We start from the raw sequence: 51,155 nt of genomic DNA, 5'->3' as shown, positions 1-51,155 counted from the left end.
CGATGGCTGGGTGGATTGTGAGGGCCCAAGGTAGACACCCAGCACCAATGCAGGACCGGGGTAAAGTCTAGGCATAAGCCAGATCCCAGAGTTTCACATTAGGATTGGTGTCTTCAAGAACCCATGGTAGAAAACATGATGCAAAGGCCCTTTATTTCTTGAGGAAGGCGAGCTGCTGCAGCCTGCAAACACCTCTGAGCACTGTGTGACCCCTGAGGGAAGCATTGCCTGTGGCATTCCGCAGGCAGCGACATCTGCTCCTGGGGCAGTGCTGGCAGCCGAGCCATTTCCTACTTGTTTCATGGCATTCCTCACACGGCCGACAGCTGAACGTGAACAGTGACAGCAGAGGAGATCCATTGGAGCCCGTGCCGTGCTTTGCATAGGGACAGGCGCTTGGCACACCACAGACCAAAATGGCCGGACCTGCCACTCGTTCCATTTGATGTGACCACCTGCCATTTAATGTGACCAATCTGGGCAGAGGGAACACAGCGTTCAACATGCCGGGCTGCTGAGCCCTCTGCCCCGGTGGGAGGCACAGAACCACAGAACCGATTAGGTTGGAAAAGACCTCTGAGATCATCTAATCCAACCTATGACCCACCACCTCGTCAACCAGAACCCGGCCCTCAGTGCCACATCCAGTCTTTTTTCAAATACTTCCAGGGATGGTGACTCTACCACCTCCCTTGGCAGCCTATTCCACTGTCTAATCACCCTTTCTGTGAAGAATTTCATCCTAATGTCTAACATAAACCTCCCCTGGTGCAGCTTAAGGCTATGCCCTGTCTTCCTGACTATAGAGCAGGGGAAGGCGCGGTCAGGGCCAGTCCCGGACCCGGCCGAGCCCCCCAGCGCCCAGCGCAGCCCCAGCCCGGCAGGAGCGCGGGGTGGCGAACCCCGGGCGGAGCCCCCTCACAGCGCAGCGGGAAAAGCCGCCCTGGCGCAGGAGCCGCGCCCCCCGCCCGCCCGGGCTGGTGGTGCCCGCGGGCGGCGGGGGCGGGGCGGGCGGCGGGGCCGGGCCGGGCCGCTCCTCTCCTTCCCTCCCTCCCTCCCTCCCTCGCTTCCCCCGCGGCGCTGCACTGCGCAGGCGGCGGCGGCGCTGGCGCGATGGCGGCGGGAGACGGCAGCGACGAGGTGCGGGTGCTGCAGAACCTGCGGGGGAAGATCTGTAAGTGCGGCGCTGCGGTGGGGCCGAGCGCCCGGGGCCGCTGCGCTCAGGTGTCGCTCCCGACCCGGCCCCGCTGCTGCCGCTCCCTCCCCGCGGCCAGACGGGCGGGCACTGGCGCGGCGGCCCTGGAGGCGGCGGGGCGGGGGCGGGAGCGGGAGCGGGAGGGCGCGGAGGGGCCGCGGCCGCCGCGGGCCGGGTGCGGGTCGGGCCCCGCGGAGGGGCTTTGTGGCGGCAGCGGCGACACGTGCGGGCCGGGCCGGGGTCTGCGCGCCCCGGGGCGGGATCGGGGGTGAGCGGATGGGTGGACGGATGGATTCACAGACGCGGCGGGGCCGGGGGAGGCCCGAGTGCCAGGGAAGCATCGGTGGCTCTGAGAGATCCCTGGAGTCAGCGGACGACCAGAAATGCCCCCTCCCGCCCGGACCTCGGGCATCAGAGTCTGTTTGTCAGGCTGAAATTGCGAAATTAGCGATGTGCAGGAAGTTGGTGGTGAAGGGCTGTTCTGGAAGCGGTCACCAGCCCTCCCGTGCCTCTGTGCAGCGTGTGTGCGAGCGGGAGGAGGCGGAGAGAGAGGCCGGTGGCCTTATTTTGGTGCCTGGGAAGTGCTGACTGCCGATACCGATAGCCTCGGTAACGTGGGAAGCCGTCGGCCGGGCCGGGAGGAGGGCTCGGTGAGGCGCGCAGATAGTGCGGTGCGGCTGGGGAGCACTTCAAAGCGAGCGGGAGAAACAGGATGTGCGGCGGCTTTCTGAGGGTACCGAGTACGTTCATTGCGCTCGGACGCGGCCCGCTTGTTTCCTTTCTCACGCAGCCCATCGACTTTTTGAGAATGAAGCGAAACAAGTTGACTCGGGCCCGGCGCTGGGGCTGAGAACCGGTTGTGAAAACATGTTGAAGGATTAGGTTTGGTGGAGGAGTGGAGTCGTGTTTACTTAAATATCGTCATGCAGCCTAGATGTATTTGCTGTGTCTTCAGTAAATAGAAGACTGGGTCATGAAAACAGGAGATGGCCGGGAGTGGAGCTGGAGGTGCTCTCAGTCCGAGGTGTGAGAAATAGGACGTGGTTAGGGAGGCAAGGCTGAACACACACTGGGATCTGCTGCTGTTAGCAATTAGCACAGAAATAATACAGGGCAGCTAGCCTTTAAAAAAGCATACTGTTAGTTTTGGGGTTAATGCATGAGTTCATAGAGTCATAGGGTTATTAAATGGTTTTCTTTGGAAAGGACCTTAAATATGGTCTCATTGCAATGCTGCTGCCATGGGCAGGAGCACCTTCTGCTACTCCATCTCAGAGCTCCATCCAGCCTGGCCTTGAACACTTCCAGGGATGTGGCATCCACAGCTTGTCTGAGCAACCTATGCTACTGCCTCACCACCCTCAGAGTAAAGAATTTCTTCCATATATTTAGCCTAAGTTTCCTTTTTTTCAGTTTGTTCCAATGGGAACAATGGGAACTACTCATTCTGTCACTGCAGTTCCTGATGAAGAGTCCCTCTCTGGCTTCCTCCTGAGATATTGGAAGGTTGCTGTGAGGTCTTCACACAACCTTCTCCAGGCTGAGCAGCCCCACCTTCCTTAATCTGTCTTCAGTAATCTCTAGCAACCAAAGTTTTATGTATTCCCTAGGAAGCAGGTCATAGTACTCCCTGGGAAGAAGGACTCTGACCTGCTTCCTAGGAGTACATAAGAAGTTGGTTGCTAAAGATTATTGAAGCTGGCTTATTTTTTGATACTTTTCTGCTTCCTATCTTTTATTGTTAACATTTTGTGAACGCTGGACTACACAACATTCAGTGAGTTTTGCATTTTGGGATATTGATCAAAGTTTTCCACTAGACATTAATAAACAAGGCAAAATGTCTTAGCACTTATGTTGAAACCAGTTTTATTGTCCCATCTGTGTGTTATGGATTAAGCCTGTGGTTGTATCATAATTTTGGATGTTTGGTTAACTGACAAAAGTGTCAGTAAACAGAGGAATGTGACCTTCTTCCTGGGAAATATATGAAAAGTTCATTGCTAAAGATGGACCTGTAAGAACCCCTTTGAAAAATGAGTGGAAGTAACAGCTGCAATAAAAGACATGTCTTGAAACAGTGTGAAAATCACTTTGTAAACCTACCCACTTCTTCTAAGTTTAAAAACTCAATGAGTTAAATATGCTGTGGAAGCTTGGGAACCCTCTGATGCCTGGATGCTCTTTTGGCTTTTTCACATCACAAATACTGAGTTATTTTCACTTCTTACTAGTATTTTAATACTGTTTTGTAGGGGAAAACCCTCCGAATGAAGAATAATAAACAAATGTAATAATGTAATCCTCCTTGATCTGGAGGGATTTACAATAGCAGACCTCACTTTGGAAAGCTGATGTTCATAGTCTGAAGGAATTCCTTATAGTATGTTTCTTACAGGGAGAAACATTTTTGGTGCCCAAGCATTGCTGGCAATTAAAATTTGACACTGGCTAATTTTATGTGTGTTGCATGAGAGAGCATGTTAGTTTTAATGAGGTAATGTCAGTTCTGTGTAATTCTACATGTATAGAAAACACCATCTGCAGAAAGTTGTTATTTATACTGTGTTTTGCAACGCATAAATTGGTGGCAAAATCTAAATTTAGCCATGTTATACAAATCATTGCACCAGATTTAGAATTGAGATATGTTCTTAAAGGTGGCTTAAGCAGCCATTGCATACCTAGCAGAAGAACCTGAGTAAGGACAAGTTTGCAGTCCCTGGTACCCTGTTTTTGTGGGCTGTCAGTGTTTGCAACCAGCCTTCTGCCTCCAGTTTTCAAGTGAGGTGAACTGGTCTTGACTGTTTAAGACCCTATAATATTTTTGGAAAGTGTAGTATTACTCTTAAGCAGGTTTTCACCAAAAATACAGTAAAGACTGTCTTTCCCTTTTGGCAATGCTTTTGTATTGATGGCTCTATTTTATGTGCCACAGTAATGACAGAAATGCTTTACAAAGGTGTGGTGTCAGGTAGCTTTAGGCATATCTTGTAGTGTAGTGTTTCAGGCTGTGCTTGTTTTCATTTGATGCCATACGGAAGTACAGTAAGTGATTGTAGTTGTCTTGATTTTTGGAGTGTTTACTGAGACCTGGATTAGTGAAGCACTTGGAAAAATGTAACTATTGTCTCCTAGAGCTCATCTGACAAAATTCAGGATGCATTCTTTTTCAAACCTGCTCCGTGTTTTTAACAGTGTGTGGTTATCTTGGATTATGCTGCATTCCTAGAGTGGAATTTATTGTTGCTATATAATGTCTTTAGTCCTGTGAAGCAAATACTTCAGAGTTTGTGTGCATAAATGTGCTCTGGCAGGGACCCAGAGCATAGAAATTTTGAAGATGGACACTAATTTCAGACTTTTACTTGACAGCAGATATTACATATATGTACAGAAAATGTAAACATTCAGGCAGATATCTGATGTTGTTAATACTTGATTTTTATGCAACCATTATAGCCTTAGGTTACTCAGAAAAAGGAAGATGTAGTGTAATTGAAGGCTTGAGCTTTTTTTTTTTTTTTTTTTAAGGAAATAATCTTGGAAGAGTTGGGTCACTGTATGGGTGAAATGTGTCCCACAGTCACAGACACCAGGAGGTGTTATAAACAATGTGAGATCTCATGCTCTGTATTTTACCTGACAAGTGCTCTGAGGTTATTTTTAACTCAGGATTGAGGATCCTCTTCCTCCCAAAAGTTTGTCTGTTCTTTAAAGCCAGACACTTGGGCTACAAAATAAAGGTTTTTAACTGGTTAGAAAATCAGATCACAGAATATTCTGAGTTGAAAGATACCCTACCTACAAATCCTCAATTTCAGCTCTTAAGTGAATGGCTCATATGGGGATGGAACCCATGGTGTTATTAGCACCATGCTCTAACCAACTGAAATCAAAACTTGTATTTTGTGTGTTCCTCTGGGTGGACAGTCTCTTAAAACTGAAAAACTGTACTATAGTATACGAAGAAATAGTGAATTATTCAGAAATATTTCATTTCTATTCCTTTTAAGAAAATATGAAACTATAATAACTGTAATTTCCTTTCAAAGTCCACTGTACTGTGCCTTTGCAGTGATGATTAATGTTGTGTTTTAACTATTTTATGGGAAAATAGGATCATGCCAAGTATTAACTAAAAAATAAAGCTGTTCTCAGGAACAGCTGACACACTCAGTTCATGTTTATTAATTACGAACTTTGGTATCAGGAGCTCTCCAGGGATTACATCCAGATTGATGAATTGATTTTTACGTGTCATATGTTTTATTAAATTACCTCATCTTTAAAAAAAGTTAAGGCAGTGATAATCTGATGCTTTCCTTGATTCTCCTGCAATATCTCACTTAAAGGTAACTTGGAGTTGAGCCCTTTTTTGGAGTCTAAAGCCATTAAAACCAGGTTTTGTTCACGTCTCTCAATCTGTCATCATGAAGTGTGGTGTTTAAAAATAATGTGTATACTTCCTCCTCTCCTGCACCCAAGCTGAGGAAAAGCTTGTTGATGCTTCTGAGAGCACAGGTTTCAACTGTGGAAGTTCCTTAAGTGTCTGTTCATGCTTTCCATCAGTGTGCATATCCCTGACCTGGAAAATGCCATGATTGAAGTTCAGTCTGTGTTCCTGTTAAATTGTCACATTCCCTACTCAGACACAGTCAGAGCAGCCCTTCCAGTGCTGGGCATTACTCAACCTCCAAGGCTGTAATAGGTTACCCTAAATTAACCATCTAACACAAAAAGAGTGTGGAGGAGAGAGAAAGCAGAACTTTGATTTCACATCTTGCCAGCATAGAGAATAAAGCTTACTCACTGTGCTTCATATCTGCGTTTTTAAAAAATAAACATGTATGACATTTCAAATCTAGTTTCATTCTGCGCTTTCTGAAAGGTCTTATGCTATTCAGACATAAAAGTAATTAAAACTTAATACTTAGATGTACTTTTCATTCTATTTTTAATATCTTATATAAATAGATAATGTTTAGATAAAGTTGATTCCACATGTCATCAGGAGAGGTATTTCCAGCAGCAGCAAGGATGAGAGGTGCTAATGCAATTCTGGTTGCCTGTGGTTTGGACAACCAAGTGGAAAAGGGGTGGATCACCTGCTTTGTTTAGGAGCCTCTCATGGGAGAGAGTGCCAGAAGAGCTTGTAATTTCTTTTAGCAAAATAAAAGGTGGAAAGGGTCTGTGTGTTGTCTTCAGACATTCAGAGAGGGAGGAGACATCTGGGCAGAAAGTCTCTGTTTAATCTAGAGAATGGTGTTGCTGTAAATTAACATAGATATCTGTAGCATTTGGATTTTGGAAGAGCAACTTCAACTGGTTTTAGCTGTGATTGTTTAGAGGAAACAATTTCCTAACAGATCTGCCTTATGTCCAGCATGTAATTGCAGTGACCTAGATTCAATACCCAGCAAATCTTTGCATTCTTGTGCTGCCAATCTTTCCTTCTTATTAGAAACTTCCTTTTATTCTTTTCCATGTTACATTGAATTAGGAGGTGATTATTTCCCCCTTCTACTAGTTAGGAAAAAGTGAACAGTACTCATGAGAGATATATTTTCAAAGGCTCAGCCAACTCACAATCTTCTATTCATCGTGGAAAATGAAATAAAGATTTGGTGGGCAAGTTCTTATTAATCAGCTTCCTTTAGCCAAAGTATTTGCAGAGAAAACACCAAGTGAGCAGTAGCTGAGGCAGATCATGCCTGCTGTGATGACCTAATGCCGGATGACCTCAGGCTGTGAGTGTCGTGGATTTAGCGAGTTGTGCAGGGTCAAGCCAGAGATGAGACCTTTCAAGGGAAAGTGCAGGTGCTGCAAGAAGAGGTGTTCATGAGTCAGAGTGTGTCTCTTCCTGTCCACTCTCATTCCATGGGAAGCTGGATGGAGCAACTTCTCTGCCCTCCTGAAGCTTATGAATTGAAAATGGATATCAAAATGCATGCTGAATGGAACAGTAATTTTTTTGAACACACTAAAGCTGTGACATTCTTGTACCTAATATTTTGTAAGTTTTTCCCCTGCAATATTTACAGTAATTTTTTTTAATTTACAGATGATGCCAAACACTTAGTACCCAACAAAATGAGAGACTTTTTCTGTACCATAAACTTGGACCAAGAAGAAGTTTTTCGTACACAGGTAGTTGAAAAATCTTTAAGGTAAGCTCAGTTTTTAAATGGATATGATAAGCAAGACTGCCCAATACCAGTGTGGATGGCTTTTGCTTGTACTACTTTAAAATGAGAACTGACTTGTGGTAGCTACTCACATGTTACAGCAATGTGTAAAATCATGAGTGTTGCAAGAAGTCAAAATTGAGTCTTGTGAGCTTTTAAATGAAATATGCAAGAATATATTTCACAATTACTCTATTCTGTTCCAGTGGGCAGCGTAACATTCTTTTTCTTGCTAGGTTGTTTTCTAGGGAAAGAAATCTACTTGATACATGCTCCCTATGTTATTTCCTTCTTCTGACAAGCAGTTGAAGTGTATTGGTGGAATTCTGCTCTAACTGTGTATCTGGTAAAACCAGTTTCTGGAAGGAAGGAACCGGAACTTTGCCATGTATGAGAGTTTTCTGTGCTGTGGGGTGTCCCCTGAACAGGCCTTTTTCTCTCCTGTAGTTCTTGTTCTGGGAACTGTAACAGGATCCACACAGAATTCCTTGCTTTGCTTCCCTGGGCTGTAGATTCTGCTGCTGATTTAGAGCCTTGAAAAGACTCAAACAAAAAGTCAGGATGGCACAGCTGCAGCAGTGTAAGGCTTTCATGTCTGACAACTCTGAAGTTCACAGAGGACCCAAAAAAGCATCACTGCAGCTTCATTGTTCAGAATATCTGAGCGACAGTTTCAGTTATGTGGAGGTGACATTAAGCCTTCCTTTTGAAACCCAGACAGTCTGTTCAAACTCCTGGAAGTTTTCTTAATTCCTTTCTCCAGTGGTTTTGTTGTTAGTGTTCATTCTTTGAGCTCTCTCTCTCCAGGTGTTTGCAGGTGAGGAATAACTCAGATGACAAACTTAAATAGGGAATTTATTTTTTCAGGACATCGTTTCAGAGCCTCCTTATGCTTCTGCATGAAAAGCAAATGTCACATATGTAGAGTCAGGAACAAATATTTTGCTTATTTTTGTAATCTGTAGCTGCTGTAGTTAGATCCATAAAATTTTCAGAATCTAACAGGCTGCAGATTAATAGAACAAAATCAATTGAGTAATCCTTCAGAGAAAAATGTTGAAGAGACTATATTGAAAAAGCAGAAACTTAGCATTTTCCCTTCAAATAGACAGCAGTTTCATGAGCAAAAGACCCCAACCCATCTCTGAAAGACTTTGCTCTCTGATTTTGATGTTAATAATGGAAATCCTAGAAGTTACTACTATGCTTAGAAACAAGATCTGTTACAGTTGATGTATATGCAGACATTTTTATTATGTTCTATTTAAAAATTATTAGATTTATGTACTTTCATCACCTAATGAAAGAAGTATTAGTTGCATAATAAAATATTTGATAAAGTAAAACACCTTATATCCATCAAAAATATTTTAATAGTATTTAAGTTTTAGCTGAAATTTAATTTCAGTGTCAATAATACTTCAGAGAGGAAATGAAGTAAAAAATCTCACTCTAACAAAACAGCTGGGGGGAGAGGAGTTTCAAATAACCTGCCTCAAATACAGAATTCTCAGATGATGATAGCATTGTATTAGAAGTTAGAATCGGGTGTTTGGAATTGCTCTTTTCCTTTCTGTCTCAATTGACTTCTTAGGTGACTCCTTCATTCTCTGAATTAAGAGAGGGTTCCATACAAACCAGTGAAATGTAATAAAATAACTCATCCTCTATTACCAGCAACCAGATGGGTGCTTATACTTGATTGCTTCAGTGTGTGCAGTTAGGAAGGTTGACTCTCATTCCAGAAACTTAATGACAACATCTTGTTTCTTATTGCTGTGTTAAACTAGAAACCCTACTAACCTAGAGGTACTGGGACAGGAGAGGAAAGCTCCAATCTCTTATTAACCTGAAAACTTTATAAATTGCTTTTCAGTGAGGTGTAGTATAGAATCATTTTAGTCATAGATGCAACTTTGAATTTCATATTGTTTGCTTGCTTTTTCTTACACACATAATTCACAGTCTCTTTTTGTCACTGTATTATGGATTGCAAATTTACACAATTTTTAATCCAAATTTTAGTCCTGTGAATATCAACTAATTAAATGTCTGTGGAAGTAATTATCACTAGAATTAAAATTAGTTTTGACTACCGTGATTGAAAATTATTAAGAAGTGTATTCTTTAAATGTACAAATAGGTTTGGCCTTTCACCAGCACTGGGAGAGTTGTTGGAGTGCAGATGTAAAACAAACTTTCCAAAGTTAAAAAAGCATGAAATAATACTGAAGTGAAAGAGGGGTATTTTGGCTAATGACTTAAGAAATATTTCCTGACATGGTGTGGTATTTCTGTGGGTTCTGAAGAAAGATACTTTTTCCCTTGGAAAGTTGAAAGAATATCTGTGAGCCTCCTCAGATGTCTGTGGTCAAATATGAGGAAGGGGTATTGTGGTATGTGTGTGTCTTTTTTTTATTTTTAATTTAAACTAAGTTCAGTTTCTTTTTTTCCCAACTGAACTTTGTGGTAGTGCAAGGTTATGGCAGAAATTAATTTCCTAGTTGATGTAGCCATTGCTTTTATTAACTGACAGGCTGGGGCATTGATCAGTGTCCTCACAGAACTGCCAGGTTACTGCAGCAAGGAAGGGAAGAGCAGAGGAGTGTGTTACCCAGTGAAATTTAATCTTCTGTACTGCTGTAATCCAGTTCTTCCTGTCTTCAGTCTGGTTGTCCTTTGAATTAGTGCTATCTTCTAATTTTGTATCCATCACAGTCTTTAAAGTTCTTGCATCAAAGTCACAAATGAAAGTACTAAACTGACTGAATCCCTGAGGAACAGGATGAGTGAGTTCTCCATTTTAATTATTCCTCATTGGTGTAAACTGTTGTACCCTGCTAACCTATTCTGTACCTACCTAAGAATTTTTTTACTTTAAATTTTCTCTCTCTGCCTCCTACTTTGCTTATGAATCAACGACTAATAACCTCTGTTAATTTAGATAATGAAAAATGTATCAACATGAGTAAAAGAATGTATTACCTTCTATTTGTGCTCCTATTATTGGCGTGTTCTTTCTTGCTAAATCTGAGACTTAATGTAGTGTTGAAGTCAAAATAATAATAATAGAGTTAATGGCTGTTCATCCTTTGTGGACTGGGCAGCTGCAAAGTTTGCTCTCTTAGGTGCAAGGTAAAGGTGCTAAATAGATTTTTGGAGGTCTCTGCTTGTAGTCTCCATCCCAGCCTAATTATAATTGGATGCATAGAGTACCATACGTCCTTCCAGAGTAGATATTAAACCCCTGGCACTTGTTGGTGTGCACTGGAGCCTGCTGTTCCCTCAGTCTAAAGCTGAGCTGGAGCAGAGTTTCCCCTGACACCCACCAGTGCCAGCTCATTCCCCCACTGTTCACTCTTTCTGCTGGAGTGTCTCTTTCTTTGTACTGCTGCAACTTTTATTTGTATAGCTGCGAGGGGAAGCAGACCATGGACTTGACCTAAGTTTAAAATAAGCCTTTGTTTCATCCTTGGTTTTGGTCCGACTTACTGTGTCAATACAATTAAAATGAGCAGTGATGGTAATAACGAAGTTGAGGCTCTTCAGGGCTGCACTGCTGCTGAAGGTAATGCTCGTGAGTTTAAACCTTCAGTCATGGTGCTGACAAGAAGAACCCAGCCCTTGTAATCAAAGCAGAGTTTGTTGGCTTTGAAATTATAAAAAAAAAAAAAAAAAAAGAGGGGAGCTGAAAAACCACAGCTGAATTTTTCAACTGAGAATTCTTAAATTATTTCTCAGTGTAGTGCAAAGGCTAATACTGATTTGTCTGCTTTGAAGCCTGTGGTAAAAGGTCTGTGTTTTAACAAAAAGAACATTTTTACTTGTGGAATTCCTTATAATGAATTCCTGCCCTTAAAGTTCTTGTTTCTAAAAATCTATTCTAGACATTAGAAATACTAGATTCTTTCATCTGTGTTCTTTCCCACTTTTCAAGTTAGTTATCAGCTCTTTTTAATTTATTTAATAAGCCATTGTCCTTAAGCATGGGGTGGTCTTAAAATGGTGATTATTTTGGAAGGAAGAAAGTAGGGATGGTGGCCTGTTCTTCCTGGTATCCTTTGGGTAGGTAATAACATGAACTGCTTGTTCCAAACTTAAGCATATTTGTCATATTTTTATTAGTTTAAGAAAGTACTGTAGTAGTAGGCTCAGAATGATACTTTGCTGGGAAACAAAAAAACCCCAACATTTGGTGTAACTCATATCACAGTACTTTTCTGCATAAAAGTAGTTTCATGAACATCTTTCCCTGGTGATATTAATACATTGTAAATGAAACTATTTTAAGAGCCCATTTCTAGAATAGCAGGGTTTTTCTGTGGATCTGCTTGACTTTTGGAATTCATCACTTGCAGTAGCACAAACAACATTGTGGTTTTGTTCAGTCTTGAAATACAATTTTCTGGCTGCTGGCTCTGATTACGTCAATAAGCACTCCTTAACTTTAATGAGGGTACCAGTTCGGGGAGGGAAGTTACCAACACATTGTATGAAATAGGTGTAGCATAGAGAAACCTCTCAGAGTCTTTTTCTGTAGAGGGCTGTGCACGTGGCAGTTAAATAGGGTGAGCTGCAGACATGATATTGGACTGCTTTAGATGGAGAAATGTGGGGATCGTTTTGGCGTGAGGGAGATTGTGCGTACTTGAGATTAATGTTTCTCTGTTTCACTGTTCTGTCTTACAATTTCTAGTGATAACTTCTTACAGATCTGAATCTTAGAGCAGCAGTTTTGACATGGAAGTTAGAGCTAAACAAGTGCCAGTTGGTTAAGTAATCAATAAGTTTAAAATAAATTAAGATTAAATGTAGTTTAATCATGTACTGAATATCAAAATGGAGCAATACTTGTGCATGTCTTAGGAAGTCTAGAGAACCAGCTAGAATAATTTCAAGACAGAAAAATAGAATTGAAATTGCAGAGGAGACACCACTCTCTGTGTGGTCTGATTCTTACCTTTGATTAAACAAACAAAAGACATTGCCATGTTATTGTGTGTTCTTGTACTGAAATGGTTTTGGGCACCTTTGATGACAACTCAGTCTAGTGCTGAGGGCCACGGGCTGGGACAGCTGTAAAATGCAGTTTTTTGATGTTCATGTTCTATATAAATTGCATAAAGTGTTTCTCTATTTTAACTTCAAATCTTTCTTTTCAGTCCTTATTTTGGAGAGGAGTTTTACTTTGAGATTCCAAGAACATTCCAGTGGTTGTCCTTCTACATTTATGATAAAAGTGTTTTACAAAAGGACCTGCGTATAGGTAAGTGTCTGTGAGGTGCTGTCTGCATCTTGCAGAGCACTTGGTTATTTTCAGTAGTGTTATCTGTAGGATTAAGGATACAATTCTTGGCGAAGCATCTTTCAAAACTCTGTATAGTGCATTTAAGTACTCCTTTAAAGTTTGAAAATAAGGATTTTGGTTACTTGCTTCATTCTTTTATACTAAAATATGTTTTGTTTTTCAGGCTAGTAGGACATTTTATAGTCTTATTGTGGTCTGAATGCATTTTGATAAATTCTTTGTTCTCCACTTTTGCTTCATTGGAATATTTGAATAATTGTCACTACTTATAGATCTTTAAAGAATAAATTGTGAAATCATTCTGCAAATAATTACAATTGTGGAATAATTCTTAAAATCATTTATAGATAATTTTTTTCCTTGTCAGTGCAACCTTAACTTAGTCACTTACAAAGCATTTGGCAGGAACTTGTGTAGCTTAAGTGAAAAATCACAGGAGGTAGATTTCTGTTTCTTTCACCACTGCATAATGACTTTATTGCAGCTGCTTTTTGGATACAGTTGCTACAAAACTCTAATAGTCTGCTGTGGAACAAGCCTTTGCTTTACTTGAATTGAGGAAGGAAATAATTTGCACCAGGATGTCAGATAATTTGATATAATAACAGCTTTCCAAATAGCAATCAGAAGAATAAAAGGCATCTACTTCAGTTTCCTGTTTAAGCATTCTTGAACACCGTTTTTCTTCTCCCAAATCTATTATGTTATTTCCAGCCTCAAGCGTGTTCTTTATTTTACCTTCCTATTGGTAATATCCAGGATAACAAATAATAATTAATGCCATCAGGCTTTATGCAAACTATTTTCTGCTTTACTTACCCATAACATTCCTTGTTTTATGTTCTTCATATAGCATCATCAATTTAAAGAGAAAGTTAAAAGAGTTTAGAAAAAAAAATCAAATTTCAAACATAATTAAATAGTTGTTCTATTCAGATGAAGGTAATCTTTATGCTTCTCTCCCCCCTGCCACCCTCCCTCAGGAAAGGTGTCAATCAAAAAAGAAGATTTATGCAACTACACAGGAAAAGAGAACTGGTTTATGCTTCAACCTGTTGATTCTAATTCAGAGGTTCAGGTAACTATTAAATTGCACATTTACATTTTGAAAGTGAAGTACAGATAAGGACATGATGGTAGAAGGTTCCATTGAGCTGTAGGAGATAAGATTTAGCATCTGTATTTCTTGTGTTTTCACTTTGGTTAGGGAACAATGCACTCTACACCTAAGCTGGTATTGTGCCTCATGGTGCTTAAAACTGGCAGAAGACATGAAGCAACTGCTTGGAAATGTCTTAACAGCATTTTCATGTCTGGAATGCTTGGGAGAGGGGTCATGTACTTGAGGCACATGAATGGATCCTAAAACTCTTGAATACCTTTTTTTTAGTAATTTTTGGTGTTAACTAAAATAATGACTAATTCTATGACAGTAAAATCATTAGTCTTCAAAACTTGGATGTACTTATGCTGTGTTCATATGTCTTATCCTGAAACACTTTCTTCATTGAGTGTCAAACAACTTGCACTTCACAGTTCTATTTCAACCTGTGGTTCCAGTTCTTCAAACAGGATTGTTCTAGGAATAGGTAAAAGTGAGATGGCTCTGGAAGTTGTAGCAATTTTCTTTTTGGTTTCAAGAACAAAAAAGAATTCTTGAGAATCTCTTAGCCTTCTTGATGTGACATACTAGTAGATTTTAATAGGGGTTTTTTCCAGATTTGCCTGAGGGCAAAAGTCTTAGACTTGACAGTGTTTATATTTTTTTAGTAACCTGAAAGTCCCTTTGGGTAGGGAGAATCCTGGCTGCTTTTACAAGATCTGAATGTGCACAGAATTCTCCTATTATTTCCACTGATGATTCATTTATGTGTCATAAGTTTAGCCTGCAGCTCTTGGGTATAGGAGGGCATGTGGTTGCTTTACATGAAGAGGGATTTTCAAAACATCTGAATACCACTTCCTCTTCTCTGTTGAAAATCAGTCCTCTTTCAGTTGTGATCAAATGGAATAGAATGGTTCATTGGGAAGGGACCTAGAGATCATCTAGTCCCTACTACACATTGTCTTCTTTGAATTCTTTGATGTAATCACTCTGAAAATTCTAGAAAGCACTTTCCAGATGCAAACTGGAAGGTAGTTTCCACTTTGACTTAAACATTGTCATGCTTGCTATGTTTTTTCTGTCATAAAAATGTTTTGAGAAAGGTATTAATTTTTGTCATAACACTACATGAGTATGTGAAAATTCAATTAGAATATTCCATTAATAGAATTTAGTGATTTTTTTACATATTAGAAATAAAAAAGTTTATTGTTTTCTTTGGCTTTGTGACTCACAGCAGTATGTAAACTCTTACTTTTTTATGACTCTGCCATACAAAGCACTGTCCTGCATGACACTTCCACTAAGAAATGACCTTTTCTGCTTAGGTGTATGCTCCTCATATTTATCTTTTCTTGAGTCAAGGCATTTGGGTAGGTTTCTCCTGTCCTGGTTTATTTTTCCATAAAAGTCTTTAGATCATAGCTGAGACCAGCTCCCATCTGCCACGTTTGGCTGAAATCTTGTTGGTTTGGTTGTGCTATACAGTACTGAAATATATTCTGAGATGTCCAAGATGGTTGGCTGGACATGGCTTAAAGTTAGCAGACTTTTGTATTGTACATGTGCAGAAAAAGTGCATGAAATATTTATAAAGGTAAATCAGTTTGGAGGGAAAAAAAAGTTGTTTTCTTTTCCTCATGGCACCATACATGTAGTTGATTTTTTGTTCCTTTTGTTTCCTCCATGTGAGTATTTTCCAAAATTTATGATGTGTGCAAGGCAATAGGATAGCAGACAGGTATTTTTTGTTCCATAATTATGCACAGGACACTTTGCAGTTGCTTGGTTGGATTATTTTTGGGGTTTTCATACATCTGCATTTTTTTCAAGAAAAGTGTACTTTTTATATACATCTATTCTTCACAGGTTAACTTTGGTATAATTAGCAGCCTGTACATCAGGAACCTTGGTGGTGGAGACTTTTAGAAAGCAGCTGCTCTGCTCTGTGTTTTGATATTACCTGGTTTTTGTTTTGCTGCTGTGCACAGTATTATGAGTTCATATTAATCTTGTTTTCTTGAAACTTTTTCCTTTCTCCACTAGTTCCTGAAAAATAAATACAGATGTGAGGATACTAAGTAAATAAACCAGCCTTCTGTACAGCCACATTTAAAGCCCAGTTGCATATTATGTCAGAAGTTCTGATATAGATCTGCAGATCAGCAACTTTAGGAAACCATCACACTGCTCTCAACAAACAAAATGACAAAATGTTCTAAAACTCTCCATGCATATTGGGGAAATATTTTCTTAGAGCCATGTTGCTGTAGTCATCATGGCACTAAGCTGGGAGCAAACTGCATCCCCAGGTAGTTCTCAGGAGCAGCAATGTGCTGTTTTACTCCTACTGTTAAAACACAATTTGTGGCTTTTGGCTTTAAAAGCAAAAGGAAGATGTTTAGGCCATTCACAGCATCTGTTTTCTAAAACAAGTGAAGTCAGTTATTTAAATAAATGTTAATAATGGTTGTCTTTTCATTTGTCATTCAAAAACTTTGCCTTGTAAGGCTGTTGGCATGCTTCATGGTATCCTGTAAATCTGTTTCTGTAATAGAGTTTCTCTGCTTGACAAATACTTTCTTAATGTACCTGTGTTTCTGTCCCTGTAGTAACAGTTTGCAAAACACCTGGCAGGCATCCCAAAGCAGTTAGGTTGGGAACTGCCTTGTAAAAGAAGCTTCATTTCTCCTCCCCTGTGACGAACAGAGGGAAACGCAGCCTTTGCCCCAGGGGATTTACAATAACAACATTGCAGTTCTGTGTCAAAACATAACTGCTATAGAAATGTGTGCAAGGTCAGGTAAGGGTTTTACTTCCATTTTAGCAGAAAGGCAAAGCTGTAGTTCAGATTATGGCTTGCTTCCTGTGGCACTCTTGCAAATCACCTTCCAGAACCCTTCCCTGAGAATTTTCATTGTGAGCATACCAGTATCATCTGATGTTCCATTTAGCAAATAGACAAAGTCTGAGAATAGCAAGGAGAGCATTGTTAGAGGGAAGACTCTGGCAGTGTGTGCCTGTCTTAGATGTAAAAGCCAGCATGATCAGCCAGGCACCCAAAGGAGTAGCAGGTGTTGTTCAGGCAGCAGCTCTTTGGAGCAAGATTTAAGTAATAAATTCTGATCATCCCAAAACATTTGCATATCATGGTTTAAAGTTATGGAGCCTTTTATTGAGAGGGTACAGTAGGTTGGCCCTTTATGGTTTCTGACATTAATCCATGCTGTTCTATAATTTATGGATTCTTTTACTTGAATACATCCTGCCATATCAGGAAAAGAAAAAGAGGAAGCTGGGTTTAGCAATTATTGCCACCTTTTCCTCTCTCCTGGTTTTGTTTATTGTTCCTTCAGTACATCAGCAGTCTTCATGAGGTAGTTGAAAACTGCCCTGGGATGTGCAGTACATTTCTAAGTTATCTTCAGTCTGGTGGGATGGGCAGGATTTCACTGTGGATGTTAAATCCTGCTGGTTACGGCTATTGCATGCTATTCTAATTCTCTAGGCATACCTACCTGCCTTCAGAATCCAAGGTCATTTTAGAACTTTCTCCTGAAATGTCAGAAATTCTTATCTCTGCAAGGGTTCATCCCATGCTTGGGACAAAATAGCTGAGACTCTTGCACTTGATAATTGCTCATGGTGGAAGAAATCCTTGTGTGTGTTAAATCTGTAGAGGCTTGGCTGATTCTTGTGCTGTCTGCAGATGAGGTAGTGCTTCTCTATAGCATTGGCTCAAAGTTCAAGTGCATCCAGCATGCTCTACTTGCAGGATATGTGCTTTAGAGGAGATATTTTCTTCAAGTAGTAATATTGGAATTACCTTAAATAACTTGTAACTGTAAACTATATTATTGTTCTAATTCCTACTTTTAAAAGAAATGCTTTAAAAATTACTTGTGTTTCTCTCCTGTTCTTTTCCAGGGGAAAGTTCACCTTGAATTAAAACTGAACGAACTGATAACAGACAATGGATCTGTGTGCCAGCAACTAGTAGTACAGTAAGGAAATACATCAATCCTTTGATATTTGGTTGTTTGTTAGAATGTTATGGGATTTGTCTTTGCTGGTACTGGATGTCTGCACATCTTAGTACCAATAGCATTTTTATTTTTATGGGGCTTTCCTTGGAATCTGCCTTATGGAGAGATGAGTAAATGTCTAGGGAACTCCAGCAGAAGTTTTTCACAGCTAATCATCTCTGCTGCCAAAGCCCTCACTTTCATTGGGACTACTAGGATTAGTGTCTTGTAATTCCAGTTGAATTTGGTGTGGTGAGAAGGGTAGGAATGAGCAGTGCAGCTGACAGCCAGAACTTGCAGTATGGCTGTTACTGACTGAATTACTGCTGCTGGTGGTATTTTTGGGGGTTGGTATGGTAAAATTTATTGCTAATTTTGCTTCAGAATTATTTTCTTCCAGTTAACCATGATAAGAAATTCTTACAGAAAAACAAAGTACAGGAGTTGTGGTTCTGGAACAGCGTGTTTGCCACATTTCAGTAAAACTTCTTAGCAGCAACTTGAGGAGATTTCACTATTAAACTTAATTTTGGCTCTGAAGTGTAAAAATGCTACATCATACCAAAGAGCATCATAGAAACAACAAATTTTTGCTAATGTAATTTTCATGATGAATTTAAGATGTTCTTGTCTTAGTCAACTCTCTAGACCCAGATGGGTATTTGAGTTGGAGCAGGACCCACCAGAGTGGTCTGTGTGCTGTTCTTTAGCTTGTTATGAGGGAGAAGCTATTCTGTGGTAGAGCTAAGCTAGTGAAACTGGTGATGGTTTAATGGCTTGGGCTCATCATTCAGGTAAGATGGAACTTGCTGGACATCAAGGTATCTTTATTACTTAAAGATAATTTGGAATGTTTCTGCTTTTATAGTGGGGTAGCAGCATGGTTCATTGGGAGTCCTGCTGCTCTTATTTTTGTATCCCATTTGCAGCACAAAGCAGAATTAGAACAGCTTTTCCCCATGGACTATTCACCACCAAAAACTGGCTGGAGCTTTATGACTTTGTGTTTTATTCCCAACTTAATTAATTTTCAGAAAATTTGATATTTTTATATGCTAATGCACTTCATGTTAGTGTTGTGGGTTGTTTATTTTAAAAACTTGCCTGAATTTTTCATATGATGAAGAAAAGTTGCATTAGAAAGTTACTGTTGCGAAGTGCAGTTTTGAGTAGGAAGTGGTTTACTCTCTGTGCCCTCTCTTAGATCTCTCTGTGACGGAGATAATTGATCAAAAGGAAGCCAGGGTTCTCTTTTGGTTGCTGCACTCGCCCACTCGCTGCCATGTGGGAGAGGACTGTGCGTTAGACACTGCTGTGTTGCATCAGTGCAGTTGGCTGAGGTTAGGAAATGCACTGAGTTCCTTAAACTCAAAATGTTCAGTAGAATTGTACCACACGTGCTGCTGCCCTTTCAATAATTTACTACATTACTAATAGATGGTACATTAATGTATTTTGCATGTATGAGAGAGTTTTGCATATTTTGCACATGTGAGAGTATGCAAAATAAGAAATCTCTCGCTGAATGTGGTATTATAGAAATGGATGTGAGGGCATTTTTGAGATGCATTTGACCTTAAAGCATGAGGAACTTACAGAAAATAGATGTGGGAGTACTACAGAGAAAATTAAACTCTTTAAAACCCTGCTTGTCCTGTAAATTTCCCATGGTAATTAGTAAATGATGCACTTCCTGCTATGCTTTTTGCTAGTCACCAGGCCCTGAGAAGACATTGAATTAGTAACTCCTTTAACAAAGCTGAAAGATAGAAAGGAGCAGAACCATGATAGAGTAAAAGAGAGACAAGGAGTGGGCACAAATTTATGTGCTGTTTCTGACTCTTTTTTATCTGTTCTAAATTGGAAAATAATGGCCAAAGGAAAAAAAAATCACTGAAAAAATAATTCTTGACATGCAGGATATGATACTTGCCTTTCAGGAGTAATATTTTACTTCATGTTCAAATTAATAGTGTCTCAATGCAATGAAAATTAGATGCTTTTAAACCTTCACCAGTTAATTTTTTTCTAGGATAGGAGAATGCTAGATACTTGTGCTGACTTCTGTGCATAGTTAAATTGCTATTGGATTTCCACTGTGTGTTCCCCGAGAATCCAGAAATTCTGCAAAGATGACAAGTAGTAGCTCCAACTTTCATTACACAAGATGAAACATGGTGTTAAGTGCACACACAATAGCAAGTAATTAAAAGGCTGTGATTCTGAGCATTACCTGAAGTCCCCTGTCGTCTTGTGGCTAAACCAAAACCATCACTGGCTCAGCAATGGATTCCTGTTGATTTGGGTCTGTAACATGGCTATAGAAACTTTTTCTGCTGGTCTTCGAGACAAGTTTTGTAATTGGGATTGTTTTAAAAACTCAATTCCAGTTGCTTTTTTTGTCATAAAGCATAGTTAATCTTCCTTTGGTGAAGGGCTGTCCTAGAGCTCATGTAGAGCAGGCTAAGCCCTGATTTTACACATAATTTTTGTATTCATTGCAGACTTGCTGTTAAGTTTCATGCAGATACACTCACAGATTGTGAATTCAAGCTTTGTTTTGTCTCTGATACAAATTGCTTCCTTTTCTGATGTGTGAATGAGGAGGAGGAAAAGTGCAAGAGATTACCTGCTGACGCAGGGGTTGGTTTTTTTTGAAACCACAGTGGTGTGTATAGTAGCACATTTCACAAATACATCCTTGCAGCTCTTGCTGGGAGTCCCTCAGAAGAGGTTTGCATGGCCATTGTTTGCGTATTTGCTGCTGCTGAAATTGATGATGCTTGAACAGTTTCTTGGCAAATTAGGCAGTTGAGTGGTGGCACCTGCCTTCTCTGAGATCAACAGCCCTTCAGCTCTGAAAGAAGGTTTTGTGTATTTACAGGGTGAATACTTCAAAGCCCAGAAATTATTTGTTACAGCCAGATTTGACTTCACTGCACATACCTTTCTAAATGAATTACACACCATGCTGTCTCCAATTGACCTGTTAGTTTGTTACTGTCCTGTTTATACTTTGTCTGCTTGCATGAAGTTGTTCTAGCAAACACAGCAGTTTTTGTGAAGTGTACATACAGATATTAATGGCTGCAGTTAGGAGTGTCTGCCTGTGGAGAACTTCAGTTGATTTGCATGGTGGAGGTAGAGTCAGCCATTGAGGGGGTTTATTGTGGACTGGGTCTTTGTAAGGACTCGATTTCATCTTTTAAGCTGAATGTATGCCAGTTATATCTGAAAAGCTCTCATTTCCTGTATGTAACTCCTCTTGCATAACAGACTTCTGAGATGAGAATTAATGAAAACTGAATCATATCTTCACTGCACTGGAACAGGGCAGCAATTGGAGAAAAGAACCAAAGTTCTGTTGCTTAGGCCGCACATAAGGATATAGAAGTCGAAAATATAAATTAAAAGGCTTCTAAGTTCCTGTCTGCTTCTTCAAAATCTATGCATTTATGCCTTTTGAATGACAGCTGTCTAGTTAAGTAGATGAAATGATTTGTCAAAGCTGAAATATTTTTACTGTGTGTTAGAAATGTATGTATTATGGTTGTCGGAATACAAGTGTATTTTTAATGTTATTTTGGTTTTTACTTGATCAAAATGTCTGGCATTTTGTTGGTGGTGGTGATTTTGCTGGGATTTCTTGGTTGTTGTTTTCCTTTTAAAGGAGACTGCAGTTGCAGTACTTTGCCTGATTCTTTAAGGAAAGGCAGCATTCCTATGAAATTTGCTGACTAGCAAACTGAGTGAGGTTTTTTTCGTTTCATTCATTTTAATTCCAGCTTTTCCATTTCTGTTAAGTCTACTCCAGTTTAGCCACTTCAAACATCTTCAGGATTTTTAAACATGTTTACCGGAGGCTGTTTGTTTAGTAGCTTAGAAGTATCAGTAATGATTCAGTGCAGTGTGCTCAGTCCCTGGGGAGGAGCAATCCAGCTCAGTAGTGCTGAGTTGATTTAATGGCTTCCTATCCCTAATGGCTGCTTGCCTTTGGAGCCTGGGAGGGCTCCTGCATGAGCAGAGTGATTCAGTTTGCCAAACTGACAAGTGGCTTTTAGGTTAAAAGCTTCCTGTGAGGGTGGTAAACAGAAGCAGCAGTTCAGCTGACTTGGCTGTGCTGTCACATAGGTGTCTAAAGCAGACTCCAGGCTGTACCTGCAGACTGAAGGGATGGATCTGACTGGCTACCTTGGAGTGAGAGATGGAAGGGGAGGAGGAGGTCAGGTAAATTTGGAAGAAGAGAGAGATTTGGGGATATTGGGAGTTGATGGACAGGGGAGATGTTGGACCAGGACAGGCTGTCTGATAAACTGGGCAGACTGCACTTGCTGGCAGCAGAGCTGGGGTTTGGACAGGAGGCGAGGATGGAGCGCTAGAGCTGCCTCCACAGGGACACCAGCTGGAGCATGAAATCAACTTGAAGTGACAGATCCATATGATGAATCAGAGATTTTAGTTCTGCTGCAAGGCTGTGAAGTTGTCAGTAAAATGTTTTTCAATTTGCAGGAAATCACAAACAAGCCTTTCTTTAGTTTGTGTATGTTGTGGTCAAGAGAACAGAACAAGCTGTGTAACTGAAAGTCCCACAGACTCGTATCTGTTTGCTAGAGAAATCCAGGAGCTTGGTGATCATGTCAAAGACTGTAAGGAGAGAAATTCTTATCAAAACAGCTGAATTCTCTTCAGAAAAGCTTGGCTGATCCATCTGCTATGAATTTCTTATCAGGTTCAAGCTGCAGCTGATTTATAGGTACACTCAGCACTCACACCTGAAACTACAAAACCTGAGGAGCTGCAGAGGGTGTTTTATGCTACAGTATGCCCATCAGTCTGAAAGAATAGAGTCCTGCCTCAGATCAGATACCCCAAATGACTAAAAAGTCTAGACAGTTTAATTTTGTTGCCACTCTTCTGTGCCACTTATGTGTTGGAGGAGGAATCAATTAATGCTTATGAAACAACTGGATGTTTCAAGAACTCATTTAAATGGTGGGTTTGAAGTCACTGTAGTGTTCATTGTGATTCAAAAATTATTGAAATGCTGAAGGCCATGTGCTTGATAACTGGAAGAAAAATAACAAATTATTGTGTAGTGGTTCAGCACTAAATGTTCCCTGAACTGGCTAAGACAAAGGGACTTTTAGGAGGGGAAAATACCATCTGGTTTATAATTGTGCATACTCCAAAGAGGGTGGAGTTTTGAGGCAGCACAGGAGTGTTAGTGTCTGTTGTTTCCACTCTTGTGTTTGAATCTGCAGCTCCTGTTATTCTTTTTAACAACATTTTTCTGCAGTACATAAAGCATTTATTTTAAAGTGTGGGCAGCTACATAACTTCCACTTGATCTACACAACTTATTATTCCACATTATGATATTGGAACATTTACTTAATTGTTCATATGAATTTAAAGTTTTCTCCTTAAGTTGACTAGGTTTTGGATTTTAGTCAAACTAGCAAATTATGACAATTGAAGTTTTCTTGCTTTAATTTAGTTAAATTCCTGCAATAGAGCTAAAAAAATATATTATTTTAAAGAGAACATGAATACAACATTCGGATCTTATGACATTTTGTAATCTGCAGAATGTTTCTGGACTTAAACTACATGTTGTATGTGTTACATTAGAGCATCATTTTGCTAAAAAGTCTGGTTTCTGCTATGAATTTACAAACTCTTCTGCTTCACTTCAGTTGTTCCAGCTTTTTTCAGTTAATGCTCATATGTGGGCAGCATCTGAAGGTTAGGCAGCTTGCTGACCCAGCTCTGTGTTGCTGCTGTGGTGATTCAAAGATTGCAAGACTTTAGAAAAGGTCCAGAAAAGGTTTCTCTGTCTCCATGAGCATTAATTGACAACCATCCTGTCCCTTTTGCATCAGGGCTGATGAACAGTGTGCCTGGGTACCTGTTAAACACCAGTTTACCACTTGCTGTATGAATTACAGAAGACAACAGAATTTTTAAAAGGGTCATTTAACCTTGATGGTAATTTAACCCTAAACATGGACTATTGTGAAAAAAGATTGAAAATAAACCTTAGGCACTATTTCAAAGATAGAGCTATAACTATATATATAATAGTTTAAGGTGCTTAATTTTAAATATCGTTTCAGGATTTGACTTAGCATTTCTTAGCATAACTCAGAATGTAATTAATTCAAAATGAAATATTTCAGTCTGTTTCAATGCCTTCCAGATATAGTTGCTGCCATTGGTTGAGGCCAGATAGCTTTTCAAATTTAAGTTAATGAAATCTGCAATTTTTCCCTACATATAGCAGTTCATTTTATACTTAGGATTTTGTCATTTATGTGTGATACTGGAGTGTCTTTATCAAAGCAATTCCAAGACTTTTGTTCTCAGAGAGCCCCTCAAGTCTGACTGTATACTTGAGTATTATTTTGTGTTACCATCTAGAGATCTTCTTCAAGTATATGCAGCATGTTGGATCATTGTATAGCTATGTCTGTCTGTTATACAGCAGGACAAAAAGTTTTCAAAAAGCAAGCATTGTTTGGATTTTATTTTTTTAAGCCAAATAATTGCTTCACTGATCATTGTTTGCCTTTTCCTTGTAGCATAAAGGAGTGCCATGGGTTACCTCTTATAAACGGACAGAATTGTGATCCTTATGCAACAGTCTCTCTCGTGGGGCCTTCCAGGTAACATTTTAATATAAAATGAATAAGTCTAAAAATGCTGTGATGTTGAATTAGAAAAGAAAGTCATAGGTTTTAAGCAAAATCTTTAAATCACAAAAAAATCTTCCAGTGCTCTCATGCGTACATCACATCTCCATGGAGACTGTTCTCTCCCTTCCCTGCCATATGCTCCAGACTGGGATGGTGTTTGGTCTGTCTGAATTGTTTGCACTAGTCAAGAGCCACTTATGACTCAGTTCTTTCTTTTTTTTCTGTTTTGTATTGGATTTCTGCACTGTACTTCTGTTAATTTATGTGAAATTCCTGTATGTCCTGATGTAGCCAGTTGCTCCCTCACCTTCCTCTCTTCTCTGTTTTTCCTATGTGGGTTTCTTTGCAGCAGATGTGTAGTAACTGGGAGGAGATGAGGGAGGAGAGGTTCTGGAACACCTTCAGGATATTGCCTTCAATGTCCAGACAGTTCAAACATCTCCTTGTTTGGGACCAGTAATCCTCAATAACTGCTGGGTTTTTTCATTTAAGAAAAATCCCCCATCCCACATATTCACTATGGGCAAGTCCCTGCCCAATAAGGCAGATAAGTTTCAGTTGCTTCTTTTTTGCCACATCAGACCCTTTCCTTTCTCCTGTGCTGAGGAATTGCCCTTGTGAGCACAGTGCCAGGATGGGTTGTACCAGACTTGCTTGGCTTAAAGACTGGAAGGATTGGCCCTGAGTAAGCTCTGCATGGAGCATTTTTTTTTCTCCTTGGTAATAAAGAATCACATTTTTTAGGTTTGGCTTGGGGGGTTTTTTGTTTTGTTTGTTTGTTTGGGTTTTTCCTAAGGGGACTAGGGAGGCTCATCCAGTATACTTAGGCATCATGGGGCCAAGTGGCAAAGAAGGTAAATTGACATCCATTTTCTGTTTGAGCCCTGTGTATGGATGGAAGTGGGAGAATGTTGGTCCCACAAAAGAGTTATCCTGTTAATATGGGAATGTATGTGCAAATCTGACAGGAATTCCTGGTTGAGATTTTCCAATCTTATGCATGTGTGACTCATGTACCATGACTGGAATATTTATATGTCCAGTGCCTGAAAATAGGTAGTTTATACTTAGGGCAGTTTTTCTTCTCCCTCGTCTTTCTCACGTATTTTATATTTCTTTCTTTTGGAAAGCCATTTTATACTACCACAGCCCTTTGCTAAATAAATAAATAAACAAAACTTTATTCCTTTATAAAACTTGTGGGTTGGTTTTGGTTGTTTGTTTGTTTGTTTTTTGGGTTTTTTTTTAAATTTTACAAGGAAGTGGGGGCAGTTGTTTTGTTTGACCCTGTGCTGCTTCATGAGCAGCAGTTGTTTTTAAAGAAAACCTTCAGTGTCTTGGGTATAAGCCCCTTTCTGTAAAGGAGTAGTGGATGTTTCACCAGCAAAAGAGGGTGGGAAAAACAGAAACTGCAGCTGAACAAGACAAGGAAAAGTGTGCTCATTACCTTCAGGCAGTGGTAAAGAAATTTAAATTTTAAATACATTAGAAATTGTTCATGTATTTTAATTAATATATGTAAGTTTTGCCTGTTTGTGAAATTAAATACAACATTTGAGTTGGATAGATGCATGGCTAGATACAGCATTTAAAATTTTAGCTCTTTAATCTGTATTGTGAAGACGAACTAATTTCATTTTAAGATTTTCCTCATTGATCAGAGTGAATTGTAGAATAACAAAAAATGTTTTAACTTAAATGCATGGGTCCTTCTTGACGATAGAATGTCTTTATAATTGTGTGTTTAAGTTGTCTATGGTAAAAATTTTACCACATTGGAACAGGAATGACCAAAAGAAGACCAAAGTTAAGAAGAAAACAAGCAATCCGCAGTTTAATGAAACATTTTATTTTGAGGTAACTTTTTGTGTGCTGTTCTTCCTGTTTATTCATTTTATGCAACCCTTCAGGTAATTTTAAGCAAGCTGCATAGCAATACCTAATGCAGAAAGCTCTCTTCAGGCAAATTGAAGAGCTTTAACTGGCCTCTCAAATGTAAGTAGATGACATACTTCAATTTCTGCCAGACAATAGCATTCTCCTCCAATTGCTGTGTGAAAAATTACTTTCTCATGAGCACATATATGAAGGTAATTTTCTGTCTTGAATCACTTTATATATCATTTGTCGCCATCTGGAGTTCCGAGATAACTTAACCCATCCCGTGGACTCCTATTTAAATATTTTCAAGCTTGACCTAAAAAACCCAAACAACTTATTTATTTAATAAACTAATATTATGATTATACCCAAAAAAGTTTATTTTATTTTAGAAAGTTTACTTTGTTGTTATTTAGGAGTTGATTTCAATTCTACGTGAGCTATCTGACAAAGAAACGATGAGTTTAAATTTTCATCTGATTTGTGTCAGTAATAAAATTCAGATTTGCATTAAAAGCATGCTGTACTGAGAGTTGGAAGGAGTACAACTGTTGCATGTGCTTCAAATAAATCCTTCTGTGGGACTTGAGTGAGAAATAGTTTCATACCTATGCACAGTTTCAGTGCATGTGTGTGTGTCAGTTGACCTGCTCAAGAATACTGAGTTTGATTTCTTAAGAAGTTAGATATTAGTAAAAATGTAAATGTGATCCAAACCACTCTGGTAACTTTTTGACTGATGATTTATTGGAGTTAAATTGAGAATGCAGTCAGTCAAGAAATGAGGAAAGTGTGGATGAGAGGTTACAATTGTTGTAACTAGGGCAAGAAGAGTGGGTTTCCTATTTGTTGTTTCTTTAAATATTTCAGAACTGACTTCAGTGCTTTCATAGGGCTCATGCTAAAAGAAAAAAAAAATTGCCAGTTTCCTGTCATACTACTTGTTTTTTCTAATAGATCTATACTCCAATTGCCTCATTTATCAGCCTTCAGTAGGCTCCACCATGAACCCTTCTTGACCGATTTTTCTCCTGCTTTCTGGAAAAGGACAGTTTGTTTGGCCAACTGACCTTTTTCCTTTCTATAAGGAGCAGTAGCTATTTACCTATGCTAGAGGCAGGGAATGTTTTATTTGATTTTTGATATCCATAATACAAAAAATGTGTTAATAGCAGGAATTTACTTGCAGGTAACCAGGTCCAGCAGTTACACCAAAAAGTCCCAGTTTCAGGTGGAAGAAGAAGATATTGAGAAACTAGAAGTCAGGTAAGTTATGTGGATTAGAAAGTGATTTCACAGAATCATTAACAAATCATAATATTTTATCATCAAGACAATAAATACCTGTTTTATCTTAGTTTAGCTTCATAGAATTACTGATCAGACTTGTAGAAAAGATGACAGAAAATTTCTTTCTTTTTTACTTGTATTTCTTACTGAAGATGAGGTTTTTTATTTTGAAGTAAATAGTGGTTGAGTGTATCTAGCATTCCTGTGCCTGTGAGTAAAGAGGTATGAATACCTTATATCAAATTATATTTATTTGGGCAGAATATTGGTAATAGAACTTTTACTGAAGGATACCAGCATACCTGATCCTAGTCTATATTTTCAAATATAGTTGGTTGGTTTAATAAAAAAAGAGAAGAAAGCCTCTTTTATGAGATTCTTACAATTTCATTTTGCTTTTTAGAGGAACATTTGTCTTTCATCTTTTCCTTGCAAACGCAAATACTCAAAGTAGGTTCCCCTTTTCTGCTGCTTTCCCCTCAGAGCAGGTCTTTGTGTATTTATGCAATGTAGTTAGAACTGCAGAGAGCCCTGTACTCAGTTTCTTGTCTTTCTTGTGCTCCTGCACATACATGCACCAAATTTGCTGAATGACAGAAAGTCTTCAAGGCCAGCACATGTTTCCTAACAGGCATCAGAAGAATAATTTATCAGTTAATCCACACAGCCATTATAGAACTAACTTAGTATGTGTGTTTTTAACTATTAGCTTCATTTTAAGACTGTATATTTCATTGTAGATGCAAGTATATTTAGAAAAAGTCATGCCCCAACAAATCTAGTTGTCTTTTTTTTTTTGTTTTGTTTTTGTTTTTTTTTTTTTTGTTCTTAACAACTGCTGTCTGTCAGAAATGTCAGAGAGGTAAGAAGTACTAGAGCAAAGCAAGGGTGCATGTGTGGAGCCGGATTCCGTTGGAGGTTGTAAGCGTACGAGCTGCTGCTTGGAGAAACAAGCGCATGTCTTGGTGTGGCATTGCAGTGTCCCAGGCTCTAGCAGTTAGGTAGATATTTAAATATATTGGTTAAAAAGTTCACTGGAATTGCCCGAGAAGAAATGTGCAGAGTTTTGGGGGTGGAGACTGCGCAGAAGCCGTACATTGTGCCAGTATCACTCTTGTTTTACTGATGCAAGGTCTGCAATCTTAACTTTCACTGTTTGTTTCTTTATATGTTCTTTATGGATTAATAAGCCACTTGTTTGAGTCTTCTTGGTTTATTTAGAATGGAGTGAGATTTCTAACATTTGCTGCCTGCATGCATGTGGATTAGTGCTGTAAGGCAGTTATTGTAAACTTGTTTATTTCTCTCTGGGAGAAAAAATTAAGCAATGTTCTTGTTTTCAGGGTTGACCTATGGAATAATGGCAATCTGGTACAAGACATCTTTCTAGGAGAAATTAAGGTTCCTGTGAAGGTGTTAAGAAATGATTCCTTTCAAGCATGGTGAGAAATGGTGATTCAGAAGTGAATTTGCTCGTCTTGCACGTGTTTTCTTGCAACGTATATGTTTTATTCTACCTATTCATTAAACCATGTCTTCCTGTCCTAATCTAGGTGAAACTTGTTTCTAGAGTCTCCCTGCTCAATAAATTAGCCTTGTCAGCAGGTACATTTAGCTCTGCTCTTCCCCATGTCTGCACCTAGTCACAGCATAGTTGGTGTTTGAAGGGGATGTGTGGAGAGTGAAGGGAAGATGGACTGTAACTGTCTTTTGGTCAGGTTGCTGGATTTCAGCGATCTCTGTGTGCTCTCCAGCCTACCCAGCACTCATAACGCAATTCCTAAGTTAGACTTCCACAATGACCAATGAGGAATTGATTTGATCATTAAGTATGGCTTTTTTTTCTGCCTTGGGGAGACTCTGGAAGTATCTTCTAGAAGCAGCCCAACATCATATCAGGGGAGCAGGCACAGGAGCTGGAAGGGTGAGGTATGAAGGGAGTTCAGGAAATAAACATTTCGGTGTGGGACATCTCAGCACCCTCCTTCCTGATGGTTTTGGAAGCAGGAGCCCATCTCTAGCTCCTTTGCTGTCCCAAATGCTTAGCAGCAGGAAGCCATGAGTGCAAGGGATTTGAGTGCTTCCAAGTGTGTAAAATATTCTGCCTTTAGTGAACCTTTCAGTACAGGAAAAAGCATGGAGGAAGCGCTTTCATATCCACACAGAAAACAGATGGGAAGGACATGTGTAAATAAGAACTAAATGTAACACAGGTCTTGGCCAGGAACCATTATGGCTCTGCTCCATGTACCCACCTCAGGCTCCAAGTGTCTTCTTGGAAGTGTCTTCTTGGATGCTGAACTCAGACTCTTGGTGCTTGAATGTGATCCTGTAGGTGTTTGTGTTGGAGTTTCTGGTTTTTTGCATGGTGTATTGCAGTCACAGGCTTGTTCTGCTAGTGTCTCATCTACAGCTGTATGACTATATTAACATAAAAACAGGCCTCTGTCAACAACCTGCAGAGAGAAAGATTGTATCAGCATGGGCTCATTGCCTGTGAGCTGTGTTTGTGTGTAGCTTTTTGAACTGACCTAACTCATGTCTAGTTCTCTTGTGTCTGCTAATATGCATTGTAGGCACACACACAATCTGCTTATAAAAAACAGTTCTGTGATTAAAAATAACAAATCTTTTATACTATTGCTAATTTGTGTAATATGATTTTGAATGCAACTGAAGTACAGCAGTGAAATTATCTGTATCACTAAATATTTGGAAAATAAGCCTAGGAGTCATGTTGTTAAGGAGAGGTTCTCCTGGTAAATCAGTTTTATTTTTTGTTAGCACGCCTTCTTGGACACTGCATCTGATCATGAAAAAAAGATGTCTGATGTCCTGATTGTAGAGATCCAGACATACATGATTGTAAAAGAATATTTGGAGATGGGGTTTCAGTTTGTTGGGATGAGTGTTATAACTACTGTGACACCACTTAAGCTGTGAACGTTTTTGTAGGGCTGCACCTCCTGTTGGAATGCAGTGAAACTGCAGCCAGTGAATTGTTCAATGTATTTTGTATTAAGAGTAGAAAAAAAACCAGCCCTTTCCCCATACTTGTTTCTCAGGAGTGGAGCCTGTTAATATTATGTGTTTTTTCTGTTCTCAGACAAGACCATTTTAACTCTTCACATTACCTGTTTCACCTGCAGTGTCCAACACCCTAAATACAATCTAGATGTAAAATTAGATGGCCCAGTGTAATCTCAAACTATTCCTCCTATCCCCTGTTAACCTGCAAAAAGTATATCATATGCTACTGTTTGCAAAGATGTGAGAAAATAAATATAAGTTCCATTATGTGTTAAAGCTGAATTAAATGCTGCTCATGTTTTTACTTTTGTGTCTCAAGGGGGTTTTTTTGTGAATTTTTGCTGGTTTTCAGATACAATGCATGTATACTGAAATAGTTAAATGTGATACTTTGCTTTATTATGGAATTAGTCGAATGAAATAGGTATCTAGTATTTTGTAATTGTCCTGTTGCTTACAGGTACTTACTTCAGCCAAGAGAAAATGGAAACAAGTCTTCTAAAACTGATGATTTGGGGTCACTTAGGTTAAATATCTGTTACACTGAAGACTGTGTACTTCCATCTGAGTACTACAGTTCTCTAAGGAACTTGCTGCTAAAATCTTCAGATGTTCAGGTACTTTTGTTGAAAATTTCATTGAAGTGAAAACTAAATTGGATTATGCAGTTGTGAGACAATATGAATTACTCATATCTAGATAATTGGTTTTGTTTCTTTGTATAAATTACTTCTGTCACACCCAGATGAACAGCTTCTAGAGCTCTTACTTCTGCTCCAGGAATTTCTTCTTATTTTAGAAGAACCAGAGGAGACAGGAAAATAATCTATGCTATGTGCCTGGAGGAGATAAAATACTTTTTTCTTTTTGGTTGCTCTTTTCAACATTGTATTTTTCCATTGGCATCTATTGGCTTCTTGGATTTAGAGGTTTTCCAGGGATGCTGATTCATTATTGGCACTGAAGGGCGGATAATTAACAAAAACGATCTACTTCAGAATTTATTTCAAATTCTACTTCTGAATTGCCTTCCCCAGGATGTTAATCAGCATGACTGGATTTCTCACCAGGACATGGTGACAAAGAGGGAAGTGTGGTGGAGTATTTGCATAACACTGGGACAGGAATCAAATAGTAGTAACCAGACTTTATCTTCTTCAGTCTTTTACAGCTTTTCATCAATTCAGTGTTAGTGAAGTACTGACAGAGGAGAAGAAAGAGGAAGCAGATGTGACTCAAGTTTTTGCTGGCCAATATTCAAATACTGCTTCACTGGAATTCAGGAATAGCTGAGTATATAGGTAGCAGCAGTCAGCAGTGGTCTTTTCTACTGAAATAATACAGTTTTTGTATTGAAATTCCCAAATGTACAGTGGCAGCAAACACATTAGAAGAGTAAGAACTTTATTTTAATGTCCCCTGATTGCAGTTTTAAAAGTCTATAAAGATATATGACGTTGTAGTAAAACAACTGCTTTCTGTCTCTAGCTTGGGTTTGTGACAAAGCCATAGTGTAACCCTTTAGGGAGAATGAGTAGGATGAGTAGCTACTGAATTCCATTCTTGAATGTATTTATAGAGTGGATAATATTACTTTTCAATCAAGTATCTCTGGAATGAAAGCTTTTAATTGCCATGTTACGCAGCAGATATTCAATCTTTCTGTTAACCAACTATGTTATTAGATTTGATCTGTACTTTTTCAAATACACAAAGAACATTTAACTACTTTACTCAGATTTTGTATTCTGCTCTCTCACAGCCCATTTCTGCATCTGCTGCCTACATTCTGAGCGAGGTGTGTCGAGACAAGTGTGATGCTGTGCTGCCCCTGGTACGGCTGCTGCTGCACCACCATAAGCTGGTTCCCTTTGTTGCAGCAGTGGCAGAACTGGATCTGAGGGACACCCAGTATGTATTTGATGTTTATTGATGTCATGCTTTCTAAAATTAGAGTTTCACAGGGCTTCATGATACAACACTGATACGTAAGCCCTTTGGTTTCTTTCTCTCACGTAAAACTGACTAAATATATTCATCTTTTAATGCTCATTTTGAAAAACATTCATTAAAATAATTTTGAAGCTGGGAGTCAGAGTTAAGGGTGCTGGGCAGTTTGGTAAAACTTTGTCTTAGAGTACATAGTGTTTATTTTAAATTTCTTTATTTGGCCACTCTTCAAATTTTACTGTGCATTGTATCAAAACTTATAAACTTATATGGAACATCTTTAAGTTGCTGAAAATCCTACCCTGTTTCTTTTAACATGGGGCTTAAATGAAGGCTGCTCTCTTTCTGCAAAGATGCCATGTAATTAAGAATGTGGCCTGCATGCCTTGCAGGTAGGAAGCACTGGAGTTTTTCCAAGTAGCAGCCTGTGGTCTGTGAGTTTGCAGCTCTGTGGTTAGGAGAGAAATAAGGCAGATGTGAGTAGCAACCAGTGCACTGCCAGGTCATGTCCAGTGGAGGTGAGGCAGGCATTGTGTCACCACAGGACAGTTCATTTCAAAGCACTTAGTCTTGATTTAAATAATGCAAGACAGCTTAACTGTGTAGAAAGAGGTGACTCATAGAAAATAATTTTCTAAACTGCATTTTAGTACACACATTCCATTGTAATTGAACTGTAACAAAGGCAGCTTAAACTAAATCTCTCAGATTAGAAAGATACACTTTGCACACCTGGCTGTCAGTTTTCTTCAACAACTATAATGAATAAAAATATAACCTTGGATTAAATTATCTTTTGCTTTAAGTGTCTGGGTTTATTGATGTAGTGTAGCAGTGTGCTATAGCTCCAGAATTTTTTACCATGACTACTGCAGAAAGAATTGTATATTGCTGACGTACAATTTTCATTGTTTTGGAATTTTCTCCAGTTGTTCTTTCTCATGTTCCACACTGCACTATAACTTTAATTGCATAAAATTTCTTAGACTTTTTCTTATGGTTTTATTTATGTTCCCGGGTTTGGTAATTGCTGTAATAATGTTCTTGTTTATACTCTTTTTGTTACTGAGTGCCATTGGAAGCTTGGTGCATGTGTTCTGGGATTCCTGATTAAAATATATTACAAATACTTTTAAAATATTTAATAGCAAGATAGAGTATAAATTGAATTTTTTTACTGAACTTGTTTTTTCCCTATTCAAATAAAATAATTTCTTTTCTTGCAGAGAAGCAAACACAATCTTCAGAGGCAACTCATTAGCAACTCGGTGTGTGGATGAAATGATGAAAATAGTGGGGAAGCACTACCTAAAGGTTACTTTGAAACCTGTTATTGATGAGGTATGTTATCCTGCTGAAACTTCTTTGGGGAAGCTCAACCCCCTCTGGTATCCTTCTCTGTTGGATAGACATTCCTGTTTTAGCTCTGTGGCAGGAATAATTCGGGTAGGGGAATCCTAGAGGAAAAATTAATTGAACGATAATTGCTCAAGTTTAGTGGGAGGAGCTGTGTCTTGTTATTTATGTTCCAGATGCTTCAAAAAAAACCAGTCAATGAAAGTCATTGCAGCCTCCCAACACATTGCAGAATTTGCCCATGTGATGCTCTATGTAATCAATCCATTTGAAAAGGCACAAACAAAAGTGAGGATGGTCATTTGCATGTTGTTAGAGATGGTTAGGACCTATTTAGAATTTATTCCTAAATATAAGAATCTGTTTTTTAATGGGTGCATTTCCATACTTTGTCTGAAAAATTGAACTCCTATAGTTTTGTTTGTTTCTTTCAGATATGTGAGTCACCTAAACCCTGTGAAATAGATCCCATCAAATTAAGAGAGGGGGATAACGTGGAAATTAATATGGTGAGTTTACCAACTGGTCTTAAAATCTGAAAGAAGCATTTTTAAAAGCAGTCTTTGTAATGGAAAATGAGTAACTCACAGTAGCAATATAACTCTGCTTTCAGAGTAAACAAAGAATAAGCTGTATCTTCTTACTTGTCTTTATGAAGACAGCAATGGAAAAGTCCAGTGGAAAATGGGACAGAGAGGAGAAGCTAAAGATGACAGTCATTCTTATAAGTTTTTTGGGTGTTTGGATTCCTGATGTCCTATACTCAACATCTAGATTGGTGTGCCTAATTAGAAGTGCTCTAGCATTTTTCATTGAAGTTTTGCTGGCTGCCTCCCTCTTACCAGAGTATGCTGATGTTGAAGGCAACAGTTACTGCAATAAAATTAACGTTCACTTGATATATGTGGGAAATGTTCCTTCCTTGTTGTCAAATGACAAAACCAGGTATTGATAGGTAGTTTATATTGCTAGACACTGCTTACATACTTTTAAGTAAATATCATTAAACTACCTTTTAACAGTAGTAATGCCATATAAACTTTATGAGGCTTTTAAAATATGCTGTCAACTGTACTAGAATTCAGTATTGAATAATCAGACCAGTGTTGTGTTTGTGCCCAGGGAAAAGGAGAAATGAATGTCTTAAAGGGTCTTAAAAATACCTTTTTTCATAATTGCAGGAAAATCTCCGCTATTACGTGGACAAAGTGTTCCGTGAAATCGTGCGGTCGAGTATAAGTTGTCCTACACTAATGTGTGATGTGTTTTATTCTTTGAGGCATCTGGCTGCCAAAAGATTTCCAAGTAAGTGTTCTCTAAGAACTTCTGAAAGTGGTGTTCAGACTGAAAACTTCTGCAGTTACCTTATGGGGATTGTTAAAATTCTTATCTTGTCCAAGGCTGTGCCCTGAACTTTGACAAGCGTTTGTTTTTCTGTCAGGCTGTACGTTAGAGTGAAACTTCGTGGTCAGTCAAGAGACATTTTTTGTTTTCTGATCCAAAAGTATAGCAAGTCAGAAACTGCAAGACAGCAGCAAATGAGAAGTCATCAGAAGATTACAAGATAATAGTAGAAAAGCACAAGTAGTACAGGAAGTGATTTATTTGAAAGATACTTAAAATTTTTAAGAGCTGTTCTGTTTGTTTCTTCTAAAGAAGCAAGATGTGAACTTGAAAATCAATTTAGCATTTGCATCTTTACATGAACTGTGACTCTGTTAATGATGGCCCGCACATTCATAACTTCTGTGAAGTTAGCTTTAGTACTGCTATAGCTAGACTAGTTATGGGTAGTTTTGAGGAGGGTGGATAATAAAAATTATTTATTGAGTTTGTAAATATGACCAGTATTAGAATAGCTTTAGTCTTTCAGACTGCTTTTAATATAGGAGTAATGTTGTGGGTCTGAAGTACTCACACTTGAGCCAATTAAAATCTGAAATGTCCTGTAATAAGCTACAGGTGAAGACTGCTCCTCATAATGTAGAACATTTCACTGATTCATGTTTATCACTGAAACTGAGCCATAAATTGCTCCAGTTTAGACAGTCCTTTCAGAAAAGCTGACTTACCAGATCAGATTGAAGTGGTCATTAGAGTAAGAATGTGACCTCACTGTATTTCCCAGTATTAAAGCAGATATACCCAAGATTTAATGAGAAAATTCTCATTTACCTCCTCAAAATTATATAACAGCAGGGGTTTATGATGCAACTCAGAATTGCAATTATATTTGTTCCTCTGTGTTGACTGCATTTGATATGCAGCATTAATGTACTTGAATTATCAGTGAGTAGCTTTCCAGGTGAAAGAATCCAGTAGCCCCAGAGTTTAAAGACAGTGTCTGCAGTGTTTTGTCTCTGGGTGCAGCATCCAGCCAGACCTAATCAACTGTGTATGTAAATGCTTGCAATCATCTCACTGTTTCTCCCAGTGGAGCTGAGCCAGTTGTGTGGGAATAGAACTTCTTTTCAGATAAATTAGCAGTAAACACTCCACTATAAGGAGAACATTTCTTACCATGACCACCTTTCTCATTTCATGCGCTTCATTGATTTTTCTATTCTATTTTAAAATATGAATGTCATCTTTGATGTTATCTTCTTAAGGATTTTTATGTTAACTGTCTTCATGGTTTCCTAAGTTCAGTGCATGTTACATTTCATGGTTTTTCTCTGCAGATGACCCTCATGTACAGTATTCTGCAGTGAGCAGCTTTGTGTTTCTTCGTTTCTTTGCTGTAGCCGTAGTCTCACCTCATACTTTTCATTTACGACCTCACCATCCAGTAAGTCTTGTGAAGCTTTGTTCTGTTTTATTCATACTGTCAGAGCTGTTGGTTTGGGAAGGCATAAGTTACTTTCAGTAACTGGGAAATAAGATGACTAAATATCTCTAGATGCAGTTCATAAAGGAAGTAAGATATTTACAAATCTTTAAGCATCAGATATTTCAGGCTTTATGGGGTGTTCTCAAATGATGTGGAAGAGCTTTCAATATTAAAGATTCTGTGCTTTTTTTGGGAATGTGCTTCTGGGGTAAAATAACAACATGACTGAGGGTCCTTTAAGGTATAGGCCTAAACTGCCTTGGTTCTTTCCACCAAGGAAATTAAACATCCAGACATTTATTGCCATGTGGGTCTTAGGCAGAGGTTGCAGCATTAGCCAGTAATTGGTTGGTATATTTGTCCTGGACTCCACTAGTTGCAACGGGTTGACAAATTTTCTGTGTTTGTTTGTCAAGTAGATACACAGTATAAAACAATTTCAAAAACAGGAATATCAAGATTAAAAAACCTGTATTATTTTTCACATTAAATACAGAAAAGATTTGAAATCTGCTTCTCCAGAGGTTATCATTATTATTTTATTTACTTAGGTGTGTGTGCTTTTAAAAGAAAAAGATACACTTATTCAAATTCATTGCCTTGACATTATCCAGATTTTTGAGAAAAAAAAATTACAGGATTTTAACACTTGAGGGTTAAACATCTAAAAGGGAACAGCAAGGCCACTTTTGGAGGCTGTGTTTATAATTATGTATTAAAATGCAATCGGTGAGGTAGCAAACAAACCAAGTAAAAGCTTTAAAGATGAAGTTTTAAATTTCACTTTTTATTATGAAAACTTGGACCATTTGTCCTGCAGTAGTTCATTATGTTTATTATTCAGAAGTTTGTTAGATGTGTAGTAATGATTACAGGATTTGAGGGCTGCTAGTGTTTTACAGGTAAAAATATTTCACCAGTACTAATATTAAATTCTAGTAGTAGTGACTAAAATAATAAACACTATGCAGTAGCTAATAAACTAGATAATATTTCATACACATTTTTTTCTTTTGGGGGAAAGAAAAGGAATGCAGATGTACCATATTTACTACATTGTGTAATATACTATCTTTCTTGACATTTTAATTTTTTAATCAGTTCTACCTGGAACTGTGAAAACATATGACTTCTGAATTTTGTTTCATTGTTTTAGGATGCACAGACTTCTAGAACATTAACTCTTATATCAAAAGCCATCCAGACTTTGGGGAGCTGGGGAAGTTTGACCAAAAGCAAACTTGTAAGGCTATTAAAATTCTTTCTCATTTCAAACATTCTGTGTATTGAAAGTTCATAAAAAACTTTATTTATGTCAATATACTTTTCCTTTCAGTCAAGTTTCAAGGAGACATTCATGTGTGAATTTTTCAAAACATTTCAAGAAGAACAATTTACTGAATCTGTTAAAAAGGTAACTTTCAACTGTATTTTATTTTATTGTTGGTGTAGCTGATCAGTCTTCATTATTAAATGGTTGTGTTAATGTTCAGTTTGCTACTAGAGAGAAAAAAAAAGTTGTGGTCTGTTTCAGACATTAAAAAAACCCAAACCAAAAAATAATATAGCAAAACCATACACAAGAGTTACACATAGTGAACTAAGCTAATTTAGTTTAAAAAGTAAAGTGTTTTTGAAAGAAGTTGTTATTGGTTCTGCTGTTTAGGAACTCATTAAAGAAAGCTTGTGTGACCTCTGGGCATCCCTTGTTACATTGTTCCTAGGCCCTGCCATATATTTTCATCTATTGCTTAAAAAACCTGTTCTGTTCAAGGAGAAACTGTGCATTTACATTTTCAAAATAGCTTTTAGGGTTTTTGTGTTTCTGAATATTGTATATTTATACTTCCTGTGTTTTTTTTCCTGAAGTTCCTGGATGATGTTTCCTCTACTGAGAGTAAAGAGCCCAGTGGTGTGAGCGAGCCAGTACATCTAAAAGAAGGGTGAATACATCTTGAATTTATTTTGTCTGTAACAAAATGGACTTCAGTCTTTTTTCATTAATGCCACATTCAGATTAAAGCTTATTAAAATGTGTGATATATTGTAGAAAGTACTATATTTGTAATTTAGACAATTCTTAGTATGTAGAATTAGTTTAACAGAACAACTGCAAACTTTCATAACTCATCTTCTAAATACTTTAAAAAAATCATTAAAAGCAGCTGAAAACCTATTGAAGACTGTCTGCATTACTGTCACAGTTCAGTGTGTGCTCTGTGGTGGTTTTTGAGGGTTCTGAAAGTGTATTTTAAAACAACGTTATTAACTTAGAATTATTCTACCTCCTGTGTAAGTCTGGCCAGCTAAATGTTCTGCCTTTGAAGTTAGGTAGAAAACTACCCTGTAATTTAAATACTTAACATTTAGTGATAGAATACTGTTATCTAGATGGAGGTGAAAGTCACTCTTCCTAAAAAATAAACTCTCTTTTGTTTGATGTTTATCGAGAATAGGTGATTATTTGAACAACATCCATGAGGAAAAACTAGTTTAATTTACTTGAGAATATTTTAATTTAGGTGAGCAGCAGTTTTATAAGAAGAAAAGATCAAATGGGCATCCAAATTTCAAACAAGGAAGAAACATGTCTCTTACTAAGATACTGAATAGAAATGAAGGAGGAAATTGTAGTAGATCAACACTTGGTTATAGTAATAAATTGATGGCTGTTGTTCAAAATAAAAGAAAGAGTTAGGAGTGAGTACACCTAAAGTGTACAAAATGCAGTTTGTCTGCCCTTGCTGTTGAGCCATGTCCAGTGTCATTTCACTGATATTCAGTTTCTGATCCAGATAAGGCCAAGTACATTCTCCAATTACATGGAGAAAGTGGCAGGAAAGAGAGAATCTTGTAGTTAGATACACCTTATTCCCTTTTGTGAAAATTTGGAATTCTTCATCTGAACAAGTTATGTATCCCCTCCAAATGTACTACAAGCACTGGTCTGGACTGTGTGAGTTTCAGACTCCTTTCCTGGTTTTGGAACCCTGCACACCATCACCATAGTGGGAGCGAATCTTGAGGATCTGTTGTGAACAAGTATTAGATTTTTTTTTAATGTACAATGAATAGATTTTTACATGATGAACGATAATGTCTTATCTCAATAAATGGTTTTGAAGACTAATGGTTGCATTTAATTTGATTCTGTCTTTACAGAGAAATGTACAAAAGAGCTCAGGGAAGGACTCGGATTGGTAAAAAGAATTTCAAGAAGCGATGGTTCTGTCTAACAAGTAGAGAATTCACATACCACAAACAGCAGGGTAAATCGTGTTTATTTTACAATTATTTTTATTTTTCAATATTGTCTTAAGTGTTTGTAGCTTTTTTTGTGCTTTTAAAATGGCATCATTTTTTTCTTTTCCTAAAATATCTATGATTTATTTTAGTTACTTTTGCCTTGATTAATAGAGTCTTCTGTCTGATTCATGTCTATTTTTTCCATAATAAAAATGCATATTTTTAGAGCATGATCTTCAATATCAGTGCCCTGAGATTATAAAACAGTTCTTAAAGATTGCCTCACTCCTCTGTTTACAATTTTTTACAGATAAAGAACCAATTTTCACTATTCCAATCAAAAACATCCTTGCAGTGGAGAAACTTGATGAGAACTCCTTCAACAAGAAAAATGTGGGTCAAAAGATAGTTTATATATAATTCTTGATATGTTCTTTGAATAAAAGATTGTAATTAGCTTACAGAGTTAACGAAACCCCCTTACTAAACACTTCAGCAAAAGGTCTTTTATGGATCATGAATAACAAGCTGTATGCAGTATCTCAAGTATTCTGCACATGGAAATTAACCTGGAAATGTGGCTATCTGCACCAAGTTTTCTGACTGATTGTGACTTTGCCCCCCTTGCCTAATTTCCGGAATGAAGGTTAAAACTATGTGACTTTATTACAAAGCAGTTGAAATTATATTATGTGCTACTCAAAATGTAATGTTACCAAACTTGTATTTATTCCTTTTGGTGAGAACTTCCTGCAGTCTCTTCATCAGCTGAGGCAGTTGTCTGTGCTCACAGCCTCGTTCTAGCCCTGGAACACATCAGTTATTTCTGTTCTTACGTCAGCCCAAACATCTGAGGAAGTGATAAAAGAGCAGCTGTCACTAAGGCCAGTGATGGCTAAAGGAGAGAGAGACTTGTGGGAATCTTCTCTGCTGAAGCATGAAGGTCATGCTTCTTGAAATCTGGGGTCACACTGAAAGATATGTGGGTGAAGAAGACAGAAGATGCATCCTGTTCTAATTTATAAGGGTTCTTTCTTAGATGAGAACACAGGGAGCTGTTCTGGCAGGGCTGTTCTGCTCTGTGTAGTTAAAAAGGTGAAAAGTCTGCTGTTCTCCCTTGTCTCACTTTCTGTCTTAAAGTTTTTGGAATTGCCCAAGCACTGAAATCTATTTTTGCATATTTGAAGTTGCATGGTAACTGGATTTTTTTACTCAGCAGAATAATATGTTTCTTCTACAGATGTTTCAAGTACTCCATGGAGAAAAGCCACTCTATATCCAAGCAAATAACTGCGTAGAAGCCAGCGAGTGGATAGAGGCTCTGTGCCGGGTAACCAGGTGCAACCAGAGGAGGCTGAGCTTTTACCACCCCTCTGCTTTCCTGAACGGGAGCTGGCTGTGCTGCAAGGCCACGGCCGAGAGCACCGAGGGCTGCGCGCGCTGCACCGCGTAAGTGCTGCCTGCCCGGGGGTGGGAGCCACTGCAGCTCACACACAGGCGAGCAGGGCTTTCCCTCGCTCCTTCTGCTAAATGCCACAGAGACCTGCCACGGGGATCAGGCACAGACTACTGGATTTCTGTTACTTTGGGTGCCACCCTGTGGAGGGAACCTGCTCAGCATGAAAAGCACAAATTCTGAGATCTCTTCATGCAGAATAATGGATTTAATTCAGATGCCAGGTTGCATGAAGAAATACGACACACCAGAAAGTTCAGCCTGAAAGTCTTCTCTCCTTAATGACTTTGTCTTGTTCTTTACAACCACTTCACATACTTGAAAGGAGTGCCCTAAGAAAGTCAGCTAAATAATCGTGCATGTAGATTTGACAAATCATTTGGGTTTTGTAGGTATGTTAGAAAAACTAATAACATCTTAAAATGGTTTAATGTCTTTTTAGAAGCTGCTGATTTCTGAAAACAAAGAAATGCTTTGATTTCTTTTAAAAATAAATTTATCCTTAACTGGGTAGGTTATATAAACTACATACTAAATTTTGTGAAACTGTCTATGAGTGGTAAACATATTAAAAGGCTATGTGTAATGAAAAAGAATCTGTTTTTACTTGCTTTCAAGAATTATTGATTACCTGTCTTTGTTCACCTTTTAGAGATGTTCCTGCTGATACTCAAATTGAGATTGATGGAGACAGAGAGACGGAAAGAATTTACTCCCTTTTCACTATCAACAGGTCTAAATTACAGAAGTTGGAAGGTACCCAAATGATAATTAAGAAGAATTACACTGCTATTCAGTTTTAGTTCTCTAAGCCAAGAATATAAATTTTGAACAATTAACTGAATTTAACGATTCACCTGGAAATAATAGAAAGTAGAGAAAGAGCTAGAAGATAAAAATTCAAAGTGCCCTGGTGTCTGATGTTCTTCAGGCATTTCTTTACAATAGAAATCAGGCATTGTTCTAACTGAATTTCCATATGTGTAATATTTTAATAGTTTAAACTGCAACTGTAGGTGGTGCTTTTCTTTGTCCCTTTCCTTACTATGTGATGAATATTAGGCTGTAAGGAAACGCTGAACTTCTCTTAATGTGAAGAGGAGAGAGCTGGATGCTTAAGATGCTGAACAGAGCTAGCAGAACTTAAGCTATAGACTTGTAGATACATTTAATTGATACTGCCTCCTGCTTTTATCTTAATCCATTTTATGTATAAGCCCGAGTAACTTTACATTTCAGAATGCTGGAGTTACCATTTGCATGGGAGTTAGATTTGGTTTTTAATTGTTGAAATTCTAAATGAGATGATTGTGGTTGTTTTTGCAGAGGCTTGTGGAAGTATAGCAGTCTATCAAGGTCCTCGGAAAGAACCAGATGATTATTCTAACTTCACCATAGAAGATTCTGTAGCCACTTTTCATACACTTCAGCAGATAATAGATATAATAGAAAAGCTGGATGAATCACATGAAAAATACCAGAAGAAGAGATCATCTAGTGCCAAATATGGTAGTGAGTAAGTATCTTGTGTAACTTTGACATCGATAAATGTGTATTTTGAAAAAAATAAATCATAGGGAAAGGCCAGACTTGTTGGGATAAAGATAATGAAGGTAGAGTTAGACAACACAGACATGGAGAGAATGGTACATCATTTGTACTAGTGCAGTTTTTTACCAGTTGTTGAAGATCTGAGTTCTTCTGGTGTGGATTCATCTGTTCCTGTTGGGATTCCTGTAAGTGGGTGCAGTGACTCTCTTGTTTCCTTGCAACTTGGCATTTGAAGTGCACACAGAATTTATCCATAACAGTATGCCTGCCTTCTTCCCCCCCCCCAAAAAAAAATTTTGGTTAAATAATTGAAATATCAAGTTATATGAAACTGTCAAAATTTTACTGCAGAAATATATCTTTTAGGTAGCATATTTACTGTTTGTATTTCACTTGCCATACTCAGTGATAAATACTACTTCTTGTGAATGTAAAAAACTGTTCTTAGGAGCACATTGTTGTTCCAGAGCACATTCTTTAGTTCTCTTTAATCCTGGCCTATGCCTCTGGAACACCACTGGCAAGCTTTTAGATTTTGTCTTTGTATCACTAAGGATTTATTGAAGGAAAGGAAAAATAAAGAAAAGCTCAAAACCTGGTATGGTTTGCTTAGGTTAGTGTTTGACCCAAGTTTTTCAGAAAAATTGACCGTGATTTAGAAGTCCCATGTGAAAGTAAATGAGGCTTTTGCAAATCACTAAATTTCACAATTAATGGTAGAAATTGGGTTTTTTTGCTTGATAAATTAAAATTGCATGATGAGAACTAGAAAGCAAATGTTAATCTTAAAAGTATTTACATATAATATTTTGGTTTTTTGCAGAGAAAATCCAATTGTTGGAAAAGTTTCCTAACCAAAACCAACTGGCCCACTTGGATGAAAAAAGAAACTGGAAATGTTCTAGTGTTTTGGTTTTTTGTTTGTTTTTTTTAATTCATTATATGCATTTTTGCAAAATATTTAAGAATGAACATAAATGCTAGTTGTGTTCACAATCTATTTAATATTTAAGAGAAAAATACCTTCTTGGAAATCTGGTTTTTAAGGTTTATGCTCATTTTGCTGAAGAACTTGAAGTTCCAGGTTCTTGAAATAACAGATGTGAATAAATCTAAAGGTTGTTTTGCCATTGTTTTCTTATTGGGAAGAACTTTGTAAAGAAATAAGCTTTTTCATGGAAGAAAATCCACACTGCATTTGTTGGTTGGATTACATCTCAGTACATACACTGCAAACTTGCATGAGTTTACCATGAGTGCCTGCCCTGCTGATACGGATCTCGAAATGGAAATCCCAAGATCTTATGATGTGGAAAAGATCTGAAGCTTTACACTCAATACATTTGACTTTTTTTTTCCTTGTATTAGGTGTTGTCAGGACTTGATTTATCTACAGTTGAAGTTCTACAGAACCGTGCAGTATGCTGCAAATAATCTGGACAGCAAATACCAGTGTTAGTTGAGTTATTAAGTACTAAAGAAGAAATCAGGGAACTTATGTTGTACCTCTTGTTTACATTTGGAGTGAGTAATATATGGAGTGACATTAGACCACTGTCTATTTTCTTTAGCAGTTTTTAAGGTACATATTTTTACTTAATCTGAAAAGAAATGCAGGGTAGTAACATTCTTGTTAAATAGGTTTGCCTTCAGATAGAAAAATTGAAGTGTGAACAGATTGTGGTTAAGTACTGATCAATTAACATCATCCCATGTATGATTTAACTTCTTTTTATAAAAAGTAATAACTACGTCCAGCTCAACTTTTGACTACAAATCTAATAAATAATCTCTGTTATAATCACTCAAAGCACTTTAGATATCTGGACTATCCCAGATTATTTTTAGATACTTTGTAGTATCTGCTTGTTATGATCAGTTGAATGATCAACATTGTTTTGTCTTTAAACAATGCTTCAGTGAATATTTTTGTATCTTTAGTTACATAGATTCGTATTTGCCACTTAACACAATTTTAAACTGGCATTCCTGACTTCAGTAAGATTAATTTTGGCTCACTTTGTCTGAGAAGTTAGTTTTCTGCTGAGAAAAAGTATATGTATATAACCAGGAAGAAGCAAAGGTATTACTGTGGCAACTTTGCTTCATCAGTATTAAATACAATGGTACTCCTTGGAATATTATTTTTAATAAAAGTTGTATGTGGTACTTTTATTTTTTAAAGCATTTTCTGTGGGGTCTTTTGTTGTTTTGTGGGGTATTTTTTAGGTTTTGTTTTGTTTTTCCAATCACAATTTGGCCAAATTAATTAGGAATGTAACTTAGACTAGAAATCCACAATGCTTGAAACAGTAAGGTGTTGGAATTACCACACATTTATTATACTGTTGGAAGAAGTCTTTCTATAATGGAAGCAAGGTGGTAAGACAGGATTGAAATTTCTTTGGAATGAATGTAACTTGTTAAAATGACTTCATTTTAATACCAAGATATTTTGGAATATCTGAGATTCAGTACTAGCACCTGCAACATCACAATCATTTAATCACCTCAGCTGGTTTTACCTTTTCCTTTTTTTACACATTCATTGTGTTCAACAGGACTTTTATTTGCCAACAGTTAAAAGTGAGGTAGAATACAGCAATGCAAATAGATGTGTTTTGCCAAGGTAAAGATTGCCATTAATCAAAAACTGCCATTAAACAAAGTTGAATGTGGTTGAGGGTCAGAAATATGGTTTGTTGTATATGAATTAACCCAGTGGCAAACCCTCTTCCTTGGAGCTGTTTTCTGTTTTCATATTAAAATTTATGAAAAATTGAGTAGTATACTCTTGCAATGTTGGGGTTTTATTATATGCACTTTTTTTTTTTGCTTTGGTACTGGAATATAGAGAAAAAAAACCCAGAAGTCCATTGAATATTTGTGACCATTAAGATTTGATTTATCATTTTATAATGTTTTAAAGTACAGTAGATGTTCTAGAATTTAATTAGGTACAAGTAGAATAATTAATAATAAAAGTTGCATTCATTTTGATTAGTGTAGAAAAGTGATGTTATTCAGTAATTAGTTCTGTTAGGATTGTAAAAGTTTTAATGTTATTATGATGTATTGTTGAATGTATTTTTATTTAAATTTTATTTTCTTATCAAGACATTAAAATGTTTTGTAACATTGCTTGAGAATAACTCAGAAATAAATTACAACAAACCTGAGATCAGCTGTTTGTTTCCTGTGAGGCCTGGCTGTTTAAAATGGTAGCATTTAACTGAATGAATGGGGGTTACATACAGGAATTGGGTGTAAAGAGAGAAACCTAATTGATGGTGGGGGCAGAAGCCACCAAAATTGACCTGGGGGATGTGGTGTCTGCAGATTGTTCCATTCTAAATTGGTGCCTGGGGAGATAAGTGCTTGTTCATCATTTAGTGTAAGAGCATCAGAGAATCCTTGGGAATTTGACAGTGTTTAAAAAGTTTGTAATTATTAGTCTGCTGAGTTGAAAGATAGCTGGCACTGTGTTGTTAGGGTTAGGTGACTCATTTTTTTTCTTGTTACACTGATTTGTGTTCCATTACCTGTGCTGTGCACCAGGATGGGCTGTAGAATTTGTCAGAACTATTTAAAATATATTGCATGTGGAAAAAAAAAGTTTACTTTTCTCAATCTGCTTTTTTTTCTTTATGTAATCTGGGCACTTTTTTTGCCACCCACTCTCCCCTCCTGTTCCTCTGGGCATTTTTTATAAGGAAGTTTTGTACAAGTGCTTTTTAGTGCACTGAGGTGTTTTGTTTCCTTGTGCAGAGAACTGACCTGTTGTCCTTTGTTGCCAGCATGGAAGTTTTTGTCAGGAGTCACAGTGCAAACCTTCCAGCAATTTTGATAAATTTTGATTAATCTTTAGTAAGATGTATTAAGTCCCAGTATGAGTGGTCACTACATTTGCAGAGATTTGAAAGCAGAGGAATATAAAGTTGGAAGTACAGGAGGAAAATTTTTTCAGTGAATAATTTTTCAGTGAATTAAAAATAAGAATTGCATGTGTTCTGTAATGATTACAGCAGATTGATCCTTTCTTTTCTCTGCTAATATGCTGCCATCTCTAACCATTCCACTAACCAGAGTTTTCTCTAACCTGTGACACCAGAAGGGCATTCCCATTTCAGATCTGTAGACATGCCACTTAGTGGCAGACTTGGTAGTGTTGGGTTAACAGTTGAGCTTGATGATCTTAAAGGTCTTTCCTAATCTAAACTATTCTATTAATAAATGTATGATAAATGCTTTACAATACATTACCTTTAATTCCTGGTCAGCTGTATGGCAAAGTTTGCAACATTTACTCACATGTGATAAGGACAGATCCTGTATTATGTTAAGAATAGCATACACATCAAATTAAATTAGGCCAATAAGATTCCAGTAAGAAGCAACTTCTACTAGAATGGACAAATGCATGAAATTTAGTTGAAGTTTTTACTTACAGAAGCATATTTAACTAAGGTTGGTGTGATTTATTATGCACATTAAATAAACCAGAAATTCTTTAATAGCAGTAAGGAGAGTATATCAGTGTTACTGTGTCCAGCTGTGATGAGACTGCTGCTAAAATACTTTGTGTATTCCTGGGATTGATCATCATAAACAATGTTAAAAAAAAATTTCAGAGTTGAAGAGCAGAGTTGCAAGCATTGGAAATATAGCCTGTAATTCAGCTAAATTACTTTAAAAGGCACTGTATGTACCTAAATCAGGGACAAAAATGTTGAAATTGGTTGCTGTGCAATGAGAATAAGATATTAAAAGATCCAGTGGCTGCAGTGTTCAGGAAAGGCTGTGCTTTGTAAGCATTTAATTAGGTACAAAAATTAAGAATTTTAATTAGGTATTCTTGGTAAGAATATTTTGGATATTTTTTTTTACTAAAAGCAAATATATGACCTTGCTGAAATGCTTTTAAAATATTCTTTATGTTAATAAATGCTTATGGCAAGTAACAAAATTCATCCATCTTGCTTAATACAATTTTCCATAGAAGATCTTGTATGATCAAGATTTTTAAGTGTTTGAGTCCATCATTATTTTAGCATAATTACTACTACAAATGCCATGGCAGTTGTATGGAAGTCTAGTTAACAATTTCATTGAAAAGAGGATGTAAATCATTATACAGATTTTAGAAACTTTAAATCCAAACAATTGGATCAAAGAATTTGTTTGCTTTAAGGGATTGTGAATTGTTCCCCACTTTCATCTTTTCTTTTTTGGTCATTCCTTGTACACAGGGAAAAAAAACCCGAGAGGATTATAGAACAGCCAGAGTAAACCTACTGTGGAGTTCAAGGCTTACAGGTGAAAATCTCCTACCTGCTCCCTCTGACTTCTCCGAAGTTGCAGGATATCCCGTGCTGTGTGGTGGCAGAGTGCAGTGTGTCAGCAGCAGGGAGGGAGGCTGCTGAGTGTATCCTGAGCAGCAGAGGCTCCAAGGGCAGCAGCACCTCCCTCCCTCCCTCCCTCCCGGAGCTCAGCTGCAGTTCCTGGGGTTTAGCTCAGCCCTCGCCTGCTGCTGCTGCTGCTGAGGGTACAGAAACAAGCCTGGAAGAAGCAGGGAGCAGAGACAAAATGAGTTAGAAGGAAACTCCCCTTTAAGAATCAAGTGATTTACAGTAATGCAGCAGTACAGACCTGACAATTAGCTGCATCTTTCACCCACAGACATTTAAAGTACTTAATGAAAGAAGGGGAAGTATCTACAGTTCAGTCTCTTCTTTCCATACCAGGTAACTTCAGGCACTGTCCTTTGTATAGCAATACAAATTTGGAAAGTCCAAGAGGAAAGATAGAACTTTTTGAAACACAAACAATTAAATAATTCATCTAGCTACCTCCTGAGTAGATAATTTATATTCCAGTTGAGTTCCTCCATGCTGTCATGGTGTGACATTTATAAGGGTTTGTTATTTTATTGTTATTTATATATATACTTGAATTTAAATGCACATTTTTGGCACTACCTTGGCCAAAATCTAGAAGTAGAAATGTAGGTCAAGGTAAAAAAAAATTAGTTGTGACATGGTACACAGGATATAACACCTGCAAAGGTGAATAATGAGAAGTAAAGTTCACCTGTGCAACACCTTCCAGTAATTTAAATATGTGAGTAAAGGGAGTTTCTATAGGCAAGTTACACAACTTCTCTTTGTAGTGTTTTTATTTTTGTTTGGGGTTTTAGGGATTTTTTTTTTGAGGAGTGGTGGTCTGGTGGGGATTGGAGGTCTAGATTTGCTAAGAGTGGCTTTTGGAGTCCATCCTGATATTAGGCAGGATCCAAATATCAGAGAGATGTTAAAAATAATAAGACAGACTGTGCTACCTCACAACTTTATAGGAAGTGTCTATATTTCAAAATAGGAGGGGGCTGTGCCCCTGCACAACAACAAAGCAATATAATTTGGTTTCCAGTTTTCAATTGAGAATGCAGTTCTATTCTCAGACAGCTAACTACAGTTAAATAGGCAAAAATTTATCTTCACACATTTTCTAAATTAAAGAATGGATATGAGATATACATGGAACCTGAAAATCAACACTGTTCAGAGGTAATTGTAATAGCTGAGATTTACTCCACAGTAAAACAATTAGTGAACAAAAACACAGTATAGAATTTCATAAAGCAGTCAGGGGTCTTTGTGTCTCTGGTTTTTAATCTCTGCTGCAGAAGGAGACATGGATGAGCCAGGGTGTTGTGTGAAGAATGGAGAAGTTCCAAGGGTTTAGACTTGATCAAAGCAGCTCAGCAAAGTCAGGATCTCTTTAGTGTCTAGTGACACAGGGTTTTCCATTAAAGCAGAGAAGTTCATTTGCAGAAGTCATTAAGGCTTATTTTAAAATAACTTCTGTAAGGATTTCCCATCTGTGTATTATGTGTCATGAACTTTTGTTTCACTTGATGCATTTAAGAATTGGAATTATTGCTACTTAGTCTTTGAGCTCATTCCTGGACTTTTATGGAGTTCATGCCCAATCACATACATTTATAGGAATATCAGGATCCCTTTGCTATGCTGTGCAGCAATATATTTGTGTGATTTCCTCCCATGCAGTGAGATGCTCCCAGTGCAAAAGCACACAGTTTATTCCACTACATTGTTTCCCTAACTCATGTTGTGATTTCCTTTCTATTTCTACATGCCTACTACATGCTTCTATTTCACAGAAGCTGTACTTTTCAGCATTGGAGTCTGTTTTCCATTTTGGCAATTGCAGCTGGCAGCTTCAGTAAGCCCTTAGGAGCTGCTACAGGTGGGTTTGTGACAGGTGGTGGTGTGCTCATACACTGCTGTTCCCTGTGCTGTCTTCCTGTCTTGCAGCCCCGCTGTAGCCAAATCTCAGCCCCACTGGCCATTAATAGACCCATGTAGCATACTCCTATAGGGAAAGAGGCACAGAGAGACACTGATAACCAGAGTTTAAGAAATAGTTTTGGCAGAGGAGTATGCTTAAGTTGTTTTCCTTGGCAGATAAATTGACACGGTCCTCAAGTGTTTTGATATATGTTAATCTATTGACAGAACAAACAGTAAGTGGGATAATACAGTCCAGTACAGGCATCTGTTGGCCAAGATAAACGCATACTTACATAACTGTTCTTTGCATTATCATAAAAACCTGACATTTTTGTCAAGGCTTTGTTTTTAATAAAAATAATTTTCACAGAATCTCAGAATCACTAGGTTGGAAGATACCTTCAAGATCATAGAGTCCAACCCATGCTCTAACATCTCAACTAAACCAAGGCACCAAGTGCCACATCCAGGCTTCTTTTAAACACATGCAGGGGTGGTGACTCTGCCACCTCCCCGGGCAGGCCATTCCAGTACTTTATCACTCTTTCTGTAAAACACTTTTTCCTAACATCCAACCTATATTTCTCTTAGTGCAGCTTAAGACTGTATCTTCTTGTTCTGTCAGTGCTGCCTGGAGAAAGAGACCAACCCCACCTGACTGCAGCCACCTTTCAGGAAGGTGTACACAGTGATAAGGAGACCCCTGCCTCTCCTTTGCTCCAGGCTGAGCACCCCCAGC

The 51,155-nt window shown here is 38.0% G+C and overlaps 1 protein-coding gene across 1 annotated transcript; it reads left to right on the top strand.

Annotated features, from left to right (window-relative positions):
• Positions 1 to 1,113: 1,113 nt before the first annotated feature.
• RASA2 (RAS p21 protein activator 2) lies at positions 1,114 to 46,285 on the top strand. The gene is made up of 24 exons (XM_059479278.1): positions 1,114 to 1,174; positions 7,260 to 7,365; positions 12,546 to 12,649; positions 13,675 to 13,769; positions 17,724 to 17,800; positions 24,403 to 24,486; positions 26,301 to 26,373; positions 27,587 to 27,663; positions 29,031 to 29,129; positions 31,178 to 31,334; positions 32,480 to 32,628; positions 33,894 to 34,008; positions 34,458 to 34,532; positions 35,205 to 35,328; positions 36,705 to 36,811; positions 38,010 to 38,096; positions 38,190 to 38,267; positions 38,723 to 38,796; positions 40,016 to 40,122; positions 40,410 to 40,492; positions 41,340 to 41,548; positions 42,208 to 42,311; positions 42,882 to 43,071; positions 43,930 to 46,285. The coding sequence occupies exons 1-24, from the start codon at positions 1,114 to 1,116 to the stop codon at positions 43,958 to 43,960; spliced, it is 2,466 nt and encodes an 821-aa protein (XP_059335261.1). The 3' UTR covers positions 43,961 to 46,285.
• Positions 46,286 to 51,155: the final 4,870 nt, after the last annotated feature.

This window comes from Ammospiza nelsoni, chromosome 10 (assembly GCF_027579445.1).
Source record: "Ammospiza nelsoni isolate bAmmNel1 chromosome 10, bAmmNel1.pri, whole genome shotgun sequence".
Classification (NCBI taxonomy): domain Eukaryota; kingdom Metazoa; phylum Chordata; class Aves; order Passeriformes; family Passerellidae; genus Ammospiza; species Ammospiza nelsoni.
This window is presented reverse-complemented; position numbering and strand designations above follow the sequence as displayed.

What these genes read in the sequence shown, in the direction of transcription:
- RASA2 (XM_059479278.1), top strand. Translation starts at nt 1,114, where the DNA reads ATGGCGGCGGGAGACGGCAGCGACGAGGTGCGGGTGCTGCAGAACCTG. An exon ending in TAAAATCTTCAGATGTTCAG is followed by an intron (nt 31,335 to 32,479) that starts GTACTTTTGTTG and finishes GCTCTCTCACAG; the next exon opens with CCCATTTCTGCATCTGCTGC. An exon ending in GGCTGCCAAAAGATTTCCAA is followed by an intron (nt 35,329 to 36,704) that starts GTAAGTGTTCTC and finishes TTTTCTCTGCAG; the next exon opens with ATGACCCTCATGTACAGTAT.